Genomic DNA, 72,089 nt, shown 5'->3' with positions numbered 1-72,089 from the left:
CCCCTAATACATCATGCAGCATTGCCAACTGTAAGGGTTAAAAATCTTATATTTTTATTTGAGTCCATTAAGGACTCTGCTTTGTTTGGAAGTATTTTAATTATATATTAAACTTACTCCTGAAACAGTAAGTGCTAGAAATCTCTTCTGTTCTCTTTCTCTCTCTCTTTCCTGTTGTCTCTCTCTCTGTCTCTGTCTCTTTCTTTGACTGTCATGTGGGATTTTACAAGAGTCCGTGATTCTGGGAGCTAATGTTTTGTATGAACTTAAAATACTGAAGAAGTGACTGTAAAAGAAGAATGAAAATCTATATTGATAGTTAAGGATCCTTCTAAGTCAATACAAAAATCATTTAATTTGTGGTTAGTTCACATTGCTTCGTATCCAGTTTAATACAGGGCAACATGCAGCAGTTGCCATAGGTTATGCTTTAAATCCCTACTAGCAGCAGGGAAGCAGCCTTCACATTTTTATGTGTCATTTCCTGTCATCAAATGTTCTAAAAGGTTTTCAGATAAACTCAGTGAGGCTCAAAAAATGCACTTCTGAGATGAAAGAGCAGCTTACAAACCATACTGCGTAATCTGTGTTATACTAATAATTTTGGACACTTGCATTTGCCTGTTTAACTGGTTGTCAAAATGTAGTTTAAAAAAAAACCAAATCCCAAAAGCATTTAAACTAGAACTTGATGCACTTTGATACAAAGGGTTAATTTTAAAGAATACAGAAGCTGGCCATAATTGAAATGATGGGAAAACTGTTGCTGCCTGAGTTCCTGGATACTGCGAATGCCTCATTCAGAGATATCTGAACCATCCCTGAACACTAGCCAGGTGATCACACATGACTATCCATTGATGTAATCATGGGAGAACATGGAGAAACACTGCCCCAGAGCACCTATTGGTGGTCTGACAACTCTTGAAAAGGTTTCATAATATTCAGACAGGGCTAAAGAATGTGTCCAACTCATAGAGAAAATAGCTGTGGTGGAAGGATGTCTTAAGAAGATGACCACACCACTGCAAGCTAACTGACTTGGTGCACCAAACACACTTTTTGCAGAATGCAGTGAAGTAAGGCCATAACATATATGAGGATGAATACCAACAATGTTCATGTAGTACCACAACCTCCATTTAAAAGCACCTGAAAAGCAGAGAGAGGAGCTGGTCTTTGTGTTATGGGTTCACCTAGGTGGGCCTAGATTTGGGCCCTGAAGTCTGGACTAGGCCGAAGCTGTCAGCTGACTTGAGCTGGGCTGAGCTAACAGCTGACCTCTTCTAGCCAGTAATTTTGTATTCCATACCACATTATGACATCATCTCCAGGGAAGTAGGAACCAGTGTGGGAGTGGTTAAGGCAGTCGTTTCTCAGCCTTCCTCTTGGGAGGACGCACGATGCTGCCCCAGGGGGGATGGAGAGGACCAGGCCCACCACTGGCTTGCAGGGTATCTCAGGAAAGTAAAATGTGTTGTTCTGGGTCTCTCCGCTTGGGTTTGTCTCCCTGGGGAATAAGCTTCTTCTTAAGTAATGTGTAGTTAAGACAGTAGAATTTGTGTGTTTGTTAAGAAGTTGAGGTGGGGAACTTGTTGTTGCAGACCTGTGTGAGTGTATATTTGTACTCTCTTCTGATTGTCTCTTCCTTTCTGTAGAAATATATGTAGTTTTAGTATAAACGTGGTTTAAAGTGTTTTTTTTTCTTTCCCCTCTCTTTCCCTCTTTCCCTGGTGTTAGGAGGGAGGCTTTTCTCTCTGTGCTTGGGGGGGTTAGCAGTTTGCTATCTCAAACCAAGACACTTTGTTACAAAGATTATCTCCACACCCTTAGCACAGAGGAGAGGTTTTGAGAACGTCGTGGCTGTATGGTGTTTAACCACAGTTTTCCAGGTCCTTTTCAAAATATCACTGTGAGAAGACAGATTGCAATCTGTCAATGACTGCATGTAAACTTGCTCTCCAAAGTGACTCCAGTGGGTTCAGTATTATAGAGGTGATCTTCCATGGGTGCAAAACCAAGAATTTCTCCAGTGCTCAGAGCACCTTTATATTTACCAACCTGGTATCTTATAAATATATCTTAGAAGGTGTTGGTCAACATAGCTCTACTGGCTTTCCAAACCAGTGTTGATTTACTTCACATAAGCATTTGATTCGGGAGTCAAAAGAGCAGATGTACAATCAAGCAACCTTGTTCCCAGGTAGGTATTTTCTGCTACCACATAGTAAAAGTGCTAAAAGAGCACTAGAAAACCTTATCATTTGGTGATTATTTTGCCTGGTAATTGCACACATCCTGTATTAAGTCTGACAAGAATTAACTTATGCTTTGACAAATATTGGTGCTTTCCTTCATGTTTCCCCCTGATAAAGGTAATCTGACTTTGATATTGCTTAAAGTAGCCATAGTCTTTGTTCTTCAGAAATGATAAACCATTTCTAATTCTGAGTTTTATAATACTACAATATCTTAATAACATCTATATTATGATAAAGAACCAGCTACATGACAGGAAAGTGAACATTTCAGTTCATCTACAATTCTCCATCACATCAAAAGACACTACATGTGAGAATGATATGCAAAACCTTCCTATTATGCACTTTGGAAACACCTATATTTATTCTAAAGGAATCAGTATTGTTAAGAGTAACCTAATTGATTGATATAATGTTTCACAGCCTGAACTGATACTTTAATTATAATGTATTAAGATACTGATCTTATTTCTGTACATCTTCAAAGATATTTTTGTGAGCAAGATGCTGGATGTAAAGAGCTGTTCCTGATACAAATAATAACACAAACACTGTCCCTCCCAGCTGTGTTGGGGCACCTAAAATGTTGTTAGCATTTAATGGAACCAGTGACAAAGTAGAATAAACTCAACAAGAAGTCTATCTGCAGAAAAAAGTAATAATTTCAGACAATCAGGGTGAACCTTTCTTCACCCCAAAGAGGGAATTAGTCATTCATTCTGCGTAGAACAACATAATAACCAAAGTCTGCCACACCTTCCCATAATACATGTAAAAATACAGAAAATAAACCATATTCCCGTGAGTATTTGCTTAATAAGCACATTGGTAACTGCATACTCATATTTTAGAAATCCCGCTCTCTCATTCATTCATATAGGTGAAATATATAGTCATATGTATTTATGATGGACCCAATTCTGCCTACCTTGCTCGTAATGAGAGGCATCTTATCCTGCAGTAGTTCTACTGAAGTCAAGCAGAGATAATGCTCTTTAATCTGAGTATGGGTGGCAGATTCCACCTATATATAGCACATCTATATTTATCTCCATTTTAAGTGGTTAATTTAGCTCAGTATCACTGAATTAAATATAAATTATCTGCTAGCACAAAAGCAGCTTGGGAGCAATTACAGCCCCCTAACTCCCCCCACCCCAAATACGCTAAATATCAATGTACAATATGCAAATCCTAGGGGGTTTTTTATACTAACCAAGTCAAATTCTTAATACCAGACAAGAATAAAATCATAGCTTAACATACTCCAGTAGATGTAATAAATAATGAACAGCACTAACAGCTTAACATCATAAGGAAACAGATGGAAAACTTCCCTCCAGAGATCATTGCATCTAGTATTAGAGAATGAGTTTCTGGACGTGCACAGGGTGAACAGTTCAAGTCTGAATTACAATGAGGTTGGTAACACTTTTTTATTATAAATGTAGGAATTTCATGTCTTCCTTTTAGAAAGTACTGCTATTATAGCATTCATCTGTTTCACTGAAGACATGAAAAGCAAAAGGCAAAATCTTAAGCTGCTAAAGCATGCATAGCACAATCAAATCAAGATCTCACTCTGGGAATACCTTGGCAGGGTTTGCAGAATACAGCAGGGCTGCAATGCCATCATCTGTCTGGTAAACGAAACAGAACCCAAGATGGAAGCCAGCTCTTCACTTTCTGTGTTTATCTACACTACTGAAAAATGTTATTGTAGCAATAGCTATTGTATTTGTAGGTCAATGACTACTATATGTTTAGAGAATTGTAATGAAACAATGTCCAGTCTGTTTCTCTAGTAACACGTCCTTTTCCACATCAAGTGGCTTGGCTGTATGTTCAAAATACTTTCAAAAACAAGGAATGGAGATTTCTCTGGAAAATGAGGCACATCTGTTTAGTTTGAATATACCTCAATAGAGAAGTGAACAAATTATCTTATTTTTCATGGGGTTTTGTTTGGTTAGTTGTTGTTTTATTTTTGTTTTCCTGTAAGTGGTGTCCAAATAACATATACACACTTTATCACTGGAAGCAACTCAACTAAAGCAAGACTTCATGCTTGAATCCTTCAGCTACATGGTCCTCAATGGATATTTGAGCCCATGGTGGGGCTTCTCTAACTTTCTCATAAGAATTTGTTCACATCTGTACTGCATGGTTTACAACTGATCCTGCCTCTCTCATATGCCATCAGAAAGGTCTCCAAGTATGATGCAAAACTCTGCCCCTAAACAGATCCTCTTTCAAGTGTCTATTATAGCAGCATCTATTTGCCATGTGTGCAACTATGCCTTATACAGAGTTTTATGCAGATTAACAAAGCTTTTCAAGAAGAAATTTTTCTCACTGCTTCCTTCCTCCATCCTCTTAGCATACAGCTCATCCATTTTACAGACCACAAAAGAAGAACAAAACCTAAATGTTTTGTTCAAGGTCTCAAAATCCATTTCAGCAGAACATGCCCAAGCCAGCTCAGCTTCTGTCTGCTCTCTCAGCTGTTAGACAACATTGTTTCCAGGATCAAATGGATGCAGAGACCACTGCTTTCCACTAGGTCTGAAGATATATAAACATCTTTGAAACTTGTATTGATCTTGAAGCCAAAACATCTAGATGACTAAAACTCTGGGGCAACTGTAGGGTCAGCCAGAATACCTTTGGTAATAGGGTGAGGAGCAGAAGCTGATATTCTCCTGACAAACTCGCTAAGCTTATAAATGTCTGGCGCTCATTATGTTATACACAAGGTTAGCCAGTAATTTCAGGTTGCTGTTCCAAGGCACCAATTACTTCCAAATGCGGGACTATACAGAAAGAAATGGAAGAGGTCCAATATTGGAATGTAAGAGACACCAAAGAATTATTCCAATATTAAGACTACTCAATAATTTTGTATTGCACAGTTTGATACTCAATCAAATAAATCTACAGCACCAACAGTCCATTGCAAATGGAAAGCTAGTGATGTACTCACAGAGACTGGCTATAAAACCATGAAATAAGAAGTGGAAAAACAACTTTCTGAAATAGTAATAAAAAATCCCCACAACCTAAACATCTTCTGGGATGCTGAGACAGCTAAAAATCTCTCCCCTGTGTGCATGCCTGAGCAGCATCTGAAGAGATGCAAAGTTGCAGGGCTGTGAAAGAAGTAAGCTGCTTTCAGTCAGAGTTTAGCATTTCCCTCCTGCCCCATCACAGGAGGCAATGTTGGCAGCAATGGGCTGCAGGCATGGGCACACAGCAGGTGGCTGCCAAGGACAGCAAACCAGCTGTGAGCCCCCCCAGCCCACCACCTCTCCTGCTCCAAGTGCTGGACAAGTGGACATGTGTTGGATAGGAGGGAAAAGTGGTCAAAACTGGAATTTTGACACCAGAGTTGAAAACAGGTGCCCAGCAAAAGAAGTTGCACAACTTCTCCCATGACCTCTCACTGGCAAAATCTGGATTAGTGAGCCCTCTTCGTTCAGGCTTTCATTCCGGCTTTCCAGCTTGCATTACCCCATCTCCTGCTAAAGAATTGTCCTGGCCAAGTGTAGCTCCACTTGGGGATAAAAGGCCACTTCAGTGGCTGAGAAGCCTGGAGCCATATCTCCTAAGGGAATGAGAGATTTATAGCACAAGTTTCACCTAAAATATTTCAGTCAGTGAGCTTTGTATTAAACCCTGGTATGAACTTCAGGATCATGTCCAAAATCTTGCACAATTAGGTAATTGATTAGGATCTTAAGGTCCTGGCTTGCTTTTGACCTTCACCAGGTTAAACTACCATATTTTCTGTGCTCCTCACTGAAGGCCCTAGAATGACTGTGGGCCATCATATTCACCATATGCCATTCTTTTTGGTGCTTCAGCTAACTTTGAATTGCGTGCAATTTCTTTCCAGTTTTCCTAGGTATAACCATCTTACTCTGCCAATTAAATCCTGTGTGGGATTGCTACTGAAAAATAGGATGATAACAAAGCAAGTTAATATGAGGGGGGAAACTGTGGAATATGGTGAGAAGTAGCATGCAAGTTTGATGCTGGCAGCACAGATTCACCAATTCCTCATGCTTCCCCTGCATATGCCTCCATTTGTTACTCTCTCTGTCCCCTCTCATTTTATTTTTATGTAAGGACTTTGTCATACCCTTGGTAGCTTTGAACAAGAATTAATTAATTAACTAATTAATTAGTTAGTTAATTAATTAATTAGTGGATAGATAGATAAGTAAGTAAGTAAATCAATAAATAATCTATCAACCTCAGAGGCTTTTTCTTTATTCTTCTCCTTACAGTTACTGTAATTTTGTATCTCCGCAAATTCAGAGATCAAATAAATTAAGTGCAGGTTTGGTCACTTTGCAACTGACCCACAAGAAAGTCGTGCTTGGGAACTGTAGCATGCAAACAAGTCAAAAATATGTTTCTCCATTGTTTTCTGCCTCTCAATACATTCTGCTAACATCGCTATGTCAGCTTTCGTGAAAAAGCTTTCTCAAGGAAATATTTCCTGCCAGAAGATCCTGCCTTTGTGATCAGTTTCCCACATCTGGACCTGACTATGTGCCAAAAAACATGTGTAGAAGTTGGAAAAGCATTATAAAAACCTGAAGATGAATTCAGAAGTTGGAGGAACAAGAGACAAGGAGAAACTAGGAAGCCTTGCCTAGTCTTCTTCTGATCTCTCCTCTCAGCTCGTCTTACCTTCCTTCCAACACCACCAGCCATCATCTGCCTTGAGAGAGAGACTGCTTGTCAGCCTGGAGAGAGAGCATCGGCCTAGAGCGAGACTGCCTGGCAGCCTGAATAGTCTGTGACTGTCTGTGGAGGTATATCCTTTCTCTGAATTTTTCTCTTACAGGCTAAAATAAAGCACCCTCTTTTGCAGCTACACCAGAAGCCAGCCGGTCCGGTCGTGAGGGGAAATAACAGCATTTTGCATTTCAAAGACTCACCATCTTCCTGCAGTCAACAGATACTGAAGGAGACACCCCCTCCCCCCCCCCCCTCCCCTTCCTCTCTGTTACATCGATAAGGCACTCAAGTAGTTTTTTCATGGTGGTATCTTTTCTCTGCTTCTATAAATAATCTTAAGCATTTTTCCTAACTTTTCTTATTTTTCCTCTTTTCCTTTCACATCTCTCTAGCAATCAATTAATAAAAATCAGTTTTTGGTATTTACAGATAACTTGTTTGAATTTTAATTTTGCTCAAGAGAATGATTCGAACTTGTAGTTCAATCTGCATCAAAAATTAAGCAGATCTGAACGTCACAGGAACTTGTCCAGAAACCTTGCTTGGCACAAGAAGAAAAATTTCTCCTGGTGCATTTGAGGCTTTTCAAGGAAACCACATGTTTTGTGTCTGAGGTTTGTTCATGACCTTTCCGTTTTCCTTAAGCTAGGACACATTACCTGACAGTGACTGTATTTGACATTAACTTAAGCCCCTCTAAAAATGAGGTACTTTCTATACAGCTCTGGGAAACCCTGGAAGATGAGGAGCGGCAGTGACAAGAGGGAATGTTAGGCTGAAGGCTGAAACAAAAGACTGCATCTGTTATGGGAGGCATCTTGATCCTAAACAGAGCCTTGCATCACCTGACTTACTAAGAAAGTTAGAGGTTTAAACCACTAACCAGGTGGATTTACACCCTTCAGCATACATTATATTAGTCAAACATGTACATGCTGTCAGACTGTTTCCACAGGGACTGGAAAGTCAGGTCAAAGTCCAAAGTCAGAGGTCGTGCTCATGTGACCAGTTTCTCTGTACACAAGCACCAGGACTGGTTCCTTCATTATTTGCAAAAGGATGTCAAGAGGCATAAAATGTTGAAAAAAAACAAAGGAGAAGCCATCAGGACCAACACATATTTTTCTTTAAAGAAAACCAAATTTAAGGAAATTAAGTGAGACACTAAGCTTCTAACCTTCATCATGTGCTCAGCTTGGCTTTGTAGACACAAATCAATTGGAAGTATTTGGCAGCCATTAAACCACAAATAGTCCATACTCCTATTAATAAAAATAACTGCCTACAGAGGTCTCCATTTTCAAAGCTCTTTACTATTATTATCGTTAATATTAAATATTTATGTTACCATATGGCCCAGAGGGAATTGTCAGAATCAGTTCCCTATAGCACTAGGCTCTCCACAAGTGCACAAGATGTAAATATTAGTTCATATATTTATTTACCAGTCGTATTACTTTCCAGCTTGCCTGTCGTATTACTTTCCACCTTGCCTTCCTGACCCGCCTTGCTGCTTCCACACAGCTGATGAATGCTGCAAGAAATGCCCAGCTGGAGAGGGCTAAGCACTGCAAACCTCGATCCGTGCTGTCAGCACTGTTGTGTACTCATCTCCTCTCATCCTCTCCCACACCCCCTTGGTGGCTCCCCTAATGTCACTGCTTCCCAGTCACACCTCTGCCATTAAAGTCTGCTACGCTCCTGTAAACCCCCACCCTCTGTGCCTTGTTGGGGGCTCTGCTACCATATGCCACAATTGATTTATTCATCCAAATTTCCCAAGGGAGCGTGACATACCCATCTGATGCCCCTCATTTGGGCCTCTGAGTCACAGGTAGAGGAGCAATGTGTGAAAGAAACTCCCATCACGTATTCAGTCCGCAAAGCACTTCCCATGGTGCCTTCCACGTAAGCTTCTCGTGTGCACCACTTACCCCACTATGCCTATGGAATAAATTATGCTTCAGAAATTTGCTGTCAATGGCCTCATTCAGATAGTAGCAATGAGTAAGATAAAACCTTCCACTTTATGTCAAGTCGCACTTGTCGAATACAGATTTAGTAATAGTAATACTTATCTTTTATGTAGCACTTTACATTTTCCAGTTGCTGCACAGAGATTAATTAATCACTTAGACAGATATAAGCCAGGTCTGAAGCCCGTATTGGAGGACTGACAGATGCCTGCTCTGCTGTGAAAGCACAAAGGTGATTGCCTGACCTGCACAGGTATGTTTAGTTGCAGCAAGACACTGCGATCTGTTTGGATTTAAGTAGAACCATGGGGACTCTGAAACTTTGCATGTCCCCCTTTGCCTGCTGAGAAAAATAAGTGTAAGCAAACACCAACCATTCTGCCACACATACTGCAAGCCCTTTCTTGCAATTAGAGCAGTTGCTGTCTCTGAGGCTGGGAAATGTGAAACAAAAATGGATGGGCTTGCGTTCCACTTTTCATTAATGCTCACTGCCTATGGCGCCCCATTGAGAGCTCCCTTTGCCATGGCTTACATGTCCTCCCCCTTCTGCCCTCTCAGCCCTTGCTGTGCATGTTCTGAAATCCCTCCATGTGGTGGAGAGGAAGGTGATGGTTTTGACAGGGATATGGGAGAAGGCCCCGACCACAGACCCACACTACTGACTGACAGCCCTCTGCCAGCATGGCTGCCCAGCTGCTGTTACTGCTGCTGGTGAAGCCCTTCAGACATAACTCTCTGAATTAAGCCAAGTCTGGATAACTGGGAGTTGGAACCAACTCAAACATGAGCCAGCAGATGAAGGGTCGTGTTGTTCTTTGAATTGCTCATTGACAGTGAAGAAAAACATTTGTGGTGGAGTGCTGCTGCCATCCAGGCAGGAGTGTTGGCCAGTGGAGCAACTCACAGTTTTATGAGAGCATCAGTTTTCATCTCAAATTTTTTGTGTGTTTTATATGGCTCTCCTTGCCCTAGACTAGCCCTAAGGCAGCACAGAGGCAGCCTGTGGACTCATGGTGAGGATGTGCCCAGCGCTACATCTTAGCTTGTCATAAACTGAAAAAAAGCAAAAACACACAACCAACCAAACCATACAAGAAACCACTGACATTTTTATACTTAGGGACTTTCTTTTTTGACATCCACATTCCTGATATCTTCAGAAAATGTAGGGTGGTATTAATATGCGCATATGGGATTACTCCTACCCTTATGCCTGGCATATACTTGCTATGTGGAGAAAAATATTACACTGAGCATGTGTAAGTTCCTCAGATGAGTTAAAATTGAAGCCTTCATGAAACTGCAGTGGGGGCCTTCAAAGTTGAATTAAGAGTCAAAAGAGTTTTAAAATTAATAAATACAGAGCTCCTTTTATTTGTCTTTTAGTTTCTGAATCCCTAAGTCATAATTTCAGGGTATTTGTACTCAGCCAAAAAGACTAGCAGTCCAACTGGTATTTGAAGTGAAAGATGAAATTCTTGCACAATCAAAAGACTCCAGCCACTGAGGGTTTTTTTTAAAGTCTCAGTTAGCCAGAAACTTGCAAAAAGACCTGGCAACAGTGCTGTAAGACATTAAGTTTTCAAAATTTTGACACTGTGCTTGTTCACATTTGTATTCATGTAAATTTCCTTGCATTTGATTACAGTGGCACTTCTGTCATCCACAGGGACTTTCCCATCCTGCATTTACTGTCATCAAAACCTCTCCTGTGACAGAGACAATGGAGTTGCTCCAGGTTCTTAATGCTGCCCAGTGATGCTGCTGGTGTAAACTTCTGATGTTGCACTGAAAAAGATGTTTAGGCACCTTAAACTGTGTTGTAAGGAGACTCTTTGGCACTCCAAGCACCCTGAGGTACCCTGTCATCTCTGTCTCCTTGGACTGCCACTGCAGAGACATATCTCCTCCTCTTTGCTGAGGCTCAGACAGACCTGCTGTGCAAGTCAGAGATGTGAGTCACTCAGCTGGCACAATGCTTCTGTCTTGCTATTTCTGAATTCTCCCTTATCTTTGGAGCAAGGAGATGAGTGTATGCTGCTGCCACATTAAAACTGAAAGGTTAAATGTCCAAAAGCTACCAAAAGAAAAATGCTAGATTGTAAACATAATGCAAGGTCAGTATCGCTGTGCCTGGAGTCTCCCTTTGTGTTTGCTTTGCCCTGACGAGGTGTGATTTAGCATTGAGACATGGAGCCTGGCTGTGGCCTGACCTGTGGGCATCTGCCTGAGCTTTCCAAGGTGGGAAACACTCCCACTTCAGCCCCTGTGGCTCCCAGGAGGGCACCTGAAGTATTGTTTCGCTCTGTGAAGGTGAGTAACTCCTGAAGGCCCAGGAGGTTACGCACCAGTGCAAGTCAACCACACTTCTCTTGTGTATGCTGACTGATGCTCAGCTTCTGGTGTCTTGAAGGAAACACAAAGGGCCTGACCTGGGACAAGCTACACTTGCAGAAGCTGGTCTGTAATATTGTCAAACTACCACATAGCCACTTTTGGTTTTTGTTGCATCTGGGCTTTCAGAGGAAAAGCAACTATTTTTTCTGAACTTGCTTTAATCACAATTGTTATTGTGGATGGAGAATTAAAGTGTATGTGCAGTCCTGTGATGTAACATTTTTTCAGAGTCAGAGCTCCAAATCAAAATCCCTAGGTTATATTCAGAGACTACCAGGTTGTGACCCTTGTTTCATGTACAAAAAACAACCAACCAAAAAACCTCCATGAAAATCATCTTTTAAGAATTTCTCTGTGTTTCAACTATATTTAGCAGAAACAAATGTTTCTTCTGTCTTTTTCCCCCCATGACGAATGCCCCCCCCAAGACTGACAGTTAGATTTTGTAAAGTCCTTATTATCACACTTCACTACATCTCAGGATGAATGAAGAGAGCTGTGCAAACACTGCAGATATCTTTTCTTTATTACAGCTGCAGCCACTCCCCAGAGACATTATTAATGTCCATGGCTTTCGTAGAGAGGCGGTGTACGCTGGCATCTGATTGCTATTCAGATCAGCATCCTCCCTCTGTCTGTCTGTGAACCAGCACATTAGTAGGTACATAAAGGACTCTCGCTGTGGGCTGGACAAGTTCCTAGGGCCTCTGTCATGAAAAGATAATGGCAGTGTGATTGCCAAAATTTTGTGGAAATATTGCTAAGCCGAAGCAAAATAAAACCCAAGGTAGGGGATGCATTTTTCCTGGGCAATTTATTATTTATCACTGCTTAGCAAGCCCCTTTGTTCTTGTGTATGGCAGTTACTCTCTGTTTATAGCTCACTTGGGTGTATAAGTCAATAAAAAGATATACAGTGTTTTTTAAGAATGCAGGGGTAAGACTTGTTCCCTGGACCAGATCCAAGCTCAACAAGGGGCAGTTACATGAGAAATGAAGGTTAAAAAAAAGTCAACCACAAAGCATACATCCACTGCTGCCTTAAGGTTTCTGCAGGGAGAAACCTGATGCGTGGTGTCAACAGCTAGAAGTATTTCATGGATCAGAGCAGGCTCCTGTCCTGCCAAAATCAGAGCTGCCCACCAGTGGTTTTGAATTACACATTGGATTGTGCCAGGAGCAATTAGGCAGCCAATAAGGGCAATACCCATGAACAGGACTTGGGTGAGAGATGTGGGTCTGCTTTGCCTGTGGTCATGGAGACCTGTATGCTGGAGGACAAGTACCTACCACTCCTGCCTCATGCCATCTGCTTGTGCTTGTATACATGATAAATGAATCTGCAATAAATCAGATCCCATAAAATCCTACTCACCAGCCCATATTGTTTTGGTGTGAAGCAAGCAGCATGGCCACTATATGTCCATTCCACCTGAAAAACTACTCAATATTTATCCTTTTATGATACACCTATATCCCTGGCACAGTCACATGTTGCAGAAGAAAGGAAGATGTTTAGCAGTGAAGACCTTTGCCAGGAGATTTAATTAAGGCAGGAAAACTAGTGTTCACACAAGAGAATCAGAAAGAGACAGCTGCTTAGGGAAACGGAAGAATGTAAATGCCTTGCTGTCTTGTTCCCAACCAAATCACAAGTAAATGGGGCTCTGTCACAAGAGCAAACCTTCAAAATAACCTACTTCATGTAGATGTTGCAAGATAAAAGTAGCCCATGGCTATATACATGCATCCCATGGGCACTTAGGAGATGTAAAAAGCAACCAAAAATGTCAGCTAGTGACAGAGCCCACAGTGATCAACCCTAAAAGCTGATTTTGCAGGATAATCTGTCTGTATACAAGGGACATGCAGAATTGGCACAAGGGCTTCACATAGTGTTTAAAGCTCCCTGGCTTAAGACAAGCACTGCCTTTCCCCTCTGCCTATTTCCATGGCCTGGAAAGCTCTGCCAGCCACAGTGGAGTTTACCTGATATGCTGCCAATGCACTTGCTTTAAGAACTTGTCACTGCCTGGGGCTGCCACCTCCTGATCCCTGTGCAGACATGACTTCCCCTTTCGCTTGCTTTCCTCCTGAAGGAGGATAGGGAGGCACCTTACTGTGATAATTTCCTTCTAGTTGTTATAGACATTTTGCAGCAAGAGGCACCATCTCCTCTCATTAAGACAAACCTGAAGGTTGCAATGAGATGTGGCAATGACCTGATTCTCTGTAATGTTGCAGGCTGTCAGGGCAGAGATGTAGACAGCAGCTCTTCAGAGGAAGGACTCTTGACTCACATAGAAGATCCAAGATAAATATCTACTTCTCGATTATATTTTTCCCCATTTGCCCTATTTTGCACCAGTATAAAACTGCCTCTTCCTCCCCTCTGTGTAAGGAAATATGCTTTTAGTGAGAATCCTGTGAAGGTGTTCAGGAAATCTGAAAAACCTGTATTGTCTGCTTCATGACAAAGTTCCACTGCCGCTGGATGCTGCCAAGAAGTGAACAGAAATATCAAACAGGGAATACTGTTATTTGCATATCCACATCATGAGGAAGAACTTCTTTACTGTGTGACTGACCAAGCACTGGAACAGATCGCCCAGAGTGGAGTCTCCCTCACCAGAGATATTCAAGAATCATCTGCATGCATTCCTGCACCATGTGCTCTGGGATGACCCTGCTTGAGCAGAGAGGCTGGACCAGATGACCCACTGTGATCCCTTCCAATCTGACCCATTCTGTGATTCTGTGGTTTGCTTTTAAAGACCTTGTGACTCTTCTTCCCTCATCGCAGGAAGCACAGACATAGAATGTGACCTCACAGCTGAAAATGACAGATTTTGACAGAATTCCTCTTGTAAGACCTATCCAGGTTTCCAAATAGCAACAAGCAACACAAGGTATTATTTGTTAATAATATAAATAACAGCAAAACCACAGTGAGCCCCCTTGGAAAATTATTTTACTCAGAGAACAATGCATTTTCATGGAAAAGTTTTATTTGTTTGGCACTTCAGTACAATTACTTGACCATGTAGAGTGAGACTGAGTTGCACTGGAAATTGATACTTTCCATAATGGTGTCTCATTATCAGTGATTCATTGGAGAAGTGCTGCTGTGATAATTAGTGTTTTATGGGCAAAAGGGCCACACATTCTTTAAGTAGTCCCCTTCCCTAACAATGCTTTATTTAAGTGGTTGGTTTCTGATAGTCATGTAAATAAATACATGGTAATGGAACATAGCGACAGTGCTTCAGTTGACAGGTTTCTGTGTCTTGCCATAAAGCAGCTGAAAAATCAAATCTACATATACAAATCCATAATGGTTAGGGGCTTTTATGTGTTTTTGCAGGAGCAGTTTTGACACAAAAAGATGCAAATTTCTCATCTCCTTCAATTTTTACCTCCCAGGCTAGGCTTCAAAGCTTACTTTTTAACTTAGATATTTGGAGAGGCTGATGTTGGATGAATGAGCACTGTGATGCATCTGTTGACAGCCTAGTGCTGTTTTGGAGGCTGGCTTCCCCCTCCCACTCCATTAACACACTTTGTCTGCAAAGATGCTGTGCTAGATGCTTTGAGCAATGCCCTACCAGAACTACCAGTTTGAGCAATGCCCTACCAGTCCTGTGTGGTCATTAAAAGCAGGGATTTTAATGCTGGCTGCAGTGGCCAGTGAGGCACAGGACGTGGCACATCCTGTCCTGGCTGCTTCTGCTCCAGTGGCAAAAGTTACCAGTCCCAAGTACTTGTCACTGCTGCTTTGCTGAAGTTACTACCCCTTGAATTCCCCAGCTGAGCTACCCCATGTGAAAATGAGCCAGGAATGGTAGGTCTTTGCTAAGTCAGCCTTTGAGGCTGGCAGGGCTTAGGGGTTGTGCACAAGAGTAGACAGCTGGAAGGTCTAAGAGCAGCCAAAGCTGGGAACCTTTTTGTGCATAACTGCTGCAGGCAGGAAAAAGTAAAAATAAATAAAATCCAGCAGAACCAGCAGCTTGGCAGGTTTTACTTCCCTGGCCTGAGAGCCCCACCTTGGGAGCACCTCTTGGATCTATGCAAAACCTGTCTGAGGGCTCATGGGACAAGGTGCAGTGAGTGGGGCTGCCACAGCTGTTCCACTCTGTCATTCTCTGATCACCATAAGACAGCCAAAATAAGGGCTCACAAGCAGTCCTCATTCAATCAGCTCCAGTAAAAAAAAATGTAAATAAGCTGAACTACAACAACAACAATAGAAAAAAAACCCAGAATTTTTCTAGTGCAGTTATGGTGCCTATAAACACAACTTGGGCTTCAGTCTCACAGTTTATATTGCTTCTGGAAACTCTTGAGACAAAATATGCAGTTTAACAGGGAAATGCCTAAAGTACTCATGGCAAATGCATAATCTCACTGAACAAAATCCTAGCCCCACGTAATTAGTTAGCAAAACTCCTACGTTTTGACGAGCAGAATTTTGAGCACCATGAGCAGTTTTTGCTTAAATCCAGAATTCAAGAATGAATACATAGAATTAAGATAGATTATTATAGCTTTAATAAAAATATATACAAGTACATTCATACACGTAGAAAAAGGAAATAACGGATGGATATTTGCTAATAAAATACTTAACAGTTTACATCTGCTAGTATAGTTGCAGGGAATTAGACCAGATGTTGAGAGTCTGTCATCTTTTATTTTGAAAGATATTCTTTCAGTGTATATTATCTGGTGTGTCAATTAAAATATGTTCAAGAGTAAATTTCTTCCTCAGCATTATAAACTTACTGTGACAGGGTGGCTGAGTCATGGTTGTCTGAATCACTTCAGATTTTCTATGTTCCTTCAGCCAGCCTTAATTCCCCGTGGACATGAAGAGAGCCAGTTCCTTGGTCGTGCCAGCTGGGAGGGCACGATACAGCTTTCAAAAGCTGGCAGGCAGAGTGGGATGTCCTTCCCCTCGGTTTGTCATCACAAACCTGTGTTCTCCCCAGGGATGGAAAGCCCTTTCGCCTTGAAGCGAGAATTGTAGCAGGCTCTTTTCATTGCTTTCCATTTTCATTTCCATTTAATTTTATTTTCCTTTAAAGTCTAAGCTGTCTGGTGGACGTGCCATGCCCTCTGACTAGATAGAGGAACAGGGAGCGAAGCAAGAGACCACCTATTTTAAGAAAGGTTAGATGTTAGTGCCCTGCACCTCAGCTCTCCACAAGATACCTGCATACCTTTGAGAGTTTCAAACCACGGGACTCCACACAGCCCATGACTTTTTGGTTTCTCCTGAAGACTCAGTACTTTAAATGGCACTTTCTTGTAAAAAAACACCTTGTTGTAACTATGCTGTTTGAGTAACATACAGATAAATCTTATAGAATTTGAAGAGAGGTGCTGACCCAAACGCAGACTATTGTTGCACAGACCTCATAGTAGAAGCACCTGTGTGCAAACACATGCAATGCAGGCAGCACAGCAAGGTCACTACTTGCATATACTTCTCACGTGCCAAGTACACCTTTATCCCTTTCAGTAGCATTTTCCATTATTTTTCTCATCACTTAGCAGGGGTAGCAAGTGGTATTTAAGAACTGGAAGAAGTGTGGCTGCCCTGACTGCCAGTCTCAGCAAAAGTGTGGATGTCTTTAGACCCATGCATGGGTGCTGGCAGCTGCTGGGCTGCTCCAGCAGAGCTAGCTGCTCTCCTTGCAGGGTCACCTACCACTGCCTGCTTTGGGTCTGCTGCATGGAGGCTGCTCCACACCTGTCTAAGCTCTCCTTCAGCTGCCAGCCATGAGGCCTGACAATCTCTCCCGATAGATAGCCCTTGCTTCAGCAAGGGAGGGTTTGTGCTATGTTTAACCTCACCATTTTTGCTGAAACATTGGCCCACTCCTACTTGTCTCCTCACTGAGAGGCATGAAGGGCAGATTAGCTGTCTCTCCTAAGGCTAAATTGCACCAGTGTCTTTCAGATTTGACTAAGGGAACCTGCATTCTTGGCTCTCCCTTTTGCAGTGGTCTCTTCTGAGTTGTCTACAGATGGGTCTCACCTTTCTTCAAGTGTTGTACCCTAAACCTGATGTAGCCTTCCAGCTGAGACCATACCAGGGCTGAACAAAGCTAAAGGGTTGCTGTACACGTTTTTGTGTTACGTGTAGGTTTATCTTATTACCGCATGACACAATAGACTCCCATTCAGCATCTCAGTGATTTATTTATTTGCAGAGCTGATCCTTCTCTGGCATTTGCCATTAGTGCTTTAGACATTTCCCTGGTAAATTGCATATTTTATTTCTTTTTCTTTTTTCAGGGGCCATGTCTTACATACATCAAGCCTTTTGAAACCTTCTCCCAGCACCACAGAGAGTGCTCGCCCCTTACTGCTGTCTGTGCCCTTACTGCTGTCTGTGAACACGACAGGCTCATTCTCGAGTCCATCATTGGCACCGTTGGCTGTGCTGCTGAAGATGCTGAGCAATCATAGGGACACAGCAGCCTCCCACTGAGCCCTTCTTGATCAAAACTTCCATTTTGATAATGATTTAATCACCATCACTCTCTGAGTAATATTTTCCAGCCTGTTTTGTGCCCACCATGCAGTAGATCTGTCTAGACCACACACTTGCTGCACTTGCCTGTGAGTGCTCTGCGGGAGACGTTGTGACCAGACATGCATTTGCTTCTGTCAGTGAGATCTGTCACCCTGTCACATAAAGAAATAAGACTTACTTGACAAGCCTACATTGGCAGCTACCCCTTCCTTGCTCTTTCCAGGTGTCAGATTATTTGTTTTAGTATTTTTTGCAGGAAGTGGTGTTGCACTGATGGGGGTACACTTCCCCAGAGGCTGCTACCCTTGCCTTCAATGACGGGCACCCTCCTCTCCTTTTACAGTCCTTCAGAAGATGTGGTAAGCGCTTAGCATTTGCAAATTCTTATAGGAAATTCCCAATAGCTCTGAAATTTTAGCACAGTCCCCCTCCCCTCTCCCCCAGTTCTTTTGAGCATCTGAAGATTTAGATCATGAGGTCTAGACGAACTTGAAAGCACCATATTTATTTAGAAAGTACGTGTTAACCTGGTGCTTTGAACTTGGTTGGAGGGCTTGTTTGTTTTCAGTGTTATATTAGTTACATAAATATCTTTTTTATGTTTCTGCATGAAAACTTTGCTGTCGACCAAGACTGTATACAAAGACTGAGTCACTTCCTTTGAGGCATACTATGTTAAAACATGGGATGAGTGTCTGAGATCTCCATTTTGTGGTGAAGAGCTAAAATAAAGAAATCTTCCAAGAGCAGCTGGCAGAAAATATTTGTAATGAGAGCTGCCAGCTACTAGAGGAAAGTGGCTTATTTATACAGGGGCACCACTGAGACAGACTGAAGAGACAGACTGCATTGGATTTAGAAAATGAAAATCACCCAAGTGGACGAGGCTGTAAAAACTATATAATATAAAAAATGAATCTTGTAGCACAGCAGCACCTGCATCTGGCAATCTCATTTGTGCCTTCTGCAGGAGATAAACCTTCTTGCTCTATCAAATAAACCTCATAATTACATTGCTTAAGTAGGATATTAAGTGGCATCATATTAAGCCATTACATGACCCTTGTCATCATCAGCCCTGCCAGGCAGTGAGGAGAGCTGTTGCTCCCTGCTGATTTCTCTGGGTATCTATTTAAACATACTGTGGTAATTAGAAACATCTAAATAAAGCTCTGCCCAGGATTACAAGAGCTGAATGGAAGGAACCTTTCTTTCTGGTGGCTGCAATGCCCTTACCTGCTGTTGTTGTGTGTGCACATACATCCTCACCAATGTTTCTCATTTGATATGATCCAAAGCTCTATGGGGTAAGAAAGCAAAGAGGTTCAAAGGCAGCATCCTTTTCCTGTTCTGACTGATAGAGCCTCTGCCACTGGTGAAGAGGACCTTTCCACAGGGCTTGAAAGCCAAATGTGCTATTTCCCCCTGCTTTATTCCTTTATGCCTTTCTCTGAAGGGAAGCCTGCAGGTTTCAGATGCCAGCTTCATTCTAGGCATCCTTCCTAATTACCTGAACCGCCATCGTTAAAAGCAGCACATATATTGATCACTACTATGAATGTTGTCTTTCTAATATTCAGTGACTGTGAATCAAACTGTGTCACAGATGTGGATTTCAATGACAAGCTATGTCTGAGTGCACCCCACAGATTTCCTTGCCTTATAGTAACTATAACTGAATCAGAAAAAAATATCACTCAAGTTCCTGTCCTTTAGTTATTATCTAAGGTAATATGATTAGCTCAGGAACACTACTGGTGGGAGAAACCCCTTGCTGATCATGAAAGGTGTTTGGGAACACGCTTCCAGGCTGGATTGCTTCCCAGATTTAGGAAACAGATGGCCTAGAAAGGTTTGTGTTCATTTTTCAAAGCACCAGTTTTAGCATTTGCCTTTCACTGAATTGTGTTTCAAGAGAACATTTCTTCACTTCCCACAGGAAAACCACCACAAAAGGATTTCCAGCTCTGTGCTGTGCTGTCATCCCTGCTTCTCTATCACTCACAGGATCTACCCCTCCGATGCCTGGGCTCAGATTCTGCTGTGCTTTTGATCAAGTGCAAAAATTGTTCACGAGCAAGCTCACAAACAAACCATATTTCATGCCACTGCTAAGTAATTATAGTGGTAGACACAGTTTGTAATAAGGCCTTATTGAAAAGAAAAAGTCAGATGTATCAATGATCTTTGTCAAAAGGGAGATTTAAAGATTTTAAGATACTTAAAGAGAAATTGAAGTTGTCCATTGTATCACAAAGGCAGCCTTAAATTTTATAGCCAAGGGCCAAAGCATCACTGAGACATGACAGCAATGCAAATAGGTTTGCCTGAACTATTTGACACAGTTATGTGAAAAGGGCTTGTTGGAGAATTATTTTGGTCTATTTAATGTATTACCTGTTAACAACCTATTCTCTTGTTCCTCTCTTTCATGACCAGGTTATATCCCAGATTGGGAGAATCCAGTTCTAGCCATGAGATAGTCCAAAACATATATTGCCAGGTCCTGCACTTGGATCAAAACAACCCTATTCAAGCACTACAGGCTGGGGGAAGAGCGGCTGGAAAGCTGCCCAGTGGAAAAGGACCTGGCAGTGCTGGTGGACAGCAGCTTAACATGAGCCAGCAGTGTCCAGGTGGGCAATAAGGCCAATGGCATCCTGGTCTGTGTCAGAAATAGTGTGGCCAGCAGGACCAGGGCAGTGATCATCCCTTTGTACTCAGGACTGGTGAGGCCACATCTCAAGTGCTTTGTTGTTTTGTGTCCCTCAATACAGGAATGATATGGAGGTGCTGGAGTGAGTCCAGAGAAGAGCGACAGAGCTGGTGAAGGGTTTGGAACAGAAGTCTTATGAGGAGCAGTTGAGAGACCTGGGGTTGTTTAGCCTGAGAAAAGGACACTTGGGGGACCTTATTGATGTCTACAACTACCTGAAAGGATGTTGTGGCAAGGTGGGGGGTAGCCTCTTCTCCTAAGTAACAAGTCAGGACAAGAGGAAATGGCTTCAAGTTGCACCAGGCAAGGTTTATATTGGATAGTAGGAAAAATTTCGTGACCCAAAGGGTTGCCAGGCATTGGAATAGGCTGCCTAGCGAAGTGGCAGAATCACTCTGCCTGGAAGCATTCAAAAACCACGTGGATGTGGCACTCAGGGACATGGTTTAGTAGCAAGTATGGCAGTGCCAGAGCAATAGTTTTACTTGCTGATTTTAAATACCTTTTCCAACCTTAACAATTCTATGATTCTATGATATGAACAACTACAACAGTTGGCCAATATTTCCCTCTGCATACTGAGCTTGTGATCAAGAAGGGCTACACAACACTAAAACTTTTCAGAGCCTGGCCATGTAATTTATCCATATAATTGCATAGATAGGTGCACGATTGCATAATCCCAGCCAGCTGGGGCATGTGTGTGTGTGAACATTGGGTTATCTGGTAATCCTCTGACCTTTTTAGACCAGAATAGCCATTCCAAAACAAACACATTTCAATAGCTGCTCTAGAATAGCTCACCAGGTGGCTTTGCTCTCCTGAAAAATATTCTTTCTCATGAATAATGACTGCCCTCTGAAAATACAGTGGCGTTTCTTCAACAAGCATGCCCTAGTGAGAACTACTCCCAAGCAACTACTGGGAGATGATGTATTCTGTAGGAGTTATTATAGCAAATTTGCTCAGGTAGAGAAGGTCAGGAGAGGTATTGACTAGAAAAGCTCTTGGACCAACTTACCCAGAGGTTAAGGAGCAATAAGGAGCAGAGTAGAAGATTTTACCTAAGCACTTTCCGCAGGCACAAAATTGATGCTGAAAAAAAGCAAAGTCTATTTTTGTCTCTTGTCATCTGCGCCTCAATCACGGTATAGAATTACTCTGATCCAGCGATTGCCTGCCCAGAGAAGGGCCCATATTCATTCCACCTCCAGGGTTTCCATTAACACAGCAGTTGCACTGTCATTTGGGCAGAAGGCTGTAGTCAAAGCAGTGCTTCATTTGATCTGCATCTGTCCTAAAGTAATATCCCTCTGCCCCTTCCATCCTGTTTCCCTTTGAGGAAGCAGACTGCTGTTTTTGTGAGGAATGACTGCCTCCATTTGACAGCAGAATACTTTGAAGCAATCACGCTACGCAGGTAGTGCTGCTGCTCTGAATTAGTCTACAGCACATTATGGTGATCTCCCTACTTTCCTTTTCTGTTTCATATGAGGACCTAGAAAGGAAAGACACCCTTGTGTGCATTGTAATAATTCAAATATGGTGCTTTTCAGTGATTCTTTCAAGGTAACAGAAAGCAATTTTGTTGAAAAAGGAGAATGTTCAAATAACATGGATTTGAACTACTCTCCCCTTGTGTTTGTCACAGTGGAATTTACAGGCAGCCCCTGTATTTCTAGGGTATTGAAAATTTGGCATTCCAGAGGTCCCAGTTCAAAATTGTCCCTTTTTTTTACCACCAAATTTTACTGTCAGGGTATCAGGTTACTATTTCATATAAATTCAACCTAAGAAAATTGATAGATCTGATATTGTAATGGATGCTTTTACTTCTATTGGCACTTTTACACATTAGTCTGTGTGTCTTTTAAAACAGGCAAAGTCCCCAGCTAGGAAAGGAATCTGTACCACAAGGAGGTTGCCATCCCCTGCCAACCTAAGAAAGACAAAATTTTGAGACTTATTTATTTATATTTTTTGCTGTAACCCTCGGAAGCCATGAACCAAAACATGTACATATCCCTATAAATTCTTCTAATTAAAATATCTTGATTTGCAAAGGTCATTCTTTAACAAGGAAAATGTTGAACAGTCTTAGCATCCTTAAAATCTAGCATTCTTATAACTAATGTAGGAATGAAAAACTGTTATTTCAGGGATTTCGTTTAGGAAGACAGACGAGAAAGATATTACGTGGGGAATATTTATTCTGAACAGCCTTATGTTTTCTCTAAGGGAGAAAGGATGCTCGGCTCTTAAGTTCTATTTAGCTATTGCTAATGATAACAGTGACCTCTTGTGGATATTTGTAAAATCTTTTCTAATTCAAGTTCTTTTAACCTGGTGGTACTTTTGGATCTGGTTTTTTGTCATTTCTAATACATTTGTTACTGTTAATAAAAGAATAAAGTATTTCTCCCTTGGCCAAGTTTATTACTAGACCCCTAATTTCAGTGTACCATATCTTTAAGTTAGAAAGAAAAACAGTACATATATTGAGAAAGAGAGTTGTTTTAAAAAAAGAAATGGATGGGCCTTAGCTTTATTAATTAAGCATGCTACTGTATCCAGAAGTCACAAGCAGATTTTGGTATTTCCAATTAAAGCCATTACATCTGTTTGAGCAAAACCAGCTTGCTTGTGATTCCTTAATTAAAAATGCCACTGACCATTAAATTGGTTTCTAATGAGTCAGTAATAACTGCACCTGGGCTAAAAAATTTGTCTTGTGACTTCAGACACAAAAGGTATCTTCAGATTAGTGTCACAGGGTTTTCTGTACTATACCTCTGTTCTTGGTTTCCAGCTGCATGTCATGCATCTTTAGACATGGGTTTAGCCATGCTATGTCTTCTCAAAGTCATAAATAAACACCTGTTCTGCAATTAGCATTCATCATGATTTTAACCCAATATTTAGTCTTGAGGGAGATATGTCCAATCCAAGTGGGGAAATACCGGAATATAATACAGTGTGCATTTCTAGGCATGTATATTGAAGTCACAGGAACTCGAAAGATCTAATGCAGAGATGGGCTACTCTTACCATCAAGATGAGGGGGAAGCTATCCTGTTCCCACCAGCAAAAGGAAGGCTAATGAAAGGTGTGGTTACTCTGCACAGTTCCAGTTAGGCTGAAGGACATGGAGAGGAAAATCTGCAGACCATACAACCACTGAGCCTAAAAGCTTTTGCAGTCTTTCCTTTGAGCAGGCAATGTAAGCAGTAGGTGAAGGATCAAAGTCCCACCACCATGTGAATAGCCTGAAGGGACCACAAACAGAATCATATGTAGCAAAAGGAAGAATAGACACCCCTTCCATACACATCTTTGTGTAGACATAAGTAACAATTTACATTTATGAATAAAAGCAATCTGTTACATGAACAGCAAATAAAAAGAAGCACACTCTTGGCTGAAACATGCACTCATTTGAAAAGTGAACCAGAGTTTGTTAATGGGCTTCTGGCACACGCTGTCTGTTGCAGTTACTAGCACTGGCTGAAGGATGCCATCTATACACAATCATCTCATATTCAGAGGACTTACAGCAGAGGACAGGAGATGCAGCAAGTTTTATAAAGTGACACTGAAGTTGCTACTTTATCCAGGGGCTATTTATTACCTTGAATAATATTGTCCCCTTCCCCGACCCTCCCCCCTTCCATACTTTAAAGAGGGAAGGAAAAAAGAAGCCAAAGTTAAGCTTCCTGACATTGACGTCTTCTGTAGGTTTTCTCAGGACCCTGTGAACTTTAACTGACTGGTAACAAATTTTTCCTTTTCTTTACTTATATATTTAATTTGTAGTGAAAATACCACATATATAGAAATATATATTCAGTAAAGCACATAGCTGATAAGCAGCCTAACCACAACATACTCATGTTATTTTTGTACACATCGTACTGAGCATTGTGAAACTGGGACACCCAGTACTTAAAGCATTACACTACAATAGGAAACCATATTCCATTACAATTTCACATGAGGGAGGAAGGGAAAAATACACTCTTCATTTTGCTTGTTTTTCTTTTTCTGTAATTACTTCTTAACATTCATCACTTAATATGATTTCAAAATTTCCATGGGTCTCAAAATCTCTCTCAAGTTTCAGAAACAGCAGCATGGCTGCAACAAAGCCAGGTGATCAGCATTTCACGTAGGCAGTGTCACTGTCCCCAGAGCTTTTGATTGAGCCCTCTTGTAATTAATCCAAGTCTCTGGCCTTCAGCTGTGTAATTACCTTTCTTCCAAGCAATGCATGGTCTTTTCCAGTAATGTAGTTGTCCTCCTGGCCAATGTCTGAGACATGACGTTCTTCTTGAGAACAGAGTCTGAGGCAGAGCATCCCCGTGATTCCTGGGCTGAACTGCTCCACCAGTGTGGGGCCAGCATCAGGGTGCTGCACCCCCAGGCAACTGACATTCATTTGTCAGAGGAGCATCACTGTGTCCCACAGTTCAGCAAAAGGGTAAGGGGGAAACTGTGATAGTCTGGGCAAGGGGGGAGAAGGCATACAAAAGCAGGATCACCAGGTTCCTGCCTGGGAGTCTACAAAGATAAAAGCAGTGCTGAATACTGCTGTGGTAACACTGGGTCAGAGTGACAGCCAGCCCCTTGCAGTGTACAGTAGGGATTAGTCATGCTTTGAGGGAAAAAGACAACACAGAAGGCTTAATACTAAAACAAGTAGTTCCCAGGGCTCTCAGAACCATCCCAGCCTAGTTTTCTTAATATGTTTGTTCTTCTTGATCAATAACCTCTAAAAATGCAGATTTTTCCTTAGCAGGAAGAGTATTTGGAATTAATGTCTCTCTCCCCTGTTCAGCCAACAATTTTCATCAAAATTACAAGAACTGAGACTTTTCTATCACTGAGAAATCTTGCTGAAATCACCAAGCAACTTAAAATTTTGTGGTAGGGAGAACTGTCCCTCCAGCTGTGAGGCCTTACAGTGTCTCACTGGTTGTCATTGCTGACAGCAATACTTGGAGCCCTCTAGAAAGATGGGAGGGATTATTTCATGTTTTATATGCTCTGGGCATCTTTTAACCACAATAATAATTAGCCATTGCAATATAACACTGTCTCTGTCAGTGGTTGTCATGGTTCAGTCCCAGCAGTCTGCAGGGGCAGGATAATGTATTTACCTCACAGTAGCTGCAAGGAGAGGAAGCTGGTTTCAGTCATCTGGCACTGGGTGCTTACTGGTGTGGCTGAAAGCAGAGGCACAGCCTTATACCCAGGCAGGGTTTCCTACCTAAAACTCTAGTGAGAGAAATGAAGCATTAAAAGGAGCCTCAGTGTCTCTTTTCAGAAGCAATCAGGAACTGAATTTCTCTGTTGGCTGCTGAGCAGGATACGTTGATGCAGTAGATTTGCAGGACTCTTCTTAAGCTCCTTTTGGCAATCCACAGGGGACTCCTGGCTCCAAGGAGAAGAGATGAATTTTCCCAAAATACAAACATTATACTAAAACTCCCAGAGGGATGTAGAACATATAGGCAATAACTGTCTGCACAAATGTGCCTAGGAAAAATACTTGCATCTGTACTGCCCTCAAAGGCATAAAGTCACTGACAGGAACAGAGTTGGTGGGACACTACAGTGTAGAGGACTGCTGTAGGGCCCTTCTCCCTGGTGTCTGGGAGTGGTTCCAGGATAGGGTAACGGTGAAGCCCTTGAGCTGGCTTGGTGCAGCACAGGTAGCTGCTTTTTTGTCTGTGCCTTTTTGCAAAAGCCAAGAGATAAGAGGAGGTGACAGAAGGCTGACAAGTCACCTGGTGTTCCTGTTAGTTGTTATGCAGTGAGGAGAGTTGGGTAACCAGTGGTAACCAAAGTAAAGGCTTCATGTGCTGGCTGTATGTCATGGTTCAATCCCAGCTAACACCTATGCACCACACAGCCTCTCACTGTCCTCTCCCCAGCTGGGATGAAGGTGAGAATCGAGGGCAAAAGTGAGAAAATCTGTGGGCTCAGATAAAGATGGTTTAATAGGTGGAGCAAAAGCAAAACAAGAAATTCATTCACCCCTTCCCATGGTTGGGCAGGTGTTCAAAAAGCCAGGCTCCAGAATGCGTAATAGTGATTTGGGAAGACAAAGCCATCAGTCTGAATGTCCTCCCCATTCTCATTCTTCCTCCAGCTTTATATGCTGAGCATGACACCATATGGCATTGGGATATCCTTGTGGTCAGTTGGGGTCAGCTGTCCTGGCTATGTCCCCTCCCTCTTCCTTGTGCTTTCCCAGCCTGCTTGTGGGGTCAGGTGGGGTGAGGGGCAGAACAAGCTTTGACTCTGCCTAAGCACTGCTCAGCAGTCACTAAAGCAACCCTGTATTATGAACACTGCTTCCTACACCAACCCCAAACACAGCCCAATACTAGCTACTGTCAAGAAAATTAACTCTACCCCAGCCCAAACCAGCACACTGTAACAAGAGCTACACACAGTTCCCCAACCTCCTCTGTTGTTCAGAAGGGGCTGGCATGAGTGGGGAGTGCAGTGAGTCAGGTTGGGATAGCAATGAGATGGCTTAGCAAAACCACCCAAGTTCTGGCTTCTTTTCAGACTTCTCTTTCTCCCCTCCTTACCCCTGAGATCCTTTGTAACCTGGTACAGAAAGAGAAATAGAGTGAGAAAAGGTGTAGGGGAAGAAGAGCAGGGAAACTTGGCAAAGTCTGCTAGACTTGGAAGATTTTGAAAGGAAAACATTTTGATTAATCATAGAATAATAGCATCATTTAGGCTGGAAAAGACCCTTAAGGTCAACATGTCCAACCACCATCCTAGCACTGCCAAGTCCACCACTATGTCCAACCGCTATCCCAGCGCTGCCAAGTCCACCACTATGTCCAACCACCATCCTAGCACTGCCAAGTCCACCATGAAAACATGTCCTTAAGTGTCACATCTGCATGTCTTTTAAATACCTCTAGGGATGGTGACTCCACCACTTCCCTTGGCAGTCTGTTCCAATGCTTGTCAATCCTTTCAGTGAAGAAATTTTTCCTAATATCCAATATAAATCTCCCTTGATGCAAGCTGAGGTTGTTTTTTCTTGTTCTATTGCTTATTACTTGTGAGAAGAGAATGACTGCCATCTTACCACAATCTTCTTTCACGTAGTTGTGGAGAACGAGTTCTCCTCCTGGGCCTCCTTTTCTCCAGGCTAAATACCTCCCAGTCCCTCAGCTGCTCCTCATAAGACTTGTGTTCCAGACCCTTCAGCAGCTGCATTGCCCTTCTCTGGGCACACTCCAGCACCTCTATGTCTTTCTTGTGAGAGGCCTAAAACTGAACACAGGAGTTGAGGTGCAGCCTCACTAGGGCCAAGTACAAGGGGATGGTCACTGTCCTGGTCCTCCTGGCCACACTATTTCTGATACAGGCCAGGATGCCATTGGTCTTCTTGGCCACCTGGGCACTCTGCTGGCTCATGTTCAGCTGCTGTCCACCAGCACTGCCAGGTTCTTTTCCACTGGGCAGCTTTCCACCCACTCTGCCCCCAGCCTGTAGTGCTGCATTAGGTTGCTGTGACCCAAGTACAGGACCTGACACTTGGGCTTGCTGAACCTCATACAACTGGCCATGGCCCCTTGTTCCAGTCTGTCCAGATCCCTCTGCAAAGCCTTCCTGCCCTCCAGCAGATCAACACTCACACACAAGTTTGTGTTGTCTTCCAGCTGACTGAGGGTGCAGTCAATCATCTCATCCAGATCATCAGTAAAGATATTAAACAGAACTGGCCCCAAACCTGAGCACTGGGTACACCACTAGTGACTGGCCATTAGTGGTTGTAACACCGTTTACCACCGCTCCCTGGCCTTGGCTGTTCAGACAGTTTTTATCCAGTGAAGAGTATGCCAGTCCAAGCTTGAGCAGCTAGTTAGTCCAGGAGAATGCTTTGAAAAACAGTGTAAAAGGCTTTACAAAAGTCCATTGCCATTCCCTCACCACTGAGGGGGTCCCTTTGTCATAGAAGGAAATCAGTTTAGTCAAGCTAATGAAGAATACTTTGACTAGACCTTTTCCTGCTGAGGTTTCCCTCATATCCTTAAAGGCATGGCTGTACTTGGGAAGAATATGAGGAGCAGCCTCAGCTACAAGACTCATGGTCCCTCTAGCAAGGCGTGATCACACAGGTCTCTCCTGCTGGCCCTTCTCCTCAGCTGTTACTGCAGTCAAACCACACCAGGAAGTCTCCAGAATTAATTCTCTTTTCCTTGTATTGTGAATAGCTCTGTCATTGACATGCTTTGGATAGGCTGGGGAGAGGGCAAGAAACACATCACGCTGTAGCTGGTGACAGAAATATGGGATCCAGAGGAAGGGCTGAAGAAGAAGCCAGCAGGCACGATGGGCCCAGCTCTAGACCAGGCCAAAGCCGGGCTGCACAGAATGCAGATGCTGAGAGTATCTCTGACTCCCTCAAATACTAGGTAACAGCCAAGTATTCCCACAGTGCCTAACTGATAACACTAGAATAGTCTGCTGTCAGCTGATGCTTCTAAAGCTTAGAGGTGATCTCTCAGCTTCCATCTTTCAATAGTGAATTGAAGCAGTTGAGATGCATGGTTTTAGTCTGATTAGCATCTGTAATTTTTTGGCCACTTACCTCACAGATAGCAGAAACATTTTCTACTTTTCTACCTGTGAATGTTGCAGGCTGATTTCTCTGTAACATGTGTTCTGTGTTGCTGTTTGGCTTTCTAAAGCAGTGGGCAGAGAAAATGGCCAAATTGCCTGATGAATAGAAAAATAAAATAGGCTACAAATATGCCTCTGTAATATCATGCAAACTCTGCTGCCAGCTGAAAATAGGCATCTGTACTTCATTCTGTCAAAGACCATTGACCAGCTGCCTTTGGGGGTGTCCAGCTGCTTGGGTTACTTGGGCCTTTATGAACCCACCACAGACCTTTCTGTTGATAACACTGAATCATTTAGGGTTATACAGGTGAAGGCTGATCATAAGGAATTACAGAAGAAATCTATGTGAGAGGCTGAGCCTGGACTCTCTAGTCTGACAAAAGTCTATACCAGTTCTAACAGTGCAAAAAAGTGGAAAAACCAGAGATAGATCCTGGGCTTTGAGGAAGAATCCCTTCCCCTTTTCAGCTCCTGGTGCCTCCTGTTGGTGCCTGTTGTATTTTTCAATACAATAGCTAGGCAGAAGCTGGTAAGTTCCTAGTCCAAAATGAAAAGTAGCCCTTTACACATCCTCACTAAACAAGGCTGTGGGCTCAAAAAGGTGTCATAAAAAATACAGACATGAAATCGGCTGAAGGCTCTGAAACATACAGACATGACATCTGGCTTAGGCAGTCTCTTCAGTGCTGGAGGCTGAGTTGAAGTATTAGTATTACCCTGTACTCCTCTGGGGTTTTTGCTACTGCTGAAAACAGGGCACTGAGCTAGAAAGCTTTTATTCCAGTCCAGACTGGTGGCCTTATACTTCTTTATGGTGCAATGTACTCCAGGGTCTTTTGTCATCATCAGCCTCTGGGATTGTGTGCTGTCCTCTTTCAGTGGAAAACATGACAAAGAGGCAAATCCCTTAGGATGCTTTCCTGTGATTTCTTCCAAAATTTATCACCACTTCTCCAATCCTCTACTCCTTCCCCTTCCCACACACCTACCAGACCAAGACCTTATATTGCACATAGGGAGATCAAGCCAGAGCACTGTAAAGCCTTACATATGCCCTTTTCTAGGAGATGCCTGCTAGGATTCCCTATGCTAGTCACCAGTGTCGTATCCAAAGCCAGTGGGAGCCAAACTGCTTCCCTCACAGTCCCACCCCTGGCTATGCTCACCCTCCACACATCCAGGGCAGCTTATTGTGAAACTTCTCATTACCTAAGAGAACAAGTGTCAAGGCTATGCCTGTACAAGTACATTAAAAGGGGCTAAGGAAAGCTTTATGTTCCTCCCACATAGTGTTACACCCTTTTCCTCCCCACCTCCTCAAACCTGCACAATGCAGGAACCATTCCCAACAGGTAGTTTGTGTGAAGCTGCACATTTTGGGTGGGAAAGAGGATTTAACACTGTGGACACACACAGCATCCCTGTGCCAAGCAGTGCCTGTGCCAGAGAACAATCTCACACACAGCTCATGAACAGAGGCAGAGCCAAAAACGTTCATGGTTTCCCAGTGTTCTTTCTTCCACCTCGAATGAATGTAGGCAGAGTGACAGCATCGCTGGCTGATCCTCCCCGAGCCCTGTGCTTCCCCTCCCCTCTCGATGTGTTTCCATTTACAGACGCTGTGCTTGGTTTCTGCCCAAGCGTGCGTGTCAGATGGGAGCCGTGCGCTCCTGTTCCAGGACCAGCTCCAAACCAATACGTGCTTGCAAGCAAACCCACTCCTCATCTGAGGACAGATGACTCAAACAAGAGCACAGAAATATTTAACTCCTCCACGCCAAGAGCTTTTCCAGCACTACACACAGAAGGAACAGTGCTGAGCAAAAGGCAGACTGCAATCAGCAGCTGTCTGTCCAAAGGGGAACAGATATCACCGCTAAAAAGAAGATGCACACAGGCTGTCTTACAACTGGAAGAATATCAACTCTTACCAATGTTTTAGTACACATTCTCCAAGAGGAATTACCTATCATTACTTATAAAGATAAAAAAGCCTTTGCACAGTAGAATCAGCACATATTCGAAAAGGTCTGGACAAAACTGGCACTTATGCAGAGTCAATTGCTGCTAAGTAAACATGAAAATTGCTTGAAAGCACCATCTGGGTAACAAGGCACCTCTGTAAAATGAGTAGCCTACAATTCAGACACGCAGTTCTGAACGCAACCCTGTAACTGTCTATACAGCAAACAAAACATTCAAGTCTGTGAAGAGTGGGAAGCACATTTTTTTTTACAATTCCTTTTTTTAGTAAAGTGTGATTGATTTGGGCCTCTCTAGCAACAAAAAACATACCAGAAATAATAGTAGTTCTGAGATTGAACAAAACAATACAAATACAAAAATGAGGGGAAATTCTAAGATCTTTGTGCTCAATTAATTTGAAGAATGTGTTGGTACACTGTGTCACAATATCGCAGGATTAAAGAAGGAATGATTGTTTTTGATGCATGCCATGATTATAGCACATTACTTGCTCAGGGTCAGAGCCTCCCTCAAATTCTATATGCAAATTTGGAAAAGAAAAACTTTCCAGGACATATAGAAGACTCAAACTGAGGGATTTAAGAGAAACATCTTGCCAGATTATTTCCATTTTTCCCATTCAAGAATTTCCTGTATTTTTCAAGTGTCTGGTACTACTCAGTATTGAGAAAGGACATTAGGCTATTTAGAACATCATCCAAGTCTGATGGACTTCACTCTACCTGGATTCCAATGAGCTTAACCCTGAACTTTATAAGTATGCCTGATGTGGGGGCAGAGGGGACAGAGAACTGATTCATAACAGTGACCAAAAGAGAATAAAAACGTACTCTAAAGTACGTTCCTATCTTCCAAAGTTTTTTCACACATACACTTAAGCTTTGGGAATGGTGCAAACCATGCTGGATATTTCAGTATCAGCCATTCATCTGGAATTGCTCTGGTCCCGCCACAGAGTACAGTGCTTGAGCCTCGGGTGTTCATTCACATGCCCTCCTGCACTCCACTTTCAGCAGAGATCAAGGAAAGAAAGAACCAAGAGGACAGGGAGGAGGCTGGGATGGAAATGCATGTGGCACACATACTCAGTGACTTCAGGTTCTGGGTAAGTAACTTTTGTTTTCTTTGAATACCTCTATTTGACCCTCACTCTCCATTGGCAATTAAGTTTTAGCTCTACATTCTTTGGGTCTTACAGCCACTTAAAACCTCACAGGTTTACTTAAAACAAAGCTGATCTGAGAGTGCTCCACATGAAGAAGAACCTGTTGATGGGCCTGTAGTGAAGAATATCCTTTTGAGATGCTACAGCACATTTGCTGAAAGTATGGGCTGGGCTGGAGGCAGCTTCCTGAAGGTGTCGGGAATGAAGTCACCCTTTAGCAAAGCCCCTCATGCAGCTTAGGCTCTGGTGACATGTACTTGAGAGGTGGAAACCAAATTTACCTTGACAGCTCAAGACTGGCAGTTTAACTGGAACTGCTGAAAGAAGTGTTGGTGGCAGGTTCAGATCTCCATGCAACCTCATGGAGATAGATCTCACCTGAACACAACAAAATAAAGGGAGTGGGAAAATCACATTGGTGCTGGGGTCTTTGCTAGGTGGAGTTCCATTCAGGTAATGGATGATCTTTCTCCTTTTGCCCAAGCCAAATAATTTCAGATAAAATAAAGCTGGCATGGAGCACTTTGGCATTTTTCTGATACCATTGCTACTTAGCCACAGCAAGTCCATCTTCTGTTAGCCAACAAGAGCAACCAGTTATTTACCTTTTAAGTCTTTTATCCCTTGAAAAAAAGCCCAGTGGATCAGCAAGGGAAGAACAAGATCTTGTGATAAGAATTGGGTGGGAATCACAAGAAAGAACCAGGATGATGAGGAGGTGGTCTCCCGTGGGCTTCATAAACTGAACTGAAGGTGGGAGGATTTAATGCTGTGGTGAACATGAATAAGGTGATGGGCTGAAGGGGTTATGAAGAGGTGCTTCCCTTTGGCTTTTGCTATGGTTAAAAGAAAATTATGTTCTTGGTGACTTGCCATATACCATTCTCAAGATTCCATTCTCAGGTTTGCACAGACACAGGACTACAACTTGAGAAGTTTCAGCTCTGACTCTGGAGTATACTGGGTAAGGAAAAGGGGACCACAGTCATTTCTGTAACCTCATCTGTGGCAAGGTTAACTGGTCTTACCCCAGGACTAGCTTGTGTTCAAAATCCAGGTCCTCTCAGGAGCAGGGCTCCAACGTGGCTGTTGCATAAAAAGAGCAGGAGATGTTAATGAGAAAAAATGTAAGCAACATTTACAAGCGAAGACATTTCTTCCACGAATGCATGAAGTCCCAAATTTAGCAGACAAGACAGAACCCCACATATGGCAGAACAGAGCTATAAGTTGCCAGCAAATGATATTCATCTTGATTTAGAAACAACTTGTTCCTACCAAGTAACATAAATGCAACTGAAAACATGATTGTTTTTTAACTGCAAGTGTAGAATGCACGCTTGTTAGAGGAACTAAAGAAAGCACTGTCATGGATTCACTTTTTTGCACCTGACTGATAGTACCGTATTTTCTGCTTCAGATTACTCATCCTTCTAATAGCCAACAGCTTCTTAACAAGTTCTGCTGGACAGAACTTAGGAGCATTGGTTTGGTTCCTGGTTTGATGAAGCAGAGTGATGCAAATATGAAAACGGACCACTAAGATTTCCACATTCTAAGAATGGTATTACTCAGAGAAGCAGGCACAATCTTGAGATGCTGCCTTTCCAGGGGCTCAACGTCCACTAGCACAGGACATGCAGGGTGAGGGAAAAAACCTATTTACTAACTTCATGCAGTTACTTTACCTCTATTTACTTCTCGTTTCAGGTCTCAAAGTGTACAAGGATCTGGGTTATAAAAAGGAAACCTTGATCATTTTCCCCCACCTCCTTCCTTTGATGAGAGGAATGTTGTTTCAGGAATGCTGTTGTCCAGTGTATCAAAGCAGCTCAAGCAGCATTTACACACCACATGGTAAAAGAGCAGTCCTGTAACTGAAGTCTGTTTGCTCAGACATTTAGTGGATACAGGCACAAAGGTCAAAGTCAATCCAACACCAAAAGAATAAAAAAGCTACTATTTACCAAAAAACCCTTTATAGTGGTTGCACTCAGCAGCTTAGCTGGCAGCAAGACATAACTGAGGGATGCAATATGCTCTCCACAACCTGGCTTAGCTTTGTCCTCACACAAAATAGAAAATAGAATATGCAGAGTTAGAAGGAACTCACAAGGATTATCAAAGCTTTGCTGCCGCTGCAGCCTGACCAGTGTCCCACCAACCCTTACACTGGTGCCAGCCATGACCAGCGTCAGTCGGAAACATCATCCGTACCTTGCAACATTCTGAAGGTATTTATTTCACTGGGCTTGAAAAAAACATTTTTTGTTCTTTATTGTAACCATGTATGTTTTCAAGTTTATTCTACAGGCCCAGTCAGGTCATGCTTAGGGCTAAAAAACAAGCTACAAAAGGAAAAGCCCACTTCATGACCCTACCTCTTCATTGTCACAACCCATTCCTGAGGAAGTTAAAGGTTCATCTCCCCTATCCTACCTCTGCCAAAGGCCCCTCCTTACCCCTGTATTTTGGGGACCTCCAGCTCCCCTTCACATCCACCCCTCACATTCGCACCCAGTGCCACAGGCTCCCCTGGGTCCCCAGCAAACCCCACCATGCCGCAATCTCTGCAGCCTCCCCGCCTCCTCTTGCACTGGGGCTAAAACTGTTGCCATGCAACTTAGGAACCCCAACATACCCCCACTGCTTCTGGGTTGCCATTTGCTTCTTAAAACCTCATGAGGTCCTTTCTCAGCCCTTGGGCTCCCGCATCAGGGAGATCAACCTACTGTCCCCCTTCTGACAGCAGCACATCAGTGGCTTGTTTCCGTTCTGATCACATTTACCACAGGTCTAGCTCTTAATCCTCCAGAGTGATAAAGCTTCCCCCATGAACTCACACTCTTATAAATTCAACCTGGTTTATTCCAAATATCACATAAATTAAATACATTTCCCATGAATATTGCAAATATACATGAAATGAACATTGCAATTTTTAAAAAAAGTTTTGGCTTTGTTTATGCAACAAGAAGTGCCAAATGTGGTTAGAACATGAACTTCTGTATTTACTAGATACAAAAAGGTGCAGATTAATAATTTATATTTATACATATGTACACACTCCATTTCATTTCTAGCTTTAAAACAGTAAAAAATGGTTTCAAGTTTATCTACATTAAACATACTCGTTTACATCTGGTCAGAAGCCCCAGATAAGAGTTGATACAATCATTTCACAACTGCAAAATTAAGGCGCTACCAAAATACCAGTTCCACTAGTGTAAAATGTAACAGGAATAGAGAGTGTACAGCTTTCTATTTATCAATTTTAAAGTGGACTGGAGAACAAGGAAAAAGGAGCAGTAAGAAACATGACAAGTTCTACAGGTTAGAAGTACAAAGAGATCTTGATGACTATCAAATGAACATATTAAAATACAGTAGATAAAAGGCCTCAGTGGCAAACAATTAGTATGCTTCTGAAAGACAAAAAAGGTTAAAATATATATATATATAATTTTGTAGCTTGAAATTTTACAGGTGAACAACAGGTGTAGAGGTAGAGGGATTTTTTTTTTCTTTCTGGCCTCTTTATGATGTATAAAGAAGGGCCACATTCACCACAGTGAAAAGACTCATCATATATCCCAGCATCCTTGCTTGGACAGCAAGCAAGAAAAGTGTAATGAGCTAGAAAGGCAACAAATCCTGTCTATCTCTTCCAGGAGCTCAGCTCCAATGCTTTCACATGTACCTTGGCGACAAGTTACACCTAAGCACAGACTGGCTGTAACGTGGACATTTTCTCTAGAGAGCAATGAGACAGTTAGCTTCTCCCATGAGGTACTACTGGATGCTGTAGACATTATATGGCAGAGGTGATTTGGTAAAAATGAAATTGGTACTTTCCCTTAGAAAGCAAGTACCACAGGGCAGTGGTGATTTTATTTATTTATTAAAGCTTTGCTATTTGATCAGCATTCACTGTTTTGGAGGAAAAGTCAGCTTTGGACTGCTAATATGACTATTTGCATCCATGCACAGACAATTTCCTTATCATTAATCCAAAACATCAGTCACTGAAATATTCACAAACTGCTTTAAACCTTGACTAAAAAAAAATCCCTCTACAGTTCAGCTTTTTTTTTCAGTATCAGTCATTCCATTAACTATGCAGGCCTTCATGAACACAGTGATGTCACTTCTCATGTAGAATGTGTTTACACATTACAGAACAGCAGTAAACAACCTCTCTTTTTCCATAGAGTTTTCTCTCAGAAGTACCTCAAAAGTAGGTATCTTAAACAAATCACTTTTGAAAAGGAGAATATTAACATTTACTGAGGCGAAGCCAAGAAGACACTAACTAGCACCTTGATAATTTTTTTCTTAAATGCACTATCTGTAAAATTAAGCACATAGAAAATCAGGGACCAGCAATATACAAACACCATCGGCATCCTCTTTCAGCTAAACTAGTAATACTCAAAACTAGGCCAGACACACAAACAAGCAAGACAAGTGAGTCTCGAGGAAATACACAGCATGGAAAGGAATGGGAAGAACAGGAAGCTGAACAGAAAGGATTGCGAGATTAAACACAGTCCATCTTCTGGTCCGAGAATTAGTTTGTGAAATCACCCTTCAGTAGCTCAGCTGACAGTGGGCTGAAGACCTACTGACTTCTGAAATTTCCTCTCCCATGTATATAACAATTCCTTTATAATTCAGTGAATTCCTCTTCTTCATCTTCAGATCCTGGAGGAAAAGCATTCAACTTGAATTTTGAGTATTTTGGTGGTGGTAGCAGAACTTGCAGAAGGCTACTGTAGAGGTTATGACATCATTGGTTGTACATTATGCACTTCACAATTCAGAGAATATACTTACAGACTACTTAAATAGAAAAGGCGTGTTCAAGGTAGAGGCAGTTACAGTACATTCAGGGTACGTTACAGAAACCATTTGTGGTAGCCATTTGCTGAAAGGAAAAAAAATGCTGAATTTTTGTTTCCCAGACCACACAGGTTATAACTACAATACCCAAAGAGAGCAGGTAATATATGTCAATCACTGCATTTTAATGCAGTCTTCTTCCAGAATTCATGTGCAAAGTGTAAAAAAAAAAGTTTAAATACCTCTTCATTGACAAATAAGGACAAAACTAAAAAAGAAACCAGGCACTTTGACCATGTAGGTAAGCAGCCATTTCTTCTTACCAGACTTCTGCACATGAACAAGTCTTTACATTGGTCTTGCTATGTTTGCAGCACATGGAGATTCAAGTCAATTTTTTTTCCCTGTTGGTAGTATCAGTTCTAGTTATAGGAAACTGTGCCAATTGAATTGGTAACACTGAGTTATTTCATTGGCAGTTGAGCTAATGTTGATCATTTGACTGACAAGCGATCAATTTAATAGCTATTGAAGTTAGATATTAACAAAACAATACATAAAAAATAATCAGAGACAAATGAAGTTTAACACCTGACTTAAGCTTGCATTGAGACTTGCCTTTATAGGTTCGGTTTGTGACTCCTTTCATGGTATTACTGTGGACTGATTCCCATCACATACAGCAACTGGTACTAAACTACAATACTTTCGGTTTGAAGCATGTTCAGTAGAGATCACCCAATGTAATGGAAGGTTGGCATGACTGAAGGAAGGAGTTGGAAACCTCCCCACCTTTTCGTTGGTCCCACTCACAGAGCAGGTGTTCAGAGTTAACTGCAGCATGCCTCCCTCCTGCCTAGGGTGAAATCATTATTTCACAGCAGTGTTTATCATACTTTAGGGAACGGCTTGATTTGAATTTAGCAGTAAGACCAGCTAGGATTACTTTGGTTTTTCTTTTGAAAGAAACCAAAGTACACCTTTCCAAACATTTTGTATAAACTCATTCTGCTACAACACATAAATCACAAAGGAGGGATTACCTAAGGCTACTAAATAGTGTACTTATTCAGTAGCTATTATTCTTTCAGATAAACATCCTCAGATGCCTTGACCACAAATGCTTGTTTTCTCCTCAGACTGCTATTTGCTGAAGAGAGAGAAAGAAAGAGAGATGTGGGTGTATGACAGAGTGCCTTCCAATTCACTGACAGAGAGTACTGTCAGCTATAGTCTTCATGCATACTCCTGCTGGCAGCATAACTCCTCTTCTGTTCACTACAAGTTTAGGAAACACCTCTTCAATCCATTGTCCAGTTTCCTTTCCTACCGAGTGAAAATCCAAATCACATGCAGGCCAATGGCACTACTCTAGTACTTAACTCTCTTGCAGGCTAGAAACACCAACTCTATCACAGTACTTGGAAGCAATTATCCACATCCATCGGCCACATTTTAAATGTAGCACAGCTTTGTAGAGGCTCAGTTTTCATCAGGACAACAGAAGCGTGTGCAAGGTTTGGTGAATAACCAGGGTAACAAATGGATGCAATTAATGGATGCAGGACATAGTCAGAAAGGGCTGTCCTTTTCGAAGGAATCTTTAAAAAATAACTCCTCCCCCTTTGCTCTTCCCAGGACCACCTGTCATGAGATGCTTCTTCGGTGCCCACTCACAACTGAAGTCCATGTTATCTTGGTCTTTTGCGAGTCACAAAAATCAATACGCGCCTGATGGCAATAAGACGATCTTTAAGGGAGGTCATAGCCAATATAGCCAGCTGAGCTCTGTTCTCCAGAGGCAACACTGCCAAGAGCCACCAATACCAGGCAGGACCACTGGGGTTGCTCTGCAAAAGAATGGAAACACACATAATTACGTGTTCACCAGCACTGCCCCTTGAAGAACATCACCTTCCTTCTCAACTTCTATTTGCTAAGAAAGTCACCACAAAACAGTTCAAGCAACAGCTAAACACTTAACTGCAGGTGCCCTCTTTGTCTATATACACGATTAAGACTTAACTCTTCAGCTGTCAAATTACATGGATATATTGTTTTCCATGCCTCATTCCAACAGATCAAAATTGGGTAAATAGTTTAGAATGCACAAAACCACAACAAAACTCTGTCAGAAAATAGCCTAGTGTAAAAATTCTGTATAGCATAAGACTGCTTAAGTAGGAAGGTTTTACTACCTGTGGCTCTGGTTCTTTTCCTGGCATGGACCCAAAATGATTGAGAATTTGCGCTTTCATGTTGTCTTTGAGAGAAGTAAACCAGGCAACAGCTTGATCATAAACTGAATCATGAAGACGGACAAGTTCTTCATATTCTGGTCCTTCAACCTTATTGTTAAAAGAAGGGAGATGGAACAAAACAGGTTTGATACGGTGGAGTCAATATGCTTCCCCAGAAGCAAATGAAGCAAAATAATGCAGTCACTACAGCTGTTCAAATGTCCTTATCTAAACCAACTGTGCCTAAGTATCAGATTTCAAACCTGTGATGCTGGAGTCTTTTTACCCTTCCCTAGGTGTTCTGAAGTGACATTTCTTGGAGTAGTAACTGCCACATTAATATCCATTCCTAAATACTGGCACAACAGAAGAAATCTGCTCTCTAATCCTGGGACATCGTATTAATAATCTCAAACCCACAACCTCAAGTCTCTGTCCCAAAACAACCTCTAACAATGGCGTATCATCTGGCAAAACAAAACCAACACTACTACCACCGAGCACAGACAAGGGGTCTACGGCACTTAAGAGACCAGCAGTATTTTATAGAAGTGTTAAGGCCATTGTAGGACATCCAAGGAGGAGGAGGACAGACACCTGAGCACGCAGGATGCAGGCAAAGTGGATGCTTTCCCAATACCAGAAACAGCCATGAAGAAACATCCTCATTGAAGCAAAGACTGTTTTAGTTGCACAGGCCTATTAGCTATTAGGGATAAAAAAACAGAGGCAAAATCCACAACAATTTGGTGATTTGGGGGGGATTTGGGGGGTTTTACTTTTGTGAAGTTTTGTTGGTTGGTTGGGGTTGTTTGGGTGTTTTTCCTCTTTAACATGTACACATTAATGGTGTGATTTCACCTATGCTACTCAGATGCACATCTGGTTTAGCTGCTTTGGATGCCTTTCACAGTTCATGAGAAACAGCTCTAGAGGATGATTAATCTCATCTTAAGGTAGGTATCTGAGAACAGATAAAACAGGTATCTTTTCTCACCATTTCTCACCATCTGATATAATTCTCTAACATTTCTCACCATCTGGTATAATGTGAATGTAGGGTGCTGAACACAGAGACCAGCCTCTCACGCGAGACAAGGTAAATCTTTAACTAGGAAGAGGTGGGTCTCTGGCACCACCTACAAACCATGCTTTGATACGACTCTTCACTGGGGATCTAAACACATCAGAGCCCTCACTCTGAGCAGACTTACCTACTCCAGCCTTTCAAAGACAGAGGCACCTTCATGAGAACTACCCTTCATGCCCTGGCAAACAACTGCATCATTCTGCACAGATTAGAAAAGACTTCACAGACTTTCACTCAATTATGAGAGGTGAGCTAAAGAGCTGTATGACCAAACAGATTTCATCAACTGGCATGGGATTACTACTAAACTCGGTGTTAAGAGCTATCAGGGTTTTACAGACATGGTCTGAAGATGATCCAGGAAGTAATTATTAAGCATGGCCAAAAATTCACGCTTTGGCCAACACCCATAATAACCACTTCACTTGATACAGGTTTTTTTCTAAGAGCACTTGTTTTGAAAAGCTACTCCACTCTCTGCATCCTCTGTTCTCAATCAGCTCTGACAGACGCTTGTAGAGGGCACAGTTAACTACATGTCACTAAGAACTCATTCTAAGAGCAGCCCCCTCCATTTATTTGAGGACCAGTTCTGTAAATGAAAGCCTGGAGGACTTATGAAGTGTGCCACCAGCCTGTTCAGTGCAAGAGAACAGTCAGTTCTCTTCTAACAGAAGCATGTGCTTGTAGAAGGCTTTCAATTCTGTAACAGTTTTAAAATGTTAATCTGACCTCACCTACACATGACAGACCTCAGCATCTCAGAAGCTACTTTGAGATCCATGAAGGGAGCGTACCACTTTAAGCAGAGATAATTTATAAGGGCAGAAAGGAAGAAAGGGAAAGAAGAGACAAAGTTTGTTCCATGGTTTTAAAAATAGAGCTTTAGCGTATTTGTAATGATACTGGTTTAAAAATAATGCACAGCTAGGTTGAAATGCAACAAGGAAAGGCTATTTAAGTGAATCCAGCAATACATGGGTATGAATAACTTTGCACCATAGATCACCTTTTTATCTTCAAGATACTCGATGTTTGCTGTGTTATATCCATCTCGCTGGCCATGGCTTAAGACCCTAAAACGACGGACACCAACTGTATCAACAACTGAGCGTCCATCAGGAAAAAACTTTACGTCCCTGATCTCTAATATACAGCCATGATCTGCAAATCTGAAATGACAGAAGGGCATAAAAGTGGAAGTCATCAACAAGTGTTTATAGACATCAGGACAAATACTGGGCCTAATTCACCACTTTGTATTTGAAAGAGGATCCTTCTTTGGTGACAATACATTTCTGCTTATTCACATAAGCCACACAACCCCCACCCTTTCTGCCTTCCCTCAGAGAACCTGGACAGCAGCATTTTCAGGGCATGTTTGTGGGGTGGGATGGTTGGAAAGGGACAGGAAGAAACTAAATGAATGGAGTTGCCAGCTGCTGGTGGCAAATTCACCTGGCTTGCAAAGAAAACAAGATGGGTAAAGGTACCATGAGGAAGTCCAGAAACTGAGGAACAAATGCATGGCTGTGAGGGCTATCACTGTACTCCAGGGTGCAAGCAGCGGACTGCAGGCTTCAGAAGAAAAAGGCTTATAGATAGCAAGATTTTTCTTGCATTTGCTTACTTTCTTAGAAATATAAAAAAAAATTTAAAAAAATAAAAATATAAGGGGAAGGCAAGGGGGGAAAGCAGGGGGGGAAAGCAGGGGGGGAAAGCAGGGGGGGAAAGCAGGGGGGGAAAGCAGGGGGGGAAAGCAGGGGGGGAAAGCAGGGGGGGAAAGCAGGGGGGGAAAGCAGGGGGGGAAAGCAGGGGGGGAAAGCAGGGGGGGAAAGCAGGGGGGGAAAGCAGGGGGGGAAAGCAGGGGGGGAAAGCAGGGGGGGAAAGCAGGGGGGGAAAGCAGGGGGGGAAAGCAGGGGGGGAAAGCAGGGGGGGAAAGCAGGGGGGGAAAGCAGGGGGGGAAAGCAGGGGGGGAAAGCAGGGAAAAGAAAAAATAAATAGAAAAAAAGAAAAAGAAAAAATAGATAAAAAGAAAAAAGAAAAAAAAAAAAGAAAAGCAAATCCAAAACACTGTCTTTAAAAAAAACACACTTGTAACCATTATATTTAAAAGTAGTCACAGGTTTTAATCACACCCTGGAAAAAAGCATGCAATAAGTTTTTCCTTTATCAAGCTTACTTACTCTACCTTTGTGCTGTAAAGATTTAACTAGAGGGTGATTACACAATGACTCTTCACCACAACACATTTACAGAACTACACCTCAGCCTACTGTTAAGGAGGAGAAAGCACTATAGGTATTTAGTCTCATCTCAAAATACCAAATCCCTGCAGGGTCTGGTAAGTTCTTCATCAGGCAAACACTTGGTTTACCAGGGCTTGGTAATTTCTTACTATTAGTGATGAAGAAATGACTCCAGTTTCTGCTCTACCAGAAACCATGGATTTGTGAGGGGTGGAGGGCAAGTTCACCACTGTGAATAACTGTTCTCTCCCAGCCACTGTGTAGGAAAAAAATGAAGAGCAAGAAGAGTACAGCTGCACACAGCTAAACACTGGTGCTCTACCAGTAGGATTGATTAATAAGTTTATGATAGCAATATTACACTAAACACTATTTAAACAGCTACATGACAGTTGCTTTTAATTAGGATTTTAGTGACATTCATACAGGATTTAAAAATTAATACAGAAGCGATGATTTTTCTGTTTTGTTGTTTTTGAGAAATTACTTTTGGCTAGAAAGTGACCTTAATCAGAGACACAAAAGCACCCGGAGACATGTATGAAATGTACTGACACATTAAAAGTTTACATTCTTCTCCCAGTTTTAACTTAAAATGGAGAAATAAAACAGAGGAAGGTAATGAACTGAACATGTTTTGTTACTGTTTTTCACGGGAGGCATGTATTCATGTCTTAGTGGATGAGGCAAAACAAGTTTTCCCACTTCTATTTCCAAGTTGATTTCACAATTTTGAATAAACAAAAACTTCTTTCCCTGTGTAAGAGGCTGCAACAGCCTACCAGGTGTCTACAGATGAAGGCTTCCTGCACTTCAGTGTTTCATTTATCATGCTCAGAATTTTTAATTATTTTAGTAACTTAAAAAAGACTGGACAGAGAAATCTAACCACACTGGTTGAATTTTAAAATACCCTTCATGGCATTATCTAATAAACCAATTATTGTGTTTTGGGGATTGTAACTCCTTGGCCCTCTGTATTATACCTGACTCCAAGTAAGTTTGGATCTTCCACATGCCTTCACGGATATAAGAAGAGTTATCACTAATGTTCTAGGGTTATTCTGTCCTCACTCTTACCAGTACTTGCTTCCAGAAAATTCGTACCAGGCCTGAAAGGGACTGTGGAGTATCAACTGCTGTTGGAACTTGAACTCCATTGAGTGCAGCACTGACAGAATGCCAAAAGGCACTGCAGCACAGCCACAGTTGACTGGAAGCTGTAGCATCTCCTGTATTCCTATAGCCACCTTACTGTCCAGTTCAGGGGCAAAATAAAAAATCCTACCCAAAGAAACATGAAGTGGACAAGGCTGCCAAGCCTTGATATGACTGCCCTCCTCTCAGCTCCAGTGATGACCACATATAAAAATGCTGCTCCTGAGGATGTCTGTCTAACATGTTCTTGAAAATTCCCATGCCCATCATCCACTCTACACCTGTATCATCTCAACGTATCTTTTGAAGTCAGCAGCTATTACATCTCATAAGGCAGACCTCTGGAGACCACCTCATACTTCTACCAGGAGCACAGTCTTATCACCTTCACCCAAAACCCTACTATCTGTGCAGTACTTAAACTTGAGGGTTTTCACAGAATCAGAATAGTTTTGTGTTGTAAGGGACCTTTAACTGTCATCTAGTCAGTCCCTGTGTAGGGAGCTGGAAATACATCAATGTCAAAATCCACAAAAATGAATTAAAGCTAAAATCATATACAAAGACAATGTAACTCACTTATTCACTGCAGATTGTTTTGGACATTGCAACACAGCAGTGCAGACAAACGTCAAAAATTCAACATTCAGCAGCAAAACAGACTTCTCAGTCAAGGGTATACTTTGTCTCATTAAAATGATACCACTTGTGGGAAACCTATGGGAGGTCTGTACTTCTTACCTTCTTTTTGTTTTTTTAACTGAGTAGACAGAGGAGGAACCTTATCCAGACAGTCAGCTTTCAATGGAACAAACAGGCCAGGCCAGCAAGCTTTCCAACCACACAGCCAATTAAATGCTATTTTTGGAGCCTGCAGTAGCAGGATGAGTTGCATTCTTGCTAGCCATCCAACATGGGAGCAATAAAATTACATCTTTGTGTCAAAAGGAGCGTTTAAAGCACAGAATTAAGAAGTAAGCAACTTCAGCATTGGCTCACACAGGACTGGAACGAACCACAGTGGTTTAGGGAGACAAGTATACTGTGCTGTAGTATTCTGTTATCTTCATAACAGCCTCTGCAATAACAGGACATTCTCAGCTTATCTCCTTACCCTTTTAATTCATCAGCTAAGCACATGCCAAACTGCTTGGTACCAGTTTCCATGCATCTTCTTATCATTAGGCGATAACGAGGTTCAAAGACGTGTAACGGACAAGGGATGGTAGGAAAGGCCATGGTACATACGAAGATGGGAACATCTTTATTCAAACTGCAAGATAATTATTAAAAAAATTTCACCTTTTTTTTTTTTGGGTACTGCTATATTCAGCATTAACCCTTAATAAAAGACCGATTCCAGTAGTTTCCTTAGACTCATTCTTCGTAAATGTGTATCTGCTAAAGGTTTGTCATTTTTACATGACAAACTTATTTCAGTCTCTTTCACTTTATACATTATGTAAACAATGGCTGTAATTTACTTTCATAGAAAAAAAGTCAGGAAATAACAGCTAATTTCCCAAATATGTGTATACTGATACATCTAGCTTAGATATACATTGCAAGATTTTGGTGATAATTTTTGCAGTAACAAAGTACTTAACAACAAGCCACATTCAAAGCAAGACAGTAGAGAATCCCCAAGGTCAATAAAACCCTTTTGATTTTGAAGCCCACTGATCCACTAAATTTTTTCAAGCTTAATTGTATGTTTCGTTTTACTTTTTAGTTGAGTTATAGCATAAGATTCACAAGTCACTGACAAAACTGGATCCTTGAACTTCTCCTGACCTGAAGTATAACCCATTTATAACTTGAATTCTACTCTCAGAAAAACCCCATTATAACTTTTAAAGCTATTATATTCTTTCAGAGGAAAATGCAATTATCTTTATTTTAAGAATAATAATATGCCTCTCCACCATCCATGCATATTGTTAATTGTTTATCTACAATAAATATGTAAAAAATACAAGACATCTGGCAGTTTCATTTACAAATTCATTTTTTATGCATTTTTTGTAAGTAAATGAAGCTTGTTCAGTAATTTAGATTGAAAAATTCAGTTTTATAACAGCTGTCAGTAGTATAAAGCGAGCCTACTTTGACAACTCCTTCATTTCTTCCTCATAAACTTTCTTTCTTTCAGATAACTCCTCTGGCAAGTAACGGACTATCAATTCTTCTGTAAGGACGGTCTTCTTGTAAGTTCTGCTTGCTAGGAACTGCAAGGAAGAGTCAACTCTTAAGTCTGATAAGAAGAAGACAGGTAACATCTCTTCCTCCCAAGCCATCCTCTCCAAAGGCCAAAGAGTACATTAGTTAGGACTGTACTGATTCCTCACCCTTTTCAAGCCTTCAGGCACTAAAACTTCCACTTCAGGCTATGTGGATCTCTCCAGTGTCCTCGTAACTATAATTCCCTAACTTTTTTTTGGCAGAATTTGTACTACCAGGGAAAAAAAAAGGCAGTCCTTCCCCACTTTTGCAGAAGACATACTTTTTTTTCACCTAAAGCTGTCAAGTTACTGGCAAGAAATACTCTTTTGAGAAACAACATGTCTGCTGGAGCAAAAGTGTTCACCAAAGAGTGACCATTCCTCGTTCACCACAAGCAGATACACAATCTGGAGATGTGGTACGAACAGGGTTATGGCTGGCACTCCCCAGACATGAGCCTGACATGATACTGGAAGTCTCTGTTTCTTTAAGAACCAGCAAAACCACTTCTCTTCCAAGAAATGCCAAATATATCTTGGAGAAAATGAGGTCTGTGCACAGCTTGATGCTGTTTGTTATACTGTGCTGTTCTGGTTTCACAGAATCATAGAATACTTGGGGTTGAAAAGGGACCTTTAAAGGTCATCTAGTTCAACCTTCCTCCAGTGAACAGGGACAACTTCAACCAGATCAGGTTGCTCAGAGCCCTATCCAGCCTAACCTTGAACATTTCCAGGGATGGGGTATCTGCCACCTCTCCTGAGCAACCTGTTCCAGTGTTTCACCACCTTCATGGTGAAAGATTTCTGCTTTCTATCTAGTCTAAGTTGACTGCCTTTAGTTTAAAAACATGACCTGCAACAGGCCCCACTAAAAAGCCTGTCCCCAGACTTTTTTATAAGCACTGAAAGGCTGCAATCAGGTCTCCCTGGAGCCTCCTCTTCACCAGGCTGAACAACCTCAATCCTCAGCCTGTCCTCACAGCAGAGGTGCTCCACCCTCAGTTCATCTTCTGGTCCTCCTCCAGACTCACCCCAACAGCTCCATGTCCTTCCTGTGCTGAGAACCCCAGGTCTGGACACTCCAGTACTCCAGGTGGGGTCTCACCAGAGCGGAGTAGAGGGACAGAACCATCTGCCCCTGACCTGCTGGTCATGCTGCTTTTGATGTAGCTCACAAGCAGAGCACAGAAAATCCCCACGTAGATCTTTCAGAAGAACACAACTTTGTGCAGTTTTGTTAATTGAGGCAAGGACATACTTACTTCTGACAGCTTTTCTTTGCAGAGTGGGCAAAGTGGATTATGGTCAAGGCAACGCTCAAGGCATTTGAGGCAAAAGGTGTGTCCACAGGGTGTGGTAACAGGTTCGTAGAACAACCTTAACATGAAAACATGGAACAGGAAAGCTAAGCGGCCAACAAAAACAATTCAGATTCCTAAAGTGTGGCGGGGAGTGACTAGTCCTAGCCCCCCTCTTTCTTTCCTGCTTTTGTATAAAACATGCATAACAGTTCTACCTAAGGATATAAAAAAGATTCTAATTTTCAGAAGTGTGGAGAACACCATGCATAATGGAGAAAACTGCATCTGTAAGATTCACCGAATGCAAGGTTCATCAAAATCGAACAGTAATGGTTTAGACATTCTCTTGCAGGTTTCTCTTCTGACACCATGAAAACTTTCTGCAGAAGCTTGAAAGCCTTTCTAATATTAATTTCAGGTCAACACAGTCATACCTCATGCAGAGGGAGCACTCAAAGTCTGATGCATCCACCAGGGTTGTTGGTATTTCACTTGAAGTGTTGGTGGTGTTTTCAGGTAAAACATCTGCATCTAAGTAGTTAAGAAGATTATTAGAGTAAATATTTAGTTATTGCTGCATTTTCAGATGTTTTTAGGCTGCTTTTTTCATAAAGAACCTGATTTATGTCTTTTTAAAGTTTTGTTCCAAACAAATGTATTTCCCATTTAAGTTTTAGGTTTTTAGACAGGAGATCTTCTGGAGAGCAGAAGATGATGTCTATGGCCAGAGAATGCACTTAAGAGCTGAACACCCATGATTTGCTTCTCTAAAAATGATTGTGTTGTGGGTCTGGGTCTTTTTGTAGTCTAGTTTTTAAAATACTATGCTATTGCTTTCCCTCTACCAACACCACCCCCACATCAGCCAGGCCAGATGTTTTCAAGTACATTAAGTCCAGAACTTAATTTGTTTACACACAGTCAAAATATTTCATCAGTGTTTATTATAGATTTCTCAGCAGGGATATATTTTCTTACAAGCATAAAAAGCTTACATTCTTCTATTCTAGACTCCTGGACAAATCCCAAACTTCAGACAGCTTGTTAACAGACTACTGGAGTTGCATTAGCTAATACTGATTTTACTACCTCAGCAATCTGCAAACACAGAGGTAAAGATTCACTTAAAATTCTGCCCAAACTGATGTTTTAGGGGGGCTTTATGACTCTGCACCGTCAGCTTCAAACGTCACATCAGCATTATTTAAGCTCAAGAGCTCTCAGCTCCAGCTTCAGATGACATTTACACAGGCAATTTCTGCAACTCCTTTTACCGTTTGTATCTTTGTTTCTCAGGGATGAGTTGCAACAGAGCCATGAATGCTGCCTCCACATCCTTTCTATTAAACAAAGTCTTGACTGTTTAAAAAAAAAAGAATCAAAATGCTCAACTTTTTTATGTTAAGTTAAACCACTAGGAGATTTTGTTAAAGGATAACTCATGCTCAGCATCTGGTTTATCTCAACCACAGACACGGTAAGTGGTGTGTGGCCTACAATGAAAAACAGCGCTATCTTTAACCTACATCTCGCATGTTAGCATTTAGTAATAGCAAGAACCTAACTGTGTTAATTCTGCAAATAGTAACATGGCACTGGGACCTAGCACAGACCAGAAATTAGTGGTTATGGGTAAAACATGATCTCTGGCCTTTGCTGTGAAGATACAGGCAGGTCAGATTTCACAATCTATTTACTGAGTCTGCAGTTCACAGGCAAGTACAGGGTTTTTCCCTTCACAGCAACATGATCAGAAACTCGCCTTATGCTGATCATTTGTAGAGCTGGCAGACAGAGCAGCACTCAAAACACTTTTAATATTTCAAAGCAGAAGTCAAACTTATCAAGGTGTGGATGTTTTTATTCTTTAAGGGAAAAAATGCACATTAGCACAGCAGCATTTTCAAAGTCTCTTTTAACCAATGATCCCACTACTCTGAAATAATGTCTTCAGCATTTTTAGCCTCGAGTACTAAAGCCACTCTGGAGGTCTTTATTAGAAGCTTGAGAAGCATACCAATTGTAAGCAGAGTTATCAAGTAACAGAAAACTGGGTGGGCTTATTACCCTTTAAAAGGCTTCTTTGTTTGCTTGGAAAATTTCATGTAAAGTTGCACGTGACCGTTTCTGATGCCAGTTAAGATCAGTTGCCAGGTTTACTGCATCTTTCAATCATATAGAAAGACGATGAAGTTCAGCTATAGCTGAGACCGAGAAAATGGAAACGACACTAGCAACACAAAGACTAAACTGTGAGTGCATTACGCATTGGAAATGGCCCATTAGAGAAAGAAAAATGTAATTTCCATTCAATGAACTGAAACAACTTTGGAATAAGGAGAATAAGCTGTTACAGCAGAAACAGTCACACCAGAGAACAAAATATCATTTCAATTCCTGTAGGGAATACTTCATAGACACCTATATAAAGGGAGGAGTAAAAAAGTTTATAGTTTTTCAGCATGCGCAAGACAAATTGCCTTTCTAAGCCACAACACAAACCTTTTTTAGGAATCTTATTGGGGACATCCAAACTCTGTAAATCCCTCATATCACTGGACAGCTTTCTTTTTAAGCCAACCCCAGGTAAACTGGAGAGAATAGCTCCCAAAGACTTCTTGTTGTCTTCAAAACAGAGATCCAGAACATGATGGGAAACAGGAGAATCAGTGCTTCTGAATACATCAGATTCTTGGGACGGGGTTTTTGTTAACCTGAACACAGTATCCTAAAACAGTTAAGAACAGTTATATACAGCATGAGACAATTTTGCTTTGCTTTTTTCTATTAGTTTTATCAGCAATAGACCAATGCCCCTACAATGAGCCTAGCAAGGAAAAAGGTTTGTAACAAAGGTCACTCTCCAATCACAAAATAGGGCCCTTTTTCTCCTACACCTCCTGTCTCTAGAAATTCTATTCCTCTTATAATAAAATCCATAGTGCAAAAAACTTGCCCAAAAATACAACTGACTCCCACATGAAGGCATTACATTGTTTTCCAAGGAAGTACATCCCAATAAGAGATCCAACAGCTACAGAGAAAACAGGCTTACCATGAAAATAAATGCCTACATGAGTGCAGACAAAGGCAACATCACACTGATCAGACAGATCCTTGTGTTACTTTTGGTATTTTTATGTTGAAAGCTTTTTGCTTTACCTTTGAGGACCCAGCAACAGAGTTATCTTCCACAGCTGATTGGGTGTTTATGCTACTCAGAAATGCAGGTTTCAATCTTGTATGGGATGTTCGACTAGAGAAAGGTGCTGTTAGACTATCATGCACATTTTCAAAGGCTGGGAAAAACATCTCACACATTATCTAGTCAATTAAAAGAGAAAAAAAAGAAAAAGTAGTAATTACAACATAGATATTTATGTTTGTATGAACACAGATGCACAAACTTCACAGCTTCTAGTCACTAGGATGTGTGCACAGCTTGCAACAACCAGGACACCCTGCATTCCCCCAATGCCCATGGGAAACCTGAATGGCAGTCCCCACCACAACCACAGTCAGATTCCAAGGTGCTCTTCTGGTGCCCACCTCACTCTCCAAAAGCTTCTGCTCCCCAGGAACATCCAGGGCAGAAGTCTGTTGCATCCTTCTCCTGACACTACCCTTCTCCATTCTGACACAGACTCTGCCACCAGAAGTCTTCAGTTCATGTTCTCCCATCAAAACCGGTAGATGTGTTTGAACATTCCGCATGCCCTGCATTCATCTCTATCTTCAAGCAGATTTAACCCCTAGCTGAAAGCCCCTAATCCTTCTCACCAGTCCCCACCAAGTGCCTTGACAAATCCTCACTGTATTTTTATAAAAAGCTGCCTGTATGGATGGTCACAGAATACCTGATGATGGTTGGTGAGCACTAAGTGTGTCTAACTTACAGTAAGGGACAAACTGCTAAAAACACTGTAGGATTTTTCCAGGATGGAGCAGCACAAACCTTTTCCCCTTCTCAACCCTCTGCCACTTCTCACATAAAAGTGATTTTCTGATAGGTACTAAAATTAGCACCCTCAAGCCTATGCAATCCAGGTGTACTCAAATTTGGCTGACATCATCATGGCCAGGCTTTGCGAACGAAGATTTGAGAAGGGCACTACCCATGCTTGCTGCAAGCGTGCTGGTGGCTAAAAAGGCCAATATGGGATAGGCAGGCCCGGTCACAAAAGGCACAGCGGAATGTCTCCCTAGGTGACATTGGCAAGGAACTTACAAATGACAGCAGCCAAACCTACAAATTTGAAGTGGAATTCACAAACATGTAATTCCTCTAGTTGAGGCATCAACCAAACCCAAGGGATACCTCACATAGCATAATGCTAGAAAGATTTACTGGAGAATCTACTCAATCAATTATTCTTTGGCTGTTTACTGTCACCTGAAATAATATGAATTTTACTTGGCTGTAGGAGTAAAAGCAGCACGATGGCCAAGTAGCCAGTAAATGTGTTTTATACCTTTTGGGCTTCTTTCTTCATTGAGCTCCATTCAGGATTTAAGGCAACACAATAAAGAAATTCCTTCAATGCTTCCTCAGTCCTTTCCAATCCAGAAAGAGCTTTTGCTTTCACATAATGGCCCTGTTCACACAAAGGAAATGTACAAATCTAGAGATCATTTCTGAACTAGCAGTAAGACACCAGAAAACAAACTTGAAGTTCACATCATTCTGCAAGTGAAGAACAAGATGCTTTTTGGGTCAACAACCTCTGGCGCACATGACTGAAAGAAATTCAGTCCCTTCTGCCGAAAAAAGATCCCCCAGGAACCCACTGCTGCATCACCCCTTGCCAAAGGCATTGATTTTTTCCTCAGAGGAGACTTGAAAATGAGGAATTTTATTTATCTCCCCAAGGACAAAGTCTACTACACATCCCACTGGGCTTGGATACACCAGAGAACAGTTTCACATATAGAGGTAAACTTGACAGTAATTCAGCTGCATGGAAAATGCAGTGGCATGGGACAGGCTGGAAGTGGCAGCTGAGGAAGTTCAGGACACTCACTTCTCCTGGATGTCTTACCAGGACAGAGGTGATCTTTCAGATACTTTACCTGGATACAGAAGACCAGAACACTATGAATTTAGGACAATTTACCAATACTTCATTTGAAACCATTTAGCCCACCCCAACTCTCCCATGTCCTGGAGTAACAGATCCATAGCCAACAGGTGTGATAGTCAGCTCAGGAAAAAGTTCTGCTTCACTCACTACCAGCAAGAAAGGAATGAATGCCTCAGCTCTCAATTTCCCTGTGGGAATCAAACTGCAGTTCAAATCTATTATGGAAATTACTTCCTTCACAATGAAAAGAAACTTAAGCCTGCATTTAAACATTTGCCTCTTGCTTATTAGACAGAAGTGTGCTCTGGAAGTCCACCTCTGACCCACATGAACATTTCTAAGCTGTACTGAAAGTACTGCTTCACTTGTCTAAGAGACTGGCTAGGTAAGCAGATACACTTTTTGTCCTTCATTCTAATGCCGAAAGATCTGGTATCACATAATCTCCCTGAGCAGTGAACTGCCTCATTCTTCTGATACTGCCCTCCAAGCTAAGACCTGTTAAGATGTTTACCTTTCAACTGCTGGGGTAGGAGGCTCATACCAAGACGAAGTAATAGGCACTGCCTAGGCGAGGTTAATTAGCACAACATAATTTGGTGACCTGAACAAGAAGCCCCAATGCAGTAAGAGAGGTAGCATGAGACCTGACCTTGACCTTCTTTACCTTGATGCTTGCACAGTCTCTGTGAAACCTGTGTACAGAGGTCTTAACACACCTGCCATCACTGTCAGCATTACTTCACTGCACTGGGGAGCCTACAAGCTTTTTTGGCCTTGTCCTTTGGGGCCGTAACAGCAGCATCCTTATTCAAGCTGTTCCTTATCCTTATCCTGAGCTGGGCTGTTTACAGACAAAGTACCTAAAAATCCAACATTGGGAGTTAGGCCCAGGGGACGAGAAGCCCCTATACTTTAGAGACTACTCCTCCCACCTTCCCTTTCTTATTTTCACATAGCCCTGCTAAGATTGTAGCGTAAGATCCAGGCAGGACCTTGTGCAGCATGCAGAAGGGCACCTCTGTCTATCCTCCAGATAAAAGCACAACTAGAAACTTCTCCCTGCCTCAGAGAGTCCAAGGACCTGGCTTTCAACTGAAAAGAAACTAACTTATCTATGCTCCAGTGACGACAGCACACCAAAGAGCTTTACCAGTAACTCGGCAAGCCATTACATTTCAGTTATCAGTAAGCCAAAAGGTACTGGTAGAGTGAACGCTTGCATCCCAGGAGCTATTTCCAGAATTAGTTTTATTGTTTGTTTGTTGTTGTTTTGTTTTGACTACACAGCACATGTTTGAGCTAATCTCTACCACTGGATGAGATGTTGCAAGCTACAAAACAAAGCAGATGCCAAGAACTCCTGCAGAACATGGATTCTGGATCAGCACAGCTTCTGTGGATGTCCTCACACACACAAAAGCAGCACTGAAGTACGTGTGAGACACTGCTGGTTATGCCACGATGACAAATTTTATTTTCAATTAACAGTCTTCAGCGAGATGATTAATAAAACCTTCATCCGCCTACGACTGACATGGATCACATTTCCATGGATTCAGGCAAACAGAGAAGATGCTTCAAGGAAACATTTGAACATGTGTAATTCATCTTTCTCCCTCAGCACAGAAACACAGCCAACACCACCCAAGATGGGACTCCTGACATGAGAAACTATCCTAGACAGAAAGGCAAATTGTATGTGGGGGAAAATTAAGAACTTCCTTCCAATATGAAAGGTTTTAACAGGTGAAGGCAGACAGCCTTCAGTGACAAGTACCTAACTTGTTAAGGACTCGGTGCTTCTGACAGCACCTCTCCCCTTGCCCTGCAGCATGCCTGGCTGGAAATGAAGCACTAGCTGCAGCTCCCCTTGATGAGGCAGGCAGCTGAAGGGTTTATGCAGCTGAAGAGTTTATGCAACCTCTTTAGTCTCTACAGGAAGCCAAGGTCTGTCTTGCCCAGTTCCCCATGACACCCTTTCTCCTGAAAGCACCCAGAGGCTTTATCTGGTCAGACCTGTACTGCAGTTTTGCTACTGATGGGAGAGGGACTGACTGAAGATGTAATCCCTGGAGGGGAGAGCTGCTGCACATCCAGTCTAGCCTCAGGCAACCAGTGGTTACGATGGGCACCATATGCTTCTTTCATTTCTCTCCCCTAATGTCATTTCTGATGCTTGCTTCAGACTGCCCACAAATGAGTGTTCCCTGTAGCACTTCCTTTTGTTATAAAAAATCCCAACCCCTCTATGAATCACCATGACATAGATATGAAATCTCTGGATTAAAGAGGGGAAAAAAATCCTGAAATATAGTCTGAGGTGCTCCCACAAAGACACATTGGCCAGCAGCCTGTCAAGGCCAGCCACTGCCTGGGACACATCATCCCAGAGGGACCTGCCTGGCCATCCTGGGCTGCCAGAGACTTATGGACATGATTCTACTGCCAAGCTGCAGCACTCTCCGTAACAGGTAACAGGCACCAACACAAACAAAACGATACCACTGGCTGCCCAAAACCAAAATATCACCAGCTGGAGAGATGCTAAGGACCTTCCAGACATGTCCTAAGAAGAACCTGGCTCTCAGTAGACATTTTCAGCCCTGTTAATGCCACAATGTTCTTCCAACAACACCCTGAGCAGCCACTGTTCCCAGCACACAGAGAAACCCGAGAACAAGTTTTCATTTTGGTCTTTACAACATGCAAGCACTGTACCGCAGGCCAGTGGGGTTTGTTTCGGCAGAGGACATCAGCGTCGTGAAGAGCTTGCTGGTAGTTTTTCATCAACGTACAGAGCTCTGCCCGCTGTGCTATTAGTGAACACTTGCAAGGAGCTGAAAAACAAAAATGGTTGCAAGGAACTTCATTAAAAGAAGCACTAGGACATGTTAAATACAGTAACCTCATGTCCAGCCCCAGTAACCTGAAAAACCACTACTGCATAACTATTATATTTATACCCTCCTGTAAAAAAAAAAAAGGCAGTTTCTTCATCTTTCCTTCTTAGAATATATTCCTGTCAGCCTAGAAGCAACCTCTGTGCTTTATCTAGCAGGGCAGCTTTCATATTCACATACAGGATGCCACCTGCTCTTTCCCTCACCTTGATTACAGGACATTTCAGAAAGCAGACAGAAAAGAGCTCCAAGTGTGTCTCCCCTCAGTGTGGGTTTGCTTGAAAGAAATCACCAATGCAGGACTTCAGCTAAACCATTCCTGGAAGCCACCCATTAACAAAAATGCACGCAGCCTTCACACTTTATATCCACTCACCTTCCTCAGGGCAGGCAAATCTCTCATGATCACACACCTTGCTTCAGTACCCACAAATTCATGAATCATTCAGTTTGCATGGATTATATGAACTTCTCAAGTGCTATTATTTTGTCCTTTCTACATATTAAGTTAGAACTGGCTGATCCATGTTCGGCTGGTCCACTGGCACCTCCAGCTCTTTTCTGCAGATCTGCTGTCTAGCCCAGCCCAGCCCACCCCTGTTGCACAGGGTTATTCTGTTCCAGGCACACCTGCGTCTGCAGAAGCAGGCAAGGCTGGTCAGCCCATGCCCCAGGTGCTTAGTCTGAATGGCAGCCCTGCCCTTCAGCATATCAACAGCTTCGTCCTCCCCCAGTTTGGTGTCATGGACAAACTCGCTGACAGCACACCTATTGGCTGCTGATGGAGGTTGTTAATAAGGTGCTGAACTGCACAAACCAATTACCAGCACCTGAGTAATGCCGCTGGTAGCTCAGCAGCTTTCAAGCCATTAGCCACCACCTTCTCTGATGGTCGAGTCAATTCTCCATACCTCTCCAGCACCAGCTCCCCATTCTTGGCAAGAAGGGCATTGCAGCGGGCTGTGGCAGCAGCCTTGCAAGACACACACTACATCCCAAGCAATGCTCTGGTTTTGTCCACTAAAACAATTATCTCATCTTAGGAAATCAGATTTATAGGAGATTTACTCTTGGTCACTCTTGACCTTCATATACTGGGAAAGGCTTCTGGAGGGCTGGATGCTGGCAGCTACGAGCAGTAACTTTTACCCAAATATGAGCTGGTTAAAACTATCAGAACTAGTAAGAAACTTTACAAAGGCTCCAAGGTGTGCTGAGAGATGGTATGGCACTTCTACAAATTTTAAACTTCACCTCCAAGCAAGCTCTCTCAAGACTTTTCCATCAAATGCCATCTTCTGCATGTCCCCACACAGTTTCCATCTCCATACTTCTCCTGCTCTCTCCAGCCTGCTTAGGCTTCACTATTTTCATCTCATTTCTGCCTGAGCATCCTAAACACTGTGCTCAGTAAGACGACATTGCCCATACAAAGCCAGGACACATACACATGTGTGCATGGACAGAGTAAGCACAACTGCTGCAGGTGCCACTGCTCACTAAATTATAGCGCCCACCAGACGGGATGGCCCTGGATCACACCCCCTTCCCACCGCCTCCCCTCCCTTGGGCTGGTGCTACCAGGGTCGTGTGGTTGCACTGAGAACAAAGAATCAATTGACCAAAAGCTAATTCAATAGAAACAAACAAATGGAAAGGTTTCTGAAGGTTGTTTTCCCCTCAACTAGTTCACTGTACAGTCACACAAATGCAAGTGCCAGGACAAGGGATGAGAAGGAAAGAAGCAGTGAGGAGTGCTGCCTTTTTAGGCTGTAGCATGGACTGACATCACATATACTAATTGTACAATGACATTATCGGGGTGATGCTGCTCCACTGGTCTCAGACAATGAGAGTCAGAGAAAACACTTAAAACAAGGTCTCCAAAAGCTAGTTCACAGTGAAATTCTGCACAGCTTTTTGTTCGGTTTTGTCTTGGTTTGTTTGGGTTTTTTTAACTATTACACATGAAGCTGCTGCAGTGATCCACATTTCTAGCTGATAATTCTTAAAAAAAGAATGCAATTGAAAACACTTAACCCATGATCTTCAGAAACAAGTTTTTTGTTTCTTTTAGCAGATCCTCAAATATGAAATTATTTAACTTAGCTACATTTGAACAGTGTGTCTTCTGTCTCCATAAAGTAAGAATGCGTAGTCTGTATTTCCATCCCTGTTATCTGCTGAGGGTACCTGTGTGTAGGCTATGCTGAGCGGGACAGAGGCAGTAAGGAGAGGTGGGCACCTCAGCAGGCAGGGCACTGGATGGGGTATTTTGTGGCACCACAGGGAAAGGAAGTCGTGTGAGATTAAAGGACAAGGCAAGTCAGCTTCCTGCTTCTGTTCACCACAGCACATTTTGACCACTATGCTTCCCTGCATACTATTCAACACTGTTCATACATTCAGCAGACCCAGAGAGAGAACAGTTTCATCAGCAGTTTTTCAGGATCTTGTCTCTGCTGCTAAAGTTTTAAGCAAAAAAAAAAAGCCATCACAAAAAGCACGACGGTGTGCAAAGGCTGCGGGTTCTCCTCCAGAAGTGAAGTCCAAAGGGTCTCACAATACGAAGGGAAAATAAAAAGCTACCGAAAAGAAAAAAACAATCCTGAGGCAAAACAGGAAAAGCTAAGTGTATTCAGAGCTTGTACCTCTTGTTCACTGAGCTTCAGAAAGTGTTAAGGTGTGGCCCATCTTAATGAGTAACTGGTAAGGAATGTTTAGTTAACTCAGGGAAAGGATAAAAAAACCCAACTAAACAAACAGCTTTGCTAAAGAGAGCACTATTTATGAGACTACAGTGTAACAAGTCTTTCAAAAGAGAGGAAACATCTAGACAAGATGCCACAGCTGCAACGGTGCCCAGCCACCTCCATTCAATTCAGGCTCCCCCACTCAACCCATGCATCCCTCATTGCCAGCCTCCTGCTGCCAGCAGGACTGTAACTGGGAGGGTCTGCAATTGGTCAGGGCAAGGCTAGATGGACTGAAACCTCATGTTCTTTGTCAGCTGAAGTGTGGCATCTGTTGGCTGACTCCAGCTTAGGGTGCAAGTGGAAGTGGGATGAAAAAGTGAATATCCAGCTACAGTCTAAATAACTACAGGGTTCCTATAAGCACCATGATATTGAGTTGCTCCATGCCACAGCAAGGACTGTGGTGATTATAATTAGTTGCAGAAGGTGGATGGAGAGGGCTTAACGACATATAGTCTGTGAACACTACTAGATGCCAGTATACAAGTATGCCAATATTCAGGGCCAGGCTGAACAACGCCTTGAACAACCTTCTGGTCTAGTGGGAGGTAGCCTGATCCACAGCAGAGGGAATTGGGACTGAATGATCTTTAAGGTCCCTTCCAAAACTTAACATTCTACAATTCTATACTATAATAACTGCCAAGTTTATCTGGTTAAAAAAAACAAAACACCACCACCAACAAAAAAAATAAACCCAAACCAAAAAAGTGCACAATAGCCAAGTTTGTTCTAAAATAATGCACCCATTCTTTCTTCTGGAGGTAAAGGGTGGGGGGGAAGATTTCTTTTCTGAAACAATTTATTATTTCAGGCCAAATTAAAAAAGAAAAGCGTAGAAAATGTTACTGTTTCCAAAATACCAGCAGATGGCATTTCCTGACTCAAACTCCTCCTGGGAGTCTGCAGCTGCACAGCAAAATTTATGTCCTTGTCAGCATCAGGGATGCACTGCTGAGCTCCCAGGATCTGTGGCTCCGGGCAGCTGGGACACAGAGACTTCCTCTGAGCCGCAGGTCCTGGGAGCCTTCCCACGCATCTCCCAGCCGTAATCCCACTGCACCAGACAAAAGTGGCCCATGCAGGGCCCAGAGCCGAGGGAGCTGAGTGGGTCTTTGCCTCCAGAATTGTCCTTTGCACTGCCAAATACTGCCTACCCTAAGTATGGCTGTCAGCTTCGATTTCTCCAAAATCATTAACTTTCCGCTCACACCACCTCTGTGCTCATCTGCAGATGTTTGTTGCATTGTGTTTTTACTTATTGCAGAAGCTAACATCCAAAATTACTTTTACAGATATGCCCAAATATTCCAGTTTTTAAAAAAACTATGCTGTTGAGTCTGGGAGGCTGGCAGAACAGGTCTCCCCAAAAATCTAATTGCCAGGAAGGTAATTACATCAATTAAGAGAACTTTGCCCAACCAAACATAGATGATGATAAAAGTTTTACTAAAACTACTGCAGAGATTTATTCCAGGAACTCAGGACAGAATGAACAAGCTTAGTTACTAGAACTCCCTAATCTTCCTTATCTGACATTTCTTCCTAGAAAATCACATCTTGTTCAAGCCTATTTCAATCCTAAGCATATCTCCTGAAGGCATGAACAGAAGAAACAGTGTCATCACAAACACCTTTCAGTCTTGCTTGTAAGGATCAGCCTCCTGCATAGGACTTCAGGGGAAATTCTTCACATGTTTTAAAGAAACTTCTGCCCTGGAGCGAGAAAGAAATTTGGCTTGCTCTCTTATGCATTTAGCTTGAAACAATTCTGTATCAAAAGCCTCTTCATAACCTTGAAAAATAATATGAAACATATATTTTCATTTCAGTGAGAAACTAGCAAGGTTTAGTCATTAACTGAACAGCAAACTAGTTGTTCTCTGCCAAACTTCATGAAGTATGACAAGTCCACATACAAAAAATGGATGCATGGGGTTGTTTGGTAAAAGGTGAGGGTGGCACAGAAAAAGGTGTGCATTTGATCGATTTATTAACAGAACCAGTGAAGTCTTTCAGGGCATTCAAATAAATCTTCATTTCACAGCAAAGATCAAAACCAGGGTCAGCTTCCCAAACCTGATTAAGGGGGACAGTGAACAAGACCACATACTTGCAACAAGCATGCCATGTTTTCTCAATTATTAGTCCACCTTAACTGAATTAGAAACTGGATTTAAGAAAAGCCTATGTATTTTCTGAATATCAGGGCTTTTCCTCCTTGGATTTATATCATTGCAGCCTTCAGGAAGTGAAGTAACCAAAGACCCAAGAGGAAATGTGCAAAAGCTTTTACTACACAGAGGATGCAACAAAAGATGCCTTTTCCTCTCTAAGTCCAGTCTGCAACCAAGTACTGCAACTACAAAGCAGGCACTTGCAGACAGTACTACGGAGGCACACACAACACCCATTTCCACTGGGTGACCAACACTAATAGACAGCAGTGTGTGACCTTAGGAGCTCTCAAAATAGGCTGCAGTGAGGACAAGGAGAGCAGGGCACCACCATCCCCTTCAGGAGCCTGCACCACCAGACAGCAATGGGTTTGTGCATGCAAAGGCCTCCTTCCTCATCCACACTCACACTGTCCAATCCCAGTGTAATAAAACAGATCAGAAGAGGTGATGTACCTCACATCAAGCTCTACTTAAATATTTTAATTTCTTTTACCTTCATACAGATATGAAGAATACTTCGTCAAGTCTTTCCTCCTTCAGAAGCACCCATTACAAATTTAAAAAAAACACCCCAAGCCAAAGTTTTGTCTCCTGTCACCTCCATGGGAAAGCTAATTCAGACACCACAAGAGAGCTTCAGTACGCAGCTACAGAGCTGGTCTATGCCTGACTGGGATTTCACCTCAACACCCAACCTAAGCACTCAACACACCAAAATAAAAAAGGAGAGGAAGTCTTTTTTTGAACTGGAGTGAACAAACTGCAGTCACCACTTCACTAGCAGAACTGAAGTGGCAGTGCTCTCTCTTGCCTTTCCACCTAAAGGTAAGAGGACATCCACCCACTTGCTGCTTTGCCCCGCAGCATGCTTAGCCTCAGTTGTGCTTGCTGGTCTGGGGCATAGGAGACAAAGAAATTCCCTTGTATTATCGCTCTGACTCAAAGAAAAGACACAGGCAATAGATTACTTTTAGGAAGATATAATTTTAAGATTGAACTAAGTTCTCTCCTGGCCTCCATTATTTTGCAGTCCAAAAGCCCAGGGTAAGGAACAGAGATCTTTCTGTGTGCTGAATAAAATGTTTTAAGATTCCCAGCAGTTTTATTTCTGGCTCAGTAAGTCCTCAGCTACAAAGATCCATACTGTTATTTAAAGCTGGACTGTGATCACCACTAAAGCACAGCTAATGACTTTTCCCACCATTACTCAGGAGAAACAGGGAAATTACATGCTACCCAGAAGAGCTGCTACACAAAGGATGCCACTAACTTTGCACTCTTGCTTTTGTGCTGCAGCTTTAGCCTCATGAGGCAGAAGCATGCCAGACCTACTACATTAACCTACAGTTTAGTTTGCATTTCCTCAACTGCAAAGCCAATAATGTTCTTCCCAAATCCATTAAGGGATGAACTGCAGTAGCAGTAGCAAAAGTCCAGAATTCAGGAAATGTCCCAGAGCGTAATATATCACACCATTGCTCCCTCCTATCCAAGTTTTAATGTTTCAACACTCTGCTGGATGCATGCTACTCTTTCAAGATAAGATAGCATGAAATAACACCTCCTCCCTGTATTTCCAGTTCCCACTCTACCCTTTGGACACTTGGGCACAGTTTCACGTGATGTACCCCAAGTCCATCTGTGGCCACTTGGCACCAGCATAATAAAACCAGTAAGTACACAAATGTGACTCATTTTCAATGCTTACTAGTTCACCCAGCATTTAGTTCAAGGCTGGGAAAGGTTTCCTACAAAAGCCTCAGTCAGAATGGAACTCCTGTCTCAAACAGCAGGTATAGAGACTGCTCCAGTCAAAATACCTATGGACTGAAGAGTGAGATTCAAAACCAAAACAAAACATTCTAAGAGGTCAAACCCTTGCCAGATGTCCAAAGTACCCACGAAAAAGCTCTGATCTTCCCATAGAAACAGGGAGCTATGCTAGGTGCACATGAACCTGTGACTGCAAGGAGACTCCAAATACACAGTGTGCTTTCACACAGGTAGGACCAGCCAAGTAAGTCTTCCAAGATCAATTTACAGCCAGATATTCTATCATAAAATTATCAGTGACAACCTAGTTGCCTTTTTTGACACCATTAGTATATAAGCAACCATTTCTACCAGTTACTCTTCAGGTCTTTATAACCTTTGCTCTTTCCACTTACAGCTTGTTTCAGAATTTCTGACTTTTGCAAAAAAAAGGACCTTCTTGTTTCTCAGTGACTACGTCACTGCTTCTGTCCTCAAATAGAGCTGGTGATTTAATACAATTGTAGAAAAGAAAGAGCACTGCAATACTAATTTTAAGATAAGGAAGCACAAGTCAGTTCTATAAATGTCTTCTTTCAAAAGCAAACGACATTCTGTTGTACTTTATCAAAGAAAAAAAATATGCTGTTTGAAGAGACTTCAAAAATTCTTCAGACTTTCTGATAAGTATGTATAGTTCATTCTCTAGGACTGCTGAAGTAGTTCAACTATTAATAGGAAAGTACATCTGGGTTACATATATGATGAGAGGAAAATCTAGTTATGTACCACTTAAGGTAGGGTAAGTTACATGAGCAATGTAATTGCTTAAAAAAAAAAAAAAAAAACAAAACAACAGCACAGCCAATGACTGTCTACTGTCATTGTCTACTTATGATGTCTCCTTCCCTTCACCAGTGTCAGATAAGGCTCCCAACCACCTTGGCTCTGGTCTTGCAGCACTGTAGTGTCCCTGTCTTCAGCAGAACCCATGCAACCAGCCAAAAGCTTCCAGAGATCCAACTACAGGATCTGAGCACTCAACCGCAAGCTCTGTACAAGCCAAGAGTAACATGAGCTTCTGCTCCAAATGACTTGACACGTTTCCAATTGTGTCACATATGAAGTATTTACTATTAGTGTTTTTCAAGCACTACTTCAAGTAAAAGAGGAGGGGTGGCTAAGGGGCAGAACTCTGGAAAATATTTTAAGTTTAAAAATAACACTGCAATTACTGCAACAGTCTATAGGTAACCTTGACTCCTACTTTTACACATTTTTCTGTCCATGTAAAACAGAAGTAAGAGGTTTTGGAGACACACTTTAACTGGATTCCAAGACATGATTTTACAAAGGGATTGGAAAGTTCCTTTTTTAGCACAAATCCTCTAAGCAGTAAGCATCTACTATTTTTTGTAGCAGGTAATTTCAGACACACTACCTCTCATTCTTCTCTTAAAGTCACCTTCCTTTAGGAGCTACAAAATTAAATATTCTTCTGATAAATTATTAAAATGACTGAACCATTTGCTGTTGCAGAAGTCGTGACAGCTGTCTACCATGGCTTTTTTGTGGTTTTTGTTAAATGGCTGGTGCAACATCAAAGACTGACTTCTTTACTACTGCAAACTAGAAAACGTACCCAAGACCCTGTGAGGAAGGAAGATTCAGTCAATCTCTTTTTTACCAATCAGAATAAGACGAGTGACCTTATCTTTTAATAGCAACCTTCTAGAAAAGGTGTACAAAGGAAGAGACCATTGAAGTGTACTAAATACACATAACTCAAATATAGGTACATATGGAAACAGCTTTCTTTCCACAACGCAACTTTGGTGTGTAAGCACATCATTAATGAGTCCAAGACATTAGAATACAGCAGATATGACATCAGTCACCTCCATAAAACTTTATGCACAACTCTATAGAGTTCAGCAGCTTTTCTTTACAGACAGGGACACACTTTTTTGCTGCTTTTGACCTTGACCCATGATTACACAGAAATCCATTGCCTCTCAAGGCTGCAGCAGGAAGTCACCAGGAGGCTGCTCCACTAGCCCACCAAGAAATTCTGATCATCCTTTCCCCCCTTATCTGATACAACTCAGAAATATGCTTGAAAAGACTGAACAAGTAATTTTGGGGGCATGGCAAAACACTTGCCCATACCTATCTCACCCATGGCTTTAAGTACTCAGTGCAAATCTAAGAATGCTTGGCTGGAAGTTTACCTATCCATGCTCTCAAAGAAGCAGCACAACTCCACAACCTGGCATTTACTTAGCAGGAAAATGTACAGCCATTGCCCTTGAATACACCTGCACTGAAGGCCTACAGCTCCCTTTATACCTCTTTTCTACTGCCTCCTGGCCTGCCCCATCCCCTTCATTCAATTCTTACAAAGGGGGAATTTGGAAGGCATCACAAAAATTTCCATTAATTCCTTGACAACAAAATAAATTAGTGCTGTGTGCCTACATTAAGCTTTCTTTTGGATCAGACCAATTTATGATGAACATCCACTGGGATTAAAAGGGAAAGGTTTCTCCAAAGTCTGGCCAAGAAAGGCAGATTCTCCTTTTTCCGCCAAAGCTCAGGAAAGTTCCTATATTTTGTTTCTAGAAACACCTCAAACACCACCCCGTGGGTTAGAGAGAGGGTCAGTGTGCAGCTCACCATACTAAGAGACTAGAAACGTGCCCAGGCTAGAGATCTCCAGTGCCCAGGCAGCAGCATCTCTCTTACTTGCCTCGCAGCACACCACCTCTGACACTACAGGCTTGGTACAAACTCGCCTTCTCTCCTTGGCCTTTCCTGCACCATCCTTTATCCTCTGGAAACAGATATCCACATAGAGGACTTAAGAAGAAAAGGCTTCCTTCACATATATATCCTTCACTGTATTTTTAAAACTCTGATACAGCTGAGCTTTATCTCCTACATATTCATTCTGAAATCCTTCGAATGGGTGGAATTAAAATGCTGGGCAATCTGAACAGCTACATGCAACAACTATTCACTCTCCCAGGAAAAATCTAATTTTGCTCAGAAAGAGCCCATCATACCAGAAGTAAACACAACTACATCGAGGGTTTGCTGAGCTCTCACTGCTCTCCGGATACAGCAACCTTCTCAGGCTTCATAAACTTTGCAGCAGTGGGTAATTACACATCAGAGCCAACATGTCTCAATGCAGAAACAGGCTGTCCTGAAACGCCAGTGTCCAGATACGACGTGTGCCACACTGTTGGGAGCCAGCCACAACTGCACTGCACAGAGCAGGCAAACAAGCAGCTACTTCATCACACCACAGGAGCCAGGCCACAGTCATCCCTTCCCACCCAAAGACGCTGGTTTGGGATTAGGGTCAGGTGGACACAGCAGGGGCACAGCCCTTCCCAGCAGAGCCCAGCCCTTTGAGCAGGCTTGAAACATCACCAAGACAGGCAACTGCCCGACACAGCCCAGGAACCAGCACTGCTACAAAACAGCTGCAGCAGGACTGCGCCAATGGGCTTTATATCTCCAAGCAGACATCTTCAGTCTTATTTCAGGAAAGGTACAGGATGACAACAGCTTTTTCAGAACAAAGGGCACAGAAAAATGCTGGCTGAAGCCATGAGCCACTACCCCTCCAACCCTCTTACACTCTGCACTTGCGTTGCCTTAGAAGCGCACCCTCATCCTGAGCAGAGATTGGCCTCCTTTAGAGCTGTACTTGGGAAAAGATCTAATCACAAACTTCCCTATGAGGCAACAGCCACTTGTTACTTCTGTAACTGCAAACTACTCTGCAGAAAGAACACAGAACTAAAACACACTCCAAAAAACACATCCTCAAAATACAATAATTTGTCACTGAAATCTAAATTTGTTTCAGGCACAAAGCTTGAAGTATCTGTACGCCTGGATACACAGAAACAACTTTGCTCCTCCCAGACACAGGCCCTCCAGCAGACAAGAGAGAAAAAAGGGTGCAGAAAGCACCTACTGCACAAAAAGACCCCAACCACAAACAAAAAACCCCACCCAAACCAATTCTGCAAACATACATATCTCTGTTTAATTGACCTAAGAGTTCATATAATCAAAAGACAAGTTAGAAAAGAAGGGATGTCTGAGAGGAAGCCTATCTCTCACAGATGAAATTCAGAAAGCTGGGGTAACAGCCACGACAACAACATTTGGACAATACTTGATATTATGATGGCTGAACAGCATAAAGCTTGGCACAAAAAGTGATCCAGCTGGAAACGAACGCTTTCTTTCAAGCAGCCTGACATGTGCTTGCTTTGAAGCGGTAGTAATTAGATACCTTGCAATAATGAGGGATCTATTCCAACGTCTATGGCAGCAAAAGAAAAGCCAGCAACTCTGTGAAAAACAGCAGAGATCACCAAGCTGTGGGCAGCTCATGGGGCCAAGGATCAAACAGCAAAGCTGATTTTCCTAGGAACCTAAAACCCCACACAACCACACCTGAATTCATAGCAGACTATCAGAGAGAACATGGGAGCAGCAGTGATGTTGTAGATCTGATAGTTAAGGACAAAAGAGGAACAAACTTGTTAAAGAGTATCCTGTTGTAACATTAACTAGGTTCAACTGGAAAAAGTTGACAACTTGAAGGCATGCAGACCTCTTCCAGGACCTGAAATTAGGAGCAGATACTCCAGATCACACCAGAAATAAGTGTACTGTACTGCCAGCATGACAGGAGTCTTTTGTAATTTAGAATTGAAGTACATGGAGATCTAACATGCAAATTGGAAGACAGAAGGACACGGTCAGATCAGGAACTAAAATGCAAATTACAAGACAGCAGGTCACAGTCAGAAGGAGAGAAGTCACAGGTAACTGAAAAACTTGCATTAATATTGCATCACACAAGGTCAGTTGTTGCAGAGTAAAAAATCCCACTGAACTGCATGTCCTGCCAAGAAACCTCGAGTTTTACCTAACTTTATGCTGCAATTGTATAATCAATGTGCTCATATGCCTTCAGTCTCTAAAGAGGAATTTTAAGGATACCAGGTCCTTGACACTCAATAGTAGTACATAAGCATTTGGAGGTTGTAAAAAGCAGTTATTTTCTCACACGTTAGAAGTTTGGTCTCCCTGGAGAAGACAAGACTGAGGGGAAAGCTCATTGTGGTCTACAGCTTCCCTATGAGGAGAAGCAGAGAGACAAGCACCTATCTCTTCTTTGTGGTGACCAGTGACAGGACCAGAGGGACTGGCATGAAGCTTTAACAGGGGAGGTTTAGGTTGGATATTAGGAAAAGATTCTTCACCCAGAGGGTGGTCAGGCACAGGAATAGGCTCCCCAAGGAAGCTGTCATGGCCCCAAGCCTAACAGATTCAAGACGCAGTTGGACAATGCTCTCAGGCACATGGTGTGATCACTGGGGCTGTTCCGCGCATTTCAAGTCGCCCATATGCTAACACTTAGCTACTGAACAGTTAGAAAAAAGTCGTGGCTTGTTTGGTTTTTTCTTCCTTCTTATTTACCCTGATACATGATTGGAAAACAAGGCAGCAACTCCAGCATGCCAAAAATCAGTACCTGACAAGAATTTCAGAACACGTGGCTCGTGCAGCAGTTCAACCCGCGAGAAATAGCATCAGAACACACAGAACATCAAAAAAGGTGAAGGGCTGGCAGGTGGGCTGCCCTTCAGCAGTAGAAATTTGGATCCACTACCTGAAAGTTACAACATGTAAGCTTACGGGCTTTGGATGTCATAAGCTAGCAAGATACCTGCTATTATTTTATTTTAAAGAAGTCTTATTAAGCAATTTTAGTGTCACTGACAGAGTGAGGACTTTCTGAACAGATTCCCAGAATGCTTGGGAAATCAGAAGACAGAAATCAGGATGCTGCAAAGGCGTTATCTTGAGACGCTTCCACACAGCAGCCATAGTGGGAGATTGTGTTCCAGAGACAGGAAGGGGAAGGACATGTGCTGTGTGAGAGTGCCTGCAGCACACTACAGTCCTCCCCCTCCTTTCAACCCCATGCAGACACTGCAAGAAGCATAGGCAACAGTGAGAACTAGTTCTCTAAAAACCACTTCAAACACTAATTTCATTCATGAGATGCTATTTTCCCCAGCAGTAGGACCTTGAACCCAAAATATTAGGAGGCTCCACTCCTGAAAACTCGCTGTATCCACCAGTGACCTACATTAAACCTCTCTGCCTGCTTAACCTTCCTTCTTGGGTTCTCCATCCTGTCCTACTTTAATAGATTATTACTTCAGCTAAACCACATAATAGTTTTACAGATACTCTCGGCTAGGACTGAAAAACTTGCATATCTAGTTGGAAAAGTGGAAAAACATAGCAGAAGTAATGGTTTCTGCAGCTAGCAGCAGCTGTGAGGTGACAGCATGCTATGCTATCCCATCCCAAACTTTTCTATCTCCAAAGCCTATCATGCAACCGTGGCAAAAAATGAAAGTGAATCAAGGACTAACATAACAGCGTGTTTCTCTCCACTGCGAAAATAAATAAATAAAATCAGAGCCGTTTATGTAACAACTACGAACAAGGAAAGCGATTGCACTCAATGCAGGGAGAGAACTCATTCACAGAGGAGAGGCAGAGTTTTCCCTACACTTGTCTTTCGAAAAGATTTCCCCGCAGGATTTAGTCTCTGTTAACACGACGGAGGCTTTCTCCCCCCTTCCTCAATTAAACCGGACATCCATTACGCTCAGACCGGAGGAGCGGCAGATCCCGGGGATTTGCCGAGATCCCGGCCCTCCCCAGCTCCACGCCTCTCTCCAGGCGTTTCAGATATTCCCGGTGTTGTACCTCCCCCTGCGCCGGCAGGGCAAACAAGCCGCACGCACACAGCCACTACTACAAGGCTACAACCGAGCGAACAGGATCCACCTACTACTCGGCGCAGAGCCTGAAAACAACCCAGTTTTGATAAACTAAGGCTGCCATCGGTTTGGCAGAGGAGGAAAGCAGACGGTGCCATTTTTATTTAAAGCCTGGCTCTTCAGAGAGCACTGCACGCAGAAATCCTGCGTGCCAACAAAGAGGCTACGCTCGTAACATGGGCGGACCATCTCCCCGAGGCAAGGCGCAGATTTATATTCAGTATTTTGCGCAGTGTAAGATAAAGAAATTTTCCGAGCCTTTACGCCTACTGGTATCTCATGAGATGTTTTTAAAGACTATGTCTTGCTTGAAATTGCAGCTGCACGTAGCTGAATGAATCCGATCCGCACACTCATTTCTTCCACGAAGGCGCGGTGGGGCTCAAAACGACCACTACTGCGTATCCTGCACTGAATTATGGATTCCCCATAAATAGGAAAGCGGGTTTTCTAGAAATACTGCATAATGAGTCATCGGCTGCGAGCAGCTAAACGCTAGGCACCTTGAGAGCAAGGACAGAAATACCAGTGGAACAAAAATAGCCATTCAGTGGGAGGAGGCGGGCGTGAGGAGACCCGCTGGCAGGATTCCTGCTCGTAACCTCCCCTCCACCAGGTGCCCTCTCTCCCACCACTCGCCGCAAACCCCCTCCCTCTCCGCACGGCTGCGGGGGCCGAGGTCAGCCTGAAGTCGGCAGGCAGCGCTGCGCCCCCGCCTCGCCCCCTTCCTCCTCCTCCCCGCCGGCGCCACTCACCCATCTCCAGGGCCTGGTTGTACTTCTCCAGGGCGGCCGGCAGCTCCTGGCGCTCCCGCAGCGCGTCGCCCTCTGCGCGGAGCCGCCGCGCCCGGCTCTCGTTGCCGAACCATTTGTGCAGCAGGTTGCCCAGCACCACGTTGACCCGCGGCGGGGCGGCGGGCGGCGCTGGCGCGGCGGCGGCGGGGGTCGGCTCGGCGGGGCGGCGCGGGCGGTGGCAGCGGCCGCAGTCTCCGGGCTCGGCGCAGCGGCGACAGTGGGTGTGCCCGCAGTGCAGGGTCACCGGCTCGCACAGCAGCCGCCGGCACAGCGGGCAGGCGAACAGCTCGGGCGGGCGGCAGCACGCCGGGTCGCACAGCCCCTCGCCCTCTGCCCCGCCACCGCCCGCGCCGCTCGTCCAGGGCGGGAGGCGCAGCTCCTTGTCGCGGATGCTCAGGGCGACGCTCTCCGCCAGCTCCCGGAGCTCCTCTGGCCGCAGACGCGCCAGCCGCGCCGCCGCACCGTAGGCGTCCAGCGCCTCGGCCATGCGACCGGCCCTGGCCAGAGCGTCGGCGCGGCGGAGGCACAGGCCCCGCTCAGGCTGCGGCAGCCCCGCCAGCTCCGAGCCGTAGATCTCGGCCGCCAGCTCGAAGTTGCCGCCGCGGAAGGCCTCCTCCGCCACCTGCAGCATCTCGGCGCAGGGTCCCCCCGCCGCCGGGGCCAGGGCGGCGGGGGGCAGCGCGCAGGGCCCCGGGCCCAGCTCCATGCCCGCGCGGCGCCGCCGGCCCCGGGCCGCCCTACTCCATGCTGGGCCCGCGGCGCTGCCGACTCCGGCTCCTTCCTGGGAGGGGACGGCGACGGAAGGGAGGAAGGGAGGGATGGAGAGGGGGCGTGTCACATCGCTGCAGCAGGGGGGCGGCTCCCGGAGGGGGGAAAGGGGAACGGCGAAGGGGATGGGGGACGGACCGGCTCTCGGCTTATGTAAGGGGCGAACGACCGGCTGAAGCCGCCCCCGCCCGGCCGTGCGCCGGGCCTGCCCCGAGGCTGTCGGAGCGCCGCTTCCCGCCCTTCCCCGCTCCCTGCGGGCCCGCCCGGCGGCCGCCGGTGCCGCACGTGCCCGTCCTGCACGTGCCCGCGCGGCGCCGCGCCCGCACGTGCGCCCGGCCCGGCGGTGGGTCCGGCGGCGGCACCCCCGGGGCCGGGGGGGTCCCGCCGTGCGGGCCCCGCGGGGCTCAGCCTCTCCCTTCCCCTCTCCTGGTGCCTGGCACTGCCCGCGCCCTCGCCGGCACTGCCCGACCCTCCCTCCCCTCCCGCCGTGCGCCGGGACCCCCTGGGCGCCTCCCCGGCTGGCGGGCCCGGCCGGTGCGCCCGCAGCACCTCGCGGGCTGGGCCGCGGTGCGTGGTCGGTTGCGGTTTGTTTTTATTTCCCTGAGAAAGCAAGCACGTGCTGTCTATTAAATAAATAAATAAGTGGGGAAAAGAAAAACTCAAACCCCACAGCTCTCAGAAAAAATCTTTTTCTGTAAGTGGCAGCTTCGCCAGCGCAGCTTGGGATCCGCGACTCGTGCTGAGCGCTGGCTTGTGTATCGGCAGCAACAATAAAAGATAATGCAGCTGGAAGTTAGTTAATCATGCGTGAGTCAGAGAGGAATCCAACTCGCTCCGCAGGAATAACAGGAGCGAAAAAAAAATAGGCAACGTTTATTTTAGACACAGCTGTAAACAAACTGCTCAGAGGGGCAGAGAGCCTGTCAGTCCCTTGGGAAGGTACCCCCATCCAGCTGCTTTTTGGACTGCAGCTGGACAGTGGAGGGTATTTTTGGCTTAGCCTCTCTCCTGGTAGGCCTCCAGCCCCGAAATGGTGGCCTGCTAAGCCCACGTCAGGAAAATCTCATTCATTAACTATTGTACCAAATAGTCTTTATACTATGAAAGTATTGATTTTCTAAATAGTATGATATTAACTTTAGATATATATAGTTTGTATCATACACGGCACAGTCAGTTTTAAGTAAGCATTTGTATTCATGTTGAAGTAAGCATGACCAAAGGGCCCCAGCTCTCAGCAAGGCACAGGACCTTTGTTTCTCAGATCCTCAAAGGTGTCCATGATGGATAAAGGATAACCCTGGACTACAATGTCATGCCAGCCATCCCAGTCCCTTCAACACCTCTGTGAAACCCTCCCCTTATCTGGCATAATAGATTGCAGACTGTAGCAAGACTGACTCCA

General features: G+C 43.2%; 1 protein-coding gene across 1 annotated transcript; it reads right to left on the bottom strand.

Annotated features, from left to right (window-relative positions):
• Positions 1-35,963: 35,963 nt before the first annotated feature.
• Positions 35,964-70,729, bottom strand: LONRF2 (LON peptidase N-terminal domain and ring finger 2). Its single transcript, XM_071581429.1, has 12 exons — positions 69,878-70,729; positions 55,360-55,478; positions 52,030-52,152; positions 50,720-50,881; positions 50,060-50,285; positions 47,992-48,088; positions 47,519-47,633; positions 46,138-46,259; positions 45,146-45,304; positions 41,634-41,796; positions 39,493-39,642; positions 35,964-39,144 (listed from the first exon to the last, which is right to left on the bottom strand). Exons 1-12 carry the CDS (start codon positions 70,620-70,622, stop codon positions 38,986-38,988), a joined length of 2,340 nt encoding a protein of 779 aa, XP_071437530.1. The 5' UTR covers positions 70,623-70,729; the 3' UTR covers positions 35,964-38,985.
• Between the last annotated feature and the right edge of the window lie 1,360 nt (positions 70,730-72,089).

Source organism: Pithys albifrons, chromosome 1, assembly GCF_047495875.1.
Source record: "Pithys albifrons albifrons isolate INPA30051 chromosome 1, PitAlb_v1, whole genome shotgun sequence".
NCBI classification, from domain to species: domain Eukaryota; kingdom Metazoa; phylum Chordata; class Aves; order Passeriformes; family Thamnophilidae; genus Pithys; species Pithys albifrons.
The sequence above is the reverse complement of the archived record's forward strand: the minus strand, read 5'-3'. Positions and strand labels throughout refer to the sequence as shown.

Excerpts from the sequence above, each read along its gene's own strand:
- LONRF2 (XM_071581429.1), bottom strand. The coding sequence starts at position 70,622 with ATGGAGCTGGGCCCGGGGCCCTGCGCGCTGCCCCCCGCCGCCCTGGCC. Across the intron at positions 52,153-55,359 it reads ACAAACCCCACTGGCCTGCG|GGCCATTATGTGAAAGCAAA; the intron begins GTACAGTGCTTG and ends TTGTGTGAACAG. Across the intron at positions 50,286-50,719 it reads CTGTTGCTGGGTCCTCAAAG|GATACTGTGTTCAGGTTAAC; the intron begins GTAAAGCAAAAA and ends TAACTGTTTTAG.